Here is a 70,054-nt window from a genome sequence, read left to right as displayed (position 1 = left end):
TCTGTTTGGACCATGGCGGGAGATGATAAAGACAGACCCGGGTTTTTAATCAAAACCTGCTTCCAAGCTTACCCACTTTCCCAGTTCTCCTGGTGCCTCCCAGCATCCCCTCCCTGGCCCCTTATCTGTACTGCTGCCTGAACGTTTGCAGAAACTTCTTGTTCCCTCAATACTTCATTGGCTTCTTTTCCAGGAGCCAAGCTCTGCTCTCTCCAAGTGAGAATGTGTTTTCATCCCCACCCCCTTCCAGAGTGTCCTTCTCAACCTTCTCCCCACCCAAACACACCCAGGCTATGGTAAGCATCCTATGGACTAAGGACAAAGGTGCTGGAAGGATGAACGTGTGAGTGACTTCTACATATTAGAGAATGAAAGAAGTGTTAGAAAGGATATAGAGAAAAAGGAACCCTTGCGCATTGTTGACAGAATGTGTATTAGTACAATCATTACAGAAAATAGCATTGCGTTTCCTCAAAAAATTAAAAACAGAACTATCAGCGGCCAGCATTCATGCTGCCAGTGGCATGGTGGGTTAAGTCACTGCTTGAGATGCAGGCACCCCATATCAGAGCGCCAGTTCAAGTCCAGGCTGCTCCACTTCTGATCCAGCTTCTGGTTAATGCTCCCCCTGGGATGCATCAGATGATGGCTCAAGTGCTCAGGTCCCTGCCAACCATGTGGGGGACCTGAATGGAGTTCCTGGCTCTCAGCTTTGGCCTGGCCCAGCCCTGGCTGTTGTGGCCATTTGGGAAGTGAACCAGCAGACAGAACATCTCTCTCTCCCCCAGACCCTCTCTCTCTCCTTCCCCCTCCCTCATTCTTTCTTCCTCTTCCTCTCACTCTGACAATCTGCCCTTCAAATAAATCCCTTTCTTCAATCCCAAAAAATGTCCGGTGTATATCCTAAGGAAAAGAAATCAGTATGTTGAAGAGATGGCTGCACTCCCACGTTCATTGCAGCATTATTTGCAATAGCCAAGATATGGTTACAACCTATGTGTTGGATCCATGAATAAGAATGTGGTGTATCATACAAAGCACCAAAAGAAAATCCCACCCTTGGCAACAACATGGGTGATCCTGGAGGTGACTATCTGAAGGGAAATAAGCCAGTGACAAAAAAACAAATACTACATGAGTGCACTCATATATGGACTCTTTTTATTTATTTATTTATTTATTTTGATAGGCAGGGTGGACAGTGAGAGAGACAGAGAGAAAGGTCTTCCTTCTGCCTTTGGTTCACCCTCCAATGGCTGCCGCGGCCGGCACGCTGCGGCCGGCGCACCACGCTGATCCAAAGCCAGGAGCCAGGTACGTATCCTGGTCTCCCATGGGGTGCAGGGCTCAAGTACTTGGGCCATCCTCCACTGCACTCCCTGGCCACAGCAGAGAGCTGGCCTGGAAGAGGGGCCACCGGGACAGAATCCGGCGCTCCAACCGGGACTAGAACCCGGTGTGCTGGTGCCGCAAGGCGGAGGATTAGCCTAGTGAGCCGCGGCACGAGCCCTATATATGGACTCTTAAAAAGCCAAGTTCCGGGGCCAGCACCGTGGCTCACTTGGCTAATCCTCTGCCTGCGGTGCTGGCATCCCATATGGGCACCGGGTTCTAGTCCTGGTTGCTCCTCTTCCAGTCCAGCTCTCTGCTGTGGCCCAGGAGGGCAGTGGAGGATAGCCCAGGTGCTTGGGCCCTGCACCCGCATGGGAGACCAGGAAAAGGCACCTGTCTCCTGGCTTTGGATTGGCGCAGCTCCAGCTGTGGCGGCCATTTGGGGAGTGAACCAATGGAGGGAAGACCTTTCTCTCTGTCTCTCTCTCACTGTCTATAACTCTACCTGTCAAATAAATAAATAGCCAAGTTCCTAAAGCAGAGAGGGGAATGGTGGTTGCCAGGGGCTCGGGACAGGGGAAAGTGGGAGAGGCTGGTCAAACAGTACACGCCTCCAGTCACAAAATGAGTGAGATCTGGGATTTAATGTATAGCATACCTGAGGCCGGCGCCGTGGCTCAATAGGCTAATCCTCCACCTTGCGGCGCCGGCACACCGGGTTCTAGTCCCGGTCAGGGCGCCGGATTCTGTCCTGGTTGCCCCTCTTCCAGGCCAGCTCTCTGCTATGGCCAGGGAGTGCAGTGGAGGATGGCCCAAGTGCTTGGGCCCTGCACCCCATGGGAGACCAGGAAAAGCACCTGGATCCTGGCTCCTGCCATCGGATCAGCGCAGTGCGCCGGCTGCAGCGGCGGCCATTGGAGGGTGAACCAACGGCAAAAGGAAGACCTTTCTCTCTCTGTCTCTCTCTCTCACTGTCCACTCTGCCTGTCAAAAATAAAAAAAAAAATAAAAAAAAATGTATAGCATACCTGATTCAGTGCAATGTATGAAGACGAGAAATTTATTCCTCATAATTCTGGAGACTACACAGTCTGTGAAAAAGGTTGGTGAGCACCACACCTCTTTGCCTCCAGAAGGCGCCCCCTCCAGAGAGGAGAAATGCTGCGAACTCAGTCATGGGAGGCGCGGCGGACACAGGGGCCCCTCCCTCCTTCACACCCTCTCATACAAGCGCCTAATCCCACTCACTGTGAGCCGGCAGATGAAAGATCTCTCTCTCTCTCTCTCTCTGTCTGACTCCATCCCTCTCTTTCACTCTGCCTCTCAAATAAATAAACAAGCCTTTTTTAAAGTGGTAAATATGAGAAGCTACAGATGTGTTAATTAACTCAGTGGTAGTACTAATATTTTACAATATGTGCATACTTTAAATTGTCACACTGTACACCTTAAATATATAAAATCTTTGTTAATTACACCTTAAAATTGTAAATATTTTTGGGGGAGAATACAGGAGGTAATGGATACAGAATACCTCTCCTGAATACCTCAGCCTCCATGGGGGTTTGGCTCCAAGATGCCCCCACCCACAGATACCAAAATCCAGTTGCTCAAGTTCTTTATATGAATGGCACAGTATTTACATAAAACCTACACTCACTCCCACCCCCACCCCATACTGTCAGCCTTTCATACCCGTGGGTTCCTTAGGCATGAATTCAACCAACTGTGGATCAAATATATTTGGAAAAAAAATCACATCTGCACTGAACATGTACGGGCTATTTTTCCTTTCTATTATGCATATAAAAATCTGTATAACAACTATTTACATAGCATTTGCATTGCATTCAGTATCATCAGTAATCCAGAGATGACTTCAAGTATGCGAGAAGAGGTGGATAGGGTGCACACAGTCACCAGGCCATTTAATGTCAGAGACTTGACTATCAGAAGATTACCATGTCCATGAGAGTCTTAGACCAATCTCCCACAAGTGCCAAGGGCAGCTATGCTTTAAATCATCTATAGATTATTTATAATACCTAATACAAAGTAAATACTATGTAAGTAGTGGTTATACTGCATTGTTTAGGGAATGACAAGAAAAAAGTCCATACGTATTCAGTACACATGCTATTTTGTGAATATTCTTTTTTAAGATTTATTTATTCATTTGAAAGTCAGAGTTATACAGAGAGAGGAGAGGCAGAGAGAGAGAGCAGTCCTCCATCCGATGGTTCACTCCCCAATTGGCTGCAACGACTGGAGCTGCGCCGATCCGAAGCCAGGAGCCAGGAACTCCTTCCGGGTTTCCCATGCAGGTGCAGGGGCCCAAGGACTTGAGTCATCCTCGACTACTATCCCAGGCCATAGCAGAGAGCTGGATTGGAAAAAGAGCAGCCGGGACTAGAACCGGCGCCCATATGGCATGCCAACGCTTCAGGCCAGGGCTTTAACCCACTGTGCCACAGCGCTGGCCCCTTGTGAATATTTTTGATCCACAGAAGATTTAATGTATAGATGTGGAACCCTTGGATGCATAAAAGCCAACTGTACTTCCAGACCTAGACATTTCCTCTCGAGTGTGATTGGGTACACTAAGAGACAGACACAGACTTCAGCCAAACAGGTTTTACTAAAGCTCAGAAATCTACGGAGGTCAGACTCAAGACAGATTTATCTTCTGTTTTGTGGCCTTGGACTTCAAAGCACACACTCAGTGCCACGGTAAATTTGGCTTCTCCTTGGCCTTCACACAGCACAGTTTTCCACTCACACAGAAAACATAGAACTTCTCGGTCTTGGTGCATTTGTCACGGCAGTTGCCATGAAGATTCCAACATTTTTCAGTGCTGCCTAATAGAAAGATAAAAAAGAGGGGAACTGTTATCACTCATGAGTGTAAACAGGTACCAGATTGAGAGAATCAGCAGAGCCAGACAGGAAGGGGACTGGCTTTCATTTTTAATATTCATTTATTTATTTGAAAGTCAGAGCTACAGCGAAGGAGAGGGAGAGGCAGAGAGAGGGAGGAAGATCTTCCATCTGCTGGTTCACTCCCCAAATGGCCACAACAGCCCAGGCTGGGCCAGGCCAAAGCCAGGATCCAGGAGCTTCTTCTGGGTCTCCCATGTGGGTATAGAGAGGCCCAAGGACTTAAACCATCTTCTTCTATTTTCCCAGGGAGCTGGATTGGAAGTGGAGTAGCTGGGACACAAACCGGGGCTCATATGGGAGCCAGCACTGCAGGCAGTGGCTTTACCCACTAGGCCGCATTGCCAGGCCTGGGGTGGGGGTGGGGGGGGACTTTTTAAGAAAGCAGAGTCACCCTAGATAGGTAGGATGGTAACTATAATCTCACATCCTCTCTGGCTACCCCAACCCAAATCCAGCCCCCCATGAATGTCCCCTCACAGAGATTCAGGGGATCACAGTGGTTAATATCATGGACTCTTGGAACACATAGACTTGGATTGGGAATCTGCATCACAGGCCAACTGGAAGAGCTTGTACAGGTTACTTCTCTCACTGCACCAATTTCCTCTTTTCCAAAAAGAAGATGGAACACCTGCCTCAGAACAGCGCCTGTCTCCAGTCCTGGCTCCACTTCCATTTCCAGCTTCCTGCTAATGCACACATGGGATACAGCAAGTGATTGCTCAAGAACGTGAGACTGTGCCACCCATGTGGGAGACCTGGACTGAACTCCTGGCTCCTGCCTCGGCCTGCTGCAGCCCTGGCTGATCCAGGTATCTGGGGAATGAACTGGCAGACGAGACACCGATCTCTCGCTCAATCCCCCTCTCTCGCTCAATCCCTCTCTCTCGCTCAACCCCTCTCTCTCTCTCAACCCCCCTCTCTGTCTCTCTCTCCCCACTGCCCTTCTTTCTCAGGCTTTCAAATAAAATCAAAATAAATAAAAATTTTTAAAAAATGTTTATTTTGATGCAAAAAATTTAATTCATGCATAGCTTCAAAATAAACATTTTCCATAAACTTTTTGATAATCTCTCATATGCTTAGACTTCAATTTTTTGCACCAAGACAAACCTATCTTCTATTTAGATTTTGCCATGAACTTTTTGATGTGCCCTCATGGTACAAACTACACTCAATAAAAATAGAAATAGAAAAATATATGAAAACACAAACTGAAAGAGAATATAGCATGCAGGACAATATTGACACACTGCAAGATAGAGTCTAGTATAATTATCAAACATTACAAAGAAAGAAAAAAATACTTCGGGTACCCAAGCCACATACAAAAAAAGCAAGTGATATAAGGGGAAGAAAATTAGACCACACTTAAGATTCTTTGGCAACAATACTTTATGCCAGGGGAAAAAAATAGTGTCATGGATTCAAGCTACTTAAGGAAAGAAAAAAACAAGTAAACAATGTTATATATAGCAAAACTGACTTCCAAGTACAAAGAGCAAAAACAAATTCATATCAACATACTGAAGCCTGGGAAACAGTGTTCCCATGTGCTTTTCCTGAGGAAAGAGCTTTAGACAAACAAATGAGAGGGGCATTGAGAGAGGAATAAATATTAAATATAAAATTACTTGTAGAAGGACTAAAATTAAACAGACTTTAAAAAAAGAGAGTAGGGTATGTAATAAAGAATTCATATGTCCTGAAAAAATAGATACAGTGCAATATAAACGTGAGAGCATAATGGTGAGAGCATATGCAGAAATTTTAATTTGTTTAAGTTATCATGCTATTGTGGTAATACTGGTATTATTACACTGACATACCGTATATGGAATGAGAGACAAGTCAAATGAGTGACTTAACTATATCCTGTAGCCTTGAGAACCAGAATTCTCAGTGTAAGGGAAAAAAATTTGATGTCATAGAGAAGACTGGTTCTGAATTTGAGTTCTGAATTGGAATTGGGAGTACTAGTATGAACTCATGGGTACTTTACTTTTAGATGGATAGGGGAGGCAGGGAGAGGTTTTTCCATCTCTGGTCACTGAAAAATCTTAGAACAATGACTAATGTATAGAAATCAGTATTCCTAGCATCCACATTATAGGTTTAAAATTTCATCTCCCACCAAAATAAAATAAACCAAGGCTTCTTGGAAATATGGCTGATTCCAGTTCTTGGGCAGACAACTATAAAACAAATTTGAAACATTCTGTCATATCAGATACTAAGGAAGATACCAAAGATGCATGGGAGTATACCAAAAAGATTCATGAGTCAAATTAAAAAGGTCAAAAATTGAACAATTTATATATCAACAGGGGTACTCATTGCAGAACTCATGGCTTAGAACCAGGTGTTCAAACTAATATTTAGGAGAAAATCAATCGCTCAACCTCAGAGGTTGATAGAAAACTAATGCATTAGCTTGCAAACTCATAAACAAAGATAGAGTCAAGTATTTATCCTGCCTTTCCTCTCTAAACCCTAAACCCCAAGGTAACCAAAGAGGAGACTTTGACAGCAGTTCAGCTAATAAACAAATGCTCTTCCCACCGCACCTGCACGGCTCAGCCCCTCACTTCATTTGAACAAGCCTTTGTTCAAATGTCACTTTCTCTTTGGGGCATTCCCTTAACACCCCTTTTTAAACTGAAAACAGCCCCTCTGATACTTGCCGCCTCCTTTCCTGTTTAATCTACTCATCGCCTCCCCCAACAGAATTGTGAGCTCCAAGAGGAAGGGGATTCTGTTTGGTTCGTTGGTTGGTTGGTTCACTGCTCTCTCTCCAGCAACTATCACAGTGACTGGCACATGGGACCTACTCAATAGTATTTGTTGAATGAGTGAACTACTTAATTAAGAATGACATATAAACTGCCCCTAAATCCAACTGCCATCAGGGGAATAAGGGGATGGGTGTAGGGTGAAAGTAGATACACTGAAAGACCAAACTTTCATCCAAACCAGAATGAACGAGTCTAAGAGGCTGTTTTAAATCAGGTGAGATGAATACAATTGTCTTCTGAGTTTATGTCCAGCCCCTCTTCCCTTTCCAACTCCTGACTTTCCGTAGTAGCAGGATAGAGATTACTAGAAACATTCAGATGAAGCAGAGAAAATAAGAAGCTACATTTTTTTTTGCACACCAAAATTTCAGTGTGTCCAGTGTAGACCCCTCAACCTAATTTATTATTTCACATGGAGAAATGAGTGAATTTCAATTCAGTGGAGCCAAGTTTTTCTGGGGGGGATTAGAAAGCTAGCATGGCAGGGCAGGATCTAACTCAAGATCTGGGAGCTCTTCCCTGTTGCCCTAGACAAACCGGCATTTCACATGCCACCTGTCAGCCCATCCTCCCACGCGCCCTGAGGGACCCTGACCAAGACCCGTTCTCCACCTCCTGCTCCTCCCCTGAAGCAGCCTAGGTTACCTGGAGTGCCCTGGGACAAGAGCAGCAGCATGGTCAAAGTCAGCCAAAGAATCTTCATGACTTCAGTTAGCCCACAGAGCAGTCTCAGTTCTGGTGAGGTGACAAAGAAATGAGGACGAGCTCGGATTCTTCGCTCTTCTGATCAGCTGGGATATGTGTGTCCTTTGCACGTGTCCCAGCTGCCCACGGGTACAGTCTGCTCTGGCACAGCCTGCCTTCCTTGCATGCAGTCACCATCCCCCGCAGCCACGCTGTGGGCCACGCACCCCTGGGCTGACTTTCCTCCCTTTGTCCACTTTCACCTTTTAGGAACCAGCAAGAATAAATCATATCCCAGCCAAAGGGGTATTTTTAAACTATATTTCATCTCTTGTTACAACCCAGCTAATATCCCCCAGGACTCCACATCACACCTAGGAAAAAATTCCACCATCTCTACTATGCCTTACCAAGTCCTGCATCGTCGGATCGATCATCATTATTGGTCTATAAACCATGGATCATGGTGTGATTGCAAGTTAAGCACGTTCCTTTGTAAAAGCAATTGTCCCATTTGGGAGCTGAGGAAGACAGAGGGGAAGGCATTCATTCAGACCTTAAAGAAAATAGGTCTTTGGGATTCCTCACCAAGAAAAAGAGGTCCTCCTGCCTAACATGCTCCGTTTCGGTTAGGATTTGGGCACTGTGGGTGAGAGAGGGCAGAAGTGAAAATATTCTCTGTCCTGGCTGCAACACTTAGTAGCTTCCTCCAGGTCTCCCATATAGGCGCAGGGGCCCAAGCACTTGGGTTATCTTCAGCTGCTTTCCCAGGCCATTAGCAGGGAGCTGAATCAGAAGAGGATCAGCCAGGACTCAAGCTGGCGCGCATATAGGATGCTGGCCTTGCAAGCAATGGCTTAGCCCGTTATGCCACAACACCAACCCTCCAGTGTGTATTTTATAACTACAGCACTTCTCTGTTCAGATACTGGCCCCTAGAATTTAATTCTTAGTCATTATCTCAATAAAACCTCCTTCTTTTAAGGCTTATCATTTTCAGTGGGTAGTTTTTAACCCTTTAAAAGGAGCTGCTCCAGTTTTCTCATTTCCCAAACAATGGGAAGAAAAAGGCCAACGGGGCCAGCACTGTGGCACAGTGGGTAAAGCTGCCACCTGCAGTGCCAGCATCCCATATAGGTCTCGGTTCGAGTCCCAGCTGCTCCACTTCCAATCTAGCTCTCTGCTGTGGCCTGGGAAAGCAGCAGAAGATGGACCAAGTCCTTGGGCCCCTGCACCTGCGTGGGAGACCAGAGGAAGCTCCTGGCTCCTGGCTTCGGATCAGCTCAGCTCCTGCTGTTGCAGCCATCTGGGGAGTGAACCATAAGATGGAAGGCCTCTCTCCCTCTCTCTCTCTCTCTTTCTCTGCCTCTGCCTCTCTGTAATTCTGCCTTTAAAATAGATAAATAAATCAAAGCAAGAAAGAAAGGAAAAGGCCAGCATGGCTGAAGAGTGAGGAGAAACTGGTATAAGGTGAGGTCAGCGAGGTGAATAGCAGCTGGATCGTGCAAGCCAGGGAGACGAGTTGGACTGTTATCCCTCATGCAAAAGACAGCCATCAGTCAGTTTTACATAACTGATATTTTCTATTTATTTACGTACTTATTTATTTGAAAAGCAGAGCGACAGAGACAGAAGGAGAGACAGAGAAGGAGAGAGAGCTCCTCCATCAGTTGGTTCACTCCCCAAACGGTCACAACAGCCAGGGCTGGGCCAGGAGCCAGGAACTCCATCCGGGTCTCCCACATGGGTGGCAGGGGTCCAAGTTCTTGGACCATCTTCCGCTGCCTCCCCAAGGTCATTGGCAGGGAGCTGAAACAGAAGAACAGCTGGGATTACAATTGGCACTCTGATATGGGACGCCAGCATTGCAAGCTGCAACAACCTGCTGCACCACAACACTGCCCTCCCAATTAATCTCTTAAAAGATGAGTGTGGAAGCTCAGTGAAGGACGAAAAGTCCAAAGTTGAGACTGGAATGCCCACCTGAGTCTCTGAGCTGAGAGTAAAGTATATCTGGCTCCCAAAAGGAACACCTAGCGGCCATCACCTGAACACACAGGTGACCGCCCTAAGGTGAAGCTGCTGTAGTGCAGGACATGGTATTTTCAGGCTCTTGGTATTGGAAATCACACTCCAAAAAGGCTGACCAGTTTGCATTTCCATGAACAAAATACTGCTCTTTCCCACTATCCTAGAAAACTCTGAGATTATCAAGAAAACATTCTCACCAATGAGTGGCATGACGGTACCTCAGTGTCACTGGTTTCTCTTTGATCCCTACTCACATGAGAAGGTTGGCTGTCCTGTGGGAAGGATCGAAGGATTATAAAAACAGGGGAGGCTGGAGCAGATGGGGGGTAGGGGTCAATCTCCCCATCACCTTACGTGGTTCTCAAGGTGCTGACAAGGCACAGTCAGCAGAAGAACACAGCGATCCAGGTTTTCAACTCCTAAATGGATTCTCCGGCTGCCCTCATAAGACCCGAAGTCTCTGAAACATGGAGATCAAGTGTCTTTCCCCTTGACCTCAACTCCCAAGTACACTGTGTGGCTCTTGCAAAGCTGTAGTCCATCCCCAGGCCTGTCATTTGAAGAGACTCAGTCAACCACTAATTTTGCTCAGGTTTTGAAGCCTTTGTCAGGTGTATCCATCATGGGCTGTGTTAGCAAAAGGTGACAAGGGAGACTGGCCAGGGAGCAGAGGAACACTGCACTATGTGTGCACGTAGCCTGTCCAAGGAGAGTCAGCATGGCCAAGTTCTTTTTACAGAATAGTTTTACAGTTACAAAACAGAAATTGTGGAATGGTGCAGAGTTCTCCTCTCCCCCACACTCAGAACCCCTATTATTAACACCTCGTATTAGTGTGAGGTATTTATCACCACGAATGAACCACAGCCACCCTCTATCTGCTTCCAGCCCTCTGACCAATGTGACCCCAGAGTCACCATCAAACTTTTCTCCACGAACTCAACCAACAGGCCGCCACCTTGTTGGGCTAACGTCTTCCAGTGGCTCCTACTCCAGCTCCCTTAGCAGTCCCACCACAGGCCTGGAAGTGGTCTGTTTCCTTGGCTCACCCACCCATGCCAGGGCTGGCTGCCGACTTTCCTCTAATCCTTACAACCCTTTGCTTTTCCAGCTCCTCCTACAGTGGACTAGAGTCTAAATCTTAACCACAAATTTCGTATTCCATCATACTGACTGTTCTGTTTCCCGGACTGAGCTTTAAATAACACGCTTGAAAAGCTGAGCGCCCTGAACAGCAATGAACGCCATGGCCATGGGGCACGCCCAGACTTTTGGAACCAAGTCCCTTCCCAGCCTCTCTTCTCCTCTTCCTTATAAAGACTTTAGGGAGAATTATTTGCATTTGCCAACCTCACTCGTTTACTTATCTATCTTCAACCCCGTTCAATATGTTTGCTGCCCCTACAGAAATAGTTTTCACTGTTATCTTATCCGGATCTGCTTCTATTCCCTTGACCTCTGGATCAAGCAGGGTCTGCTTGGGAAACAGAGATCAAGTAAGCATTCGGAACAGAGGCTGTTTCATAGAGGGGAACTGCTTACACGTTGTTGGAAGATTGAAAGAAGGAAAGAGGACCCTGTGGAAATGTGCATTATAGTAACTAGGGATGCAGCTACCATCTTAGGGCTGAGGAACCCAAAAGAAACAGCAGTTTTCCAGGCCAGCATTGTGACATAGCACATAAAGCTGCTGCCTGCGATGCCGGCATCCCTTGTGGGCACCAGTTCGTGTCCCGGATGCTCCACTTCTGATCCAGCTCCCTGCTAATGTGCCTGGGAAAAGCAGCATAGGATGGCCTAAGTCCCTGGGTCCCTGTATCATGTGGGAAACCCAGAAGAAGCTCCTGGTTCCTAGTATCAGACTGGCACAGCCCTGGCCATCATGGCCATTTGGGAAGTGAACTAGTGGATGGAAGATTCTCTCTCTCTCTCTCTCTCTCTTTCTCTCTCTCTCTCTCCCTTATAACTCTTTCAAATAAATAAATAGAAAGAAAGAGGAGAGAGAAATTTTCAAAACCTGAGTTCAAAGAAGGGACCCCAAATGGTTGGTGCCTGGATCTGCAACAGAGGACACAGCCAGGTGCCCAGAAGGAGTGCCTTGAGGGAAGGTCCACTGTCTGGCTGTGGGCACTTGAGAGGGCACAGAGAGCTGGGGCTCCAAACTCTACCTCTTGCTACCATTTCCTCCCAGTTTTTGCTGCAGTGGCACCCTGTTTCTCATTTTCAGCACCAATATGAGCCTTTGTACAGACAACCTCTGCCTGGAACCCCCTTTTGGTTCACCTACCGGTGGCTTTGGTGTTCATTCTTCAAAACAGGACAAAGCCTTCCCTCATCTTCTGGAATTGTGTCTGTAGTGCCCCCTGCTGGCACCTTGGCTTGGGCTGTTTGGAACTGGGTGGACTGGCCCAGATGGTCTTGGTCCATGGATCTCGTTGGCTGACCTAAATGACGACTAGAAGGCATGGGTGTGGCTCCACACTGTGGCCATCAGAGGGCACGTGAGAGTGACGTGTACTCCAGTTGACCACAGGGAGCAGCAGCCAGAGAGGCCGGGCACTCCCCCATCTCCCTGTTAGCTTCGCATCGCTTGCGGCTTCACCTTCGGTGGTCTGCGGCCATGAAGCTCCTTTTGCTGACTTTGGCTACGCTGCTGCTCTTGTCCCAGCTCACTCCAGGTAACCAGGACCTCCTCAGGGGGAGGGGCAGGGTGTGGAGACTGAGGCCTGGCCAGGGAATCCCAAGGAAGCCCTGGCTAGCAGCGGGTGCCAGGGCTTAGGTACTTAGGAACCGACTACAATGTCCAGAACTGCTCGCTCAGCCTCCTCCATCCCTCATGCCCCTGCTCAGCTCCAGGGAGCAGGTGCAGGTGGCCTGGTGTGTGAGGAAGAGTAGAAGGGGTAGGCAGGGGAGGTAGAAAAGAGAAGAAGAGGGCAATAGTGGCCCTGTTAGTCTCCAGAATAATCTAGGCTTTGTGAAGATTGCAGCCACCTCAAGGGGACAGCGAAGCTGGCATGTGCTGTTGCTAACTGTGCCAGACTGTGCTGGGTGCCAGGACCAGAAAGATACATGATATAGGCCTAGGCAGAGGGCTGAATGGCGTTTACAAGCCGGGCTAGGAGAAGATGAGGCCAGAGGGGCCAGAGCACCAAGCAGGGGCAGCAGGGCTCCTGCCAGGAAACCCCCGTCCTGGGAAGTGCACGGAGGTCAGAAAGCGAGAAGAGGAGGAAGGACAAAGGCTGCCCCGGGCACAGAGATTGGCTTATGCCAAGGTGCAGATGTAGGAGAGAGCATGGGGCCTTCAGGAGTTCTCCCGAAGGGAGGCATGGATTGGGGAACAGGGAGGGGTGAAGCTGAGGAAGCCATCAAGGTCCAGGTCCGGATGGGGCTTGAATGTCATGGGGGGAGCCATGGACAAGCTTAAGCAGGAAGTGACCTTGGCGGACCCACCCCTTCCTCCAACCCTGGTGCCAGCTCCCTGCCCCCTCCTGCCCCTCTGGCAGAAGCTTCTGCCCACCCCAAGGTTGCTAGAACCTGCCCCCACCTTTCTAACTCTATGAGCCCACCCCCACCCCAGCTGCTCCAGGTGTCTAATTCCTCATTTCTCAAACTGCTCTAACAATATCAAAGGGAGGGAACAACAACACTGACACATTGAAACTGTGATGGGGCCGGGGGGGGGGGGGTGTAGCTTCTTTATTTTCTGTAACTCAACTGAACTTTCTGGAAACTTCCATGTGGGAAAGCCAGTGGAAAGGCAAGGCAGGAGGGGGTGCATGGAGGCTGTGGCTAAACTTAGTAGTTCACCGTAAGTCTTTCCTGGTTTAAAACGGTTTCCAAGCTAACTCAGTTTCTTGAACAATTATCCAGTCTCTCAGCATGTTGCCTTCCATCTGCTTCCCTTCTCCTTCCCAGGACAGCTCGGGGTTTCACTTGATATGTTGCTGATTAATTAACTGGTTCATTCAATAAGTGTGGCTGAGTGGATTTCATGTTCCTAGCACTGTGACAGGTTTCGGAGGTAGAGCAGCAAACAAACAGAACAAAATGAGATAAGCAAAATCTGTGTCCTGGATCTTGCACGCTACTGGAACACCCAGAGAACTGAGGAAACCCACAAAGAAGATGGTGCATCAGATAAGGGATAGGACTAGCAAATAGGCAGGAGAGGAGAGAGCAAATACCAGGGCAGATGCATTTGCCATTTTTTGGTCCAGTAGCTCACTGTAACCTGACGAAGCATAGGGGTCAGTGGAAGCTGGAGGGAACGACGATCAAAGGCCCTGGGGCAGGTGTGGAGGTGGAATAGAGCCCTGAGCTGTACGCTCGCTGACATCTGGAATGCCGTCCCTCACTGGGTGTGCTCAGTGAGTGTCTTGCTAGTGCTTGCTACTAGATCATGCGGCTGGCGAAATCTCTTGGCCCTGTTGGGGGTTCCCTGGAGTCAGCCCTTCATCTCAGGCAAACTTTCCATCTATTCTCTGGATGAAGGGTGTCCACACATCCCTCATTGTCTTCTGCATTGGAATCCTCTCTTGGCAGGTCCCTCAGGCTCTCAGCTCAGCACTGGTTTTCCTGTCACCATCAGAGTCAGAGGAACTTGGTGGCCTTTTGGATCTGTTCTCTGCTACAGGGTAACAGAGGGGAGTCCAGCCACTTCCATCAGCCACTTTAATCCCCTTCCAGGTAGCACCACGATGTGCTTTATCCATGCTGAAGAGCTGGCTATTTCTTTTGTTTGCTTGTTTGTTTTTAAGATCTACTTTTTTTTATTTTACCTGAAAGGCAGAGTTACAGAGAGAGAGAGAGAAACAGAGTGACACAGGGAGAGATCTTCCATCTGCTGGTTCACTCCCCAAATGGCCACAAAGGCAGGGACTGGGTCAGGTCAAGGCCAGGAGCCAGGAGCTTCTTCTGGGTCTCCCATATGGGTGCAGGGGTCCAAGCACTTGGGCCATCTTCTGCTGCTTTCCCAGGTACATTAGCAGGGATCTGCATTAGAAGTGGAGCAGCCGAGACTTGAACCGGTGCCCATCTGGGATGGACAGAATCGCAGACAGCAGTTTTACCCGCTATACCACAACACCAGCCTCAAGAAATTTCAGGCTCCTGGAAATTTCAGGGAGCTGTGCTCTGACAGCCTGGGAGTAAGTGCTCTCTGCTCTGGCAATTTCTCCAGACCGATCCGCCTGTTCCTAGCATGAGACCTTCTTACTCCGGCCTTTCTCACGTTGCTTAGCTCCACTTCCCAGGTGCACAGTTCCATCAGCAGGCCACTAGTAGGGGAGCAATGGAGGCCTGTCCCCTAGTTTGCAGGTGGGTTATATCACCCACCCCTCCATTACACTTCTTCCTAGCACCTGGAGTCGTCCTCTGTACTTTCATCCTTCTCTAATTAATCAAGTATCAGAGTAGCCTCAAGGCTATTTCAAAATGTTCATGGAAAAATGGACCTAAAAGGTAAGAATTTTGATGCAAAAAAATTTGAAATCCATGCATAGTTTTTTCATTATACACATTTTTGATGAGCTTTCTGAAGATCACTTTTGTCTTGCATGGAAATAGATTTGTCTTTTACTCCCTTTTCTATGAACTTCCCTATTTCTCCAATGGTTCTTCCTGCTCTCAGTAGACTGGAAGTTCTCTGAGGGCAGGCATCTGTCTCTAACTGGCTTGTGGTTTTATCTCTGGGCATAAGCCTCTCAGACTGTATACATGTGTGTGTTTCCCTAGGATAGTCATCTGGAAAAGAAATTGCTAGGTAAACACTGCACAATTTTTTTTTAAGATTTATTTATTTATTTGAAAGTCAGAGTTACAGAGAGAGAGAGAGAGAGAGAGAGAGAGGTCTTCCATCTGATGGTTCACTCCCCAATTGGCTGCAACAGCCGGAGCAGCGCTGATCTGAAGCCAGGAGCCAGGAGCTTCTTCTGGGTCTCCCACACGGGTGCAGGGGCCCAAGGACTTGGGCCATCTTCCACTGCTTTCCCAGGCCATAGCAGAGAGCTGGATGGAAAGTGGAGCAGCTGGGTCTCGAACCGGCGCCCATATGGGATGCCAGCACTTCAGGCCACGGCGTTAACCCACTGCGTCACAGCACTGGCCCCACACTGCACAATTCTTAAGTCTTTGATAAGCAGTCTCCAAAGAGGGTGACCACAAAAAGCGTAGGAGTAACTTTCCTTTTGATCTCACCAACAGTTCATTTTGACACTTTTTAATTAAATATTGAGATTCTGTTTTTAAATGGTGAGGGGTTTCATTATCTTTCTATGAAATAAAACACAGAATCACAGATATTGAAACCCATCTAAAATAGAGGTGCAGTTTAACCAATGGTATTAAATGCACATTCTTGTAACCAATATCCAGGGGAATAAACAGAACACTGACAGCCGCTACAAAAGCCCTCTCTCGACGCCCCCAACACAAATGTCTCCCTCCCTCAAACTAAGCGCTATTTTTACTTTTTAGTAGTTGATTCTTGGCATTTTTCAAGGCAGAGAGATGGAGACACAGAAAGAGAGATCATCCATCTACTGGTTCACTCCCCAAATGCCCACAACAGCCAGGTCGAGGCTAGGCCAAAGCCAGGAGGTCGGAACTCCATCCAGATCTCCTGCCCAGGTCGGGGGAGCACTTGCATCATCACCTGCTGCCTCCCAGGAAGCGCATTAGCAGCAAGCTGGATTGAGGCAGAGGAGGCACGACTCAAACCAGGCCCTGACAGGAGATGTGCTGTCCCGAGCCACGACTTAACCAGTCAGCCAAAATGTCTGCCCCCAGTCTTTGTATTTCTTGATAGTCTCATTATTAAGGTTGCATCTTTTTTTTTTTTTTTTTTTTTTTTGGACAGGCAGAGTGGACAGTGAGAGAGAGAGAGAGACAGAGAGAAAGGTCTTCCTTCTGCCCTTGGTTCACCCTCCAATGGCCAACACGGCTGGCGCGCTGCGGCTGGTGCACCACGCTGATCCGATGGCAGCAGCCAGGTACTTATCCTGGTCTCCCATGGGGTGCAGGGCCCAAGGACTTGGGCCATCCTCCACTGCACTCCCTGGCCACAGCAGAGAGCTGGCCTGGAAGAGGGGCAACCGGGACAGAATCCGGTGCCCTGACCGGGACTAGAACCCGGTGTGCCGGCACCACAAGGCGGAGGATTAGCCTAGTGAGCCGCGGCGCTGGCCTAAGGTTGCATCTTAGATACCCTATCCATGTGGTTAAAATCTGATGTCTCCTGGTTTTCTTTTAATTTTTCAATTTCCTGATTCCATCTTCATCCATTTCTGCTGTTTACAACTTGTCTGTTAAAAAGCATGGGTCACTGCTGGCGCCTCACACCGGGTTCTAGTCCCGGTCGGGGCGCCGGATTCTTTCCTGGTTGCCCCCCTTCCAGGCCAGCTCTCTGCTGTGGCCTGGGAAGGCAGTGGAGGATGGCCCAAGTGCTTGGGCCCTGCACCCCATGGGAGACCAGGAGAAGTACCTGGCTCCTGCCTTCAGATCAGCGTGGTGTGCTGGCTGCAGCGCACCGGCTGCGGCGGCCATTGGAGGGTGAACCAACAGCAAAAGGAAGACCTTTCTCTCTGTCTCTCTCTCTCACTGTCCACTCTGCCTGTCCAAAAAAAAAAAAAAAAAAAAAAAAAAGCATGGGTCATTTGACCTATAACTGCCCACAGCACAGATTCCGCTGATTGAATTCTCAAAGTATATTCCTCTGACTTCTGTATGACATGCAAATTGGTAGCTGGGTCCAGAGGTTTGATGACTCTCAAGTTCTATCCTTTTTGGCAAAACCTCTTCGTGGTAGAATGTTCTTTCATTGGAAGGCACGTAATACCTGGTTGTCTCCTTTTTAGTAATAATAGCAATAGTATTAATAGCACTCATTGATGCTCAAAGTCTAGACTCCTTCATTCCCTGAGCATTGTAGAATGATGGTATTCCATAGTGTGATTTTGCGCTAGTCAGCTGACACACACCATATCTACCATGTGGTTACTCAGCAGTAAGTTCATATAGGAAAGGCACACTAATGCTGGGAGATTTCTTTGTTGTGGACCTGCAGGATAATGAATGAATTCCCTGCCATCTCTGTATTTGATACATTTTCATTCATTACAATGTTTGTTCTTACTGAAACTCAAATGGTCCCACCCTTGGCTGGCAGGAGTCTCTTTACCATGGCTCCTGAGCCTTGTTTTACATATCCCTGGAAGTCTTTGCTAGTCTCCTTGTGGCTGTGATAAAGTCCAACTTAGAAAGGCCACAGGGACACACTCGTGTTAAGCTGACAAAGTTAAACATGCCAACCTGCCACAGCAAAGGAAACCACAGGCCGAGCGACCTCTGAGGGGTGGAGCACCTCACCAAACAAAAACAATGTAGGGGAACTATAGGAAGAACAGGAAGGGCAACGTTTGGGTATTATGGAAATAAAGAGTTTGACAGATTCCAAGGCAAGGCAGAGCCTCAGGCTGTATGTCAAAGGGTTAGCATCAGGCCCAGACTGAGAAACAGACTCAGGGTCCCATTTCCACAAAAGGTACAAAATTAAAGGAGATGTGAAAGTTTATGTCCTAGACCTCCTTCCTTAGCTAACGCTCGGCACCTGCCTCGGAGTCAAGGCTGCTGAAAGACGCAGTTCCTTGGGGCAGAAGGTAGTGTTCCTTTCTTACTGATAGGACTTCAGATACAAAGTGTCTGACAGCTGTGACGGGAGGGAGAAGATTCCTCCGCACTTAGGCCTTTTGTTCACTAACAAAAGCAGTTGCATGGTTTCACACTGGCTATCTGGTGTGACGAGATATTGTGGGCTCCTCTCGTACAGTTCCTTGGCCAGACTTTGAATTAACTCTAAGGCTTCCAATAGACATCTTTTCCTTATCACAATCTGCCTCCAAATAATAACATTCCAATTCCCATGCAGTGTAAGAACTTTAAGAAGTAACTTGCTCAAGGTCTTCCAGTTTACACGTTTGCTTAGGGCCACTGGTGCAATCGCATCCCGGTGACTCTCAGTCTTTTCAAGGACAGTTTTCTAAAGCATCCTGGTTTGTCACTTAGTCCAGATTCATGGACAAGGTAGGTAGTGAAAAACAGGGTAAAGGAAAAAGTAAATGGGAAGAGTCAACGGCGTGGGAGAGGGGATCCCCCATCACACCTGTTTCATCCTATAGCAGACTTTGCAAACCCCAAGCTTGCCTCGTCTTAGGACTGACATGATCTCCTTTCTTCTCTCTGCTTTGTGGCAGGTGACACCCAGAAATGCTGGAATTTTCATGGCAAATGCCGCTACAGATGTCACAGGAAGGAGAGGGTCTATGTTTACTGCACAAATACTAAAATGTGCTGCGTGAAGCCCAAATACCAGCCCAAACAAAAGCATCGGTTATTTTAAGCGCTTTGAAGCCGGACGCCGTGAAAATGCAGGAGAAGCTACCCTGAGTCTAAGCCCAGTGGATGCTCCCGCTCTATCAATAAACACCTCCACTGATCCCTGTGTTTGCCTGTTAGTCCACGCCAGCAGTTCTTTCAGGTGCGCAAGAAGTCAAAACTATTTTGTTTTCTTTTTTTCTTTAAATATTTAATTATTTGAAAGGCAGAAATAGAGAGAGAGAAGGAAAGAGGGAAAGAGAGATCTTCCATCTGCTGGTTCACTCCAGAAATGGCTGCAACGGCCTGGCCCAGGAAGCCAGGAGCCAGGAGTTTCATCCGCTTCTCCCATGTGGGTGCAGGGGCCCAAAGACTTGGGCCATCTTCTGCTGCTTTCCCAGGTGAATTAGCAGGGAGCTGGATGAGAAGTGGAGCAGTCGGGACTTGAACTGGAGCCCATATGGGATGTCAACAGTGCAGGCGGAGGCCTAACCTTCTAGCCAGAGCACTGGCCCTGTAAAAACTATTTTCATCACAACAATAAGACGTTATTTGCCTTTTTCAATCTCACTCTTATAAGCACACGGTGGAATTTTCTGGAATCTAGAAGACGCAATGACATCATTTTTCTGGCCCCACACAAAAGAGGTGCTTATACTCTTATATTTCCAGATTTTTTTTCCACTTTATTTGAAAGGCAGAGAAACAGATAGACAGAAATCTTCCATCCATTGCTTCCTTCCCCACATGCCCACAACGGTCAGGCTGGGCCAGCCTGAAGCCAGGAGCCAGGAACTCCATCCAGATTTCCCATGTAGATGGCAGAGGCCCAAGCCCTTGAGCCATTATTTGATGCCTCCCTGGTTGCATATTAGCAGGAAGCTGGATCAGAGGTGTAAGTGGAGTATCCAGGACTCAAACTGGGTACACTGATAAGGGATGCAGGCATCCCAAGCAGTGACTTAAGCTGCTGCACCAAACACCCTTCTCTAGAGATTTTTATGATATAAGCATATTCATTGTCAGTAATGAACTCAGCTTGCACACAGTAATTTTACTGTCCTCTTACAAACTGTCTCTGGTTATATTATTAACCTCATTGTCATCTCATAAATCACTACTTTAAGATCTCAAAACTCCTTGCACCACAAGAAATAACCCGTTGCTATGTTGGTTTGCAGTTTTACCAATAACCAGTCCCAGAGTGCACTCTGCCTGAGGGAAAAAGAACACTCTAGTCTCCGCAGTTCTTTTAAATACAATTTCCGGCATGTAAACAATTTTTAAAATCGCACGACACGGGGTGGGCATCTGCCTGGAAGTTTAGGCCTCGTCCCTCATCACAGCGCCTGGGTCTGAGGCCGAGCTCTGGCTCCTGACTGCAGCTTCCTGCAGCCCAGGAGAGGCAGCAGAGACGGCGCGAGCACCTGGGCTTCTGTAGCTCCCGGCTTTGGCTCCCAGCCCGTGGCCATCGTGGGCATTTGGGGTGTGAACCAACAGATGAGAGCACTCTTCTTACCCCTCCTCCATCTGCTTCTCAAATAATAAACATTTTTAAATTGCAAGACACACACAGAAGCAGGAAAATATGACTCAGAATCAAGAATAAAAAATAATCAAACAGATGAAAGCCCTAAATTGGTAAAGCTGTTGGAATTAACAGACAACTTTAAAATAACTCTCATAAATGTGTTAAAGAAATCAAAGAAAAGACTGATAAACAGATTACAAGATGAGAATTTAAATGAGTATACACAAAATCAGTATATGACTTTATTTTTTTTTTTAAGATTTTATTTCTTTTATTTGAGAGGTAGAGTTACAGACAGGGAGAGTGAGAGACAGAGAAAAAGGTCTTCCGTCAATTGGTTCACTCTCCAAATGGCCGCAATGGCCCTTCTGAAGCCAGGTGACCAGCGCTTTTCATGGTCTCCCATGTGGGTGCAGGGGCCCAAGGACTTGGGCCATCTTCTACTGCTCTCCCAGGCCATAGCAGAGAACTGGATTGGAAGTGGCGCAACTAGGACTAGAATTGGCGCCCATATGGGATGCTGGCGCCACAGGCAGAGGATTAACCTACTGCACCACAGTGCCAGCCCCTATATAACTTTCTATTGCTGCATTAATAATCACTCCAAAACAGTGGATTAAAAGCACAGACATGTATTAGTCCTCACTGTTCTGTGACTTATTGAGTGGTTATTCTGATATTTTCACATCAGGTCACTAATGTGACTAATCTCTCTCCACGTGGCCTCTTCATCTCCAGGAAGTAGATGTTGGCTTCTTGCATGATAGCTGGGTCCAAGAGGGTAAGCTCTAATATGCAGCATTTATCAAATGTGTTTGTGTGTGTGTGTGTGTGTGTGTGTGTGTTTGCTGAAGTCCTATGGGCCAACACAAGTCAGCTGACCCAGGGTGAACATGAAAGAGGACTGCACACGGGCATGAATGCTGGGAAGCATGGCTCCATGGGGATCATCAACGTGTCACTGCACTTCAAGTGGGGACCCCAGGGATAAGCTGGGTATTCTAAAATGGAACGTTAAAAACTCTGAAGTTAAAAATTTACTGGATGGACTTAATAGCAAACTGACAAGAATCTGTGAACTCAAAGACAGGTCAATAAAAATATACTAATCAAAGCACAGAAAGAAAAAAGAATACAAAGCAAATATAACAGAGCAGGAGAGACAGAACATACCAAATGGTCTAATATATATGCAAGTGGAGTCCCCAGAAGAAGGGAGGGGGATGAAATGAAAGAAATACTTTTAAGATATTAGCTGAAATTTTTTCCAAAATTATTGAAAGACAGCAACACTCGGACTCGAGAAGCTCAGTGAACTACAAAGTTGAAAGACACAAGCCGGCGCCGCAGCTCACTAGGCTAATCCTCCGCCTTGCGGCGCCGGCACACCAGGTTCTAGTCCCGGTTGGGGCTCCGGATTCTGTCCCGGTTGCCCCTCTTCCAGGCCAGCTCTCTGCTGTGGCCAGGGAGTGCAGTGGAGGATGGCCCAGGTGCTTGGGCCCTGCGCCCCATGGGAGACCAGGATAAGTACCTGGCTCCTGGCTTCGGATCAGCGCGGTGCGCCAGCCACAGCACACCGGTCGCGGCAGCCATTGGAGGGTGAACCAACGGCAAAGGAAGACCTTTCTCTCTGTCTCTCTCTCTCTCACTGTCCACTCTGCCTGTCAAAAAAAATAAAAAAAATTTTTTTTAAATTAAAAAAAACAAAGTTGAAAGACACAGAAAGCCAAAATTAATAGACATGCCATGTTTATGAACGATGTCTCAACATCTTAAAGATATCAACTCTACACCAATAGTTTCCTATATTCAATGAAATTCCAACAAAACTTTTCTGGCATTTGTTCAAAACTCTGTACATATAAACAAGATTTTTGCTAAGGACATGAATAAAGGTGATAATATGAATAAAAGCTAGGGGGTTAGTAAACACAAATTAAGGATAGAGGTTACCTCTAAGAATATAGGAGGGGGCCAGTGCTGGGGCTTAGTAGGTTAATCCTCCCCTATCGCACTGGCATCTTATATGGGTGCTGGTTCAAGTCTGGCTGCTCTTCTTTCAGTCCAGCTCCCAGTTAATGGCCTGGGAAAGAAGAGGAAATGGCCCAGGTGCTTGGGCCCCTGCAACCACATGACAGACCTGGAAGAAGCTCCTGGTTCCTGGCTTCAGATCTGCCCTGCTCTAGCCATTGCGGCCACTTGGGGAGTAAACCAGCAGATGGAAAATCTCTCTCTCTCTCTCTCTCTCTCTCTCTCTCTCTCTGCCTCTCTGTAACTGTCTTTCAAATAAATAAATCTTTTAAAAAAAAAAAAGAAAGAAAACAACACATTAACAAGATGAGCAAAAGATTCAAACAGTTTACCAAAAAAAAGATAAGCCTGTGACAAATAAGCACATTAAAAGCAGTAGTCACTAGATAAATGCAAATTAAGGCCATAATAAAATATCACCTGCTACACTCATACTGGAGGGTATAAATGGAAATGGTTGATCAAAGCATTGCTGACAAGCGACAAGTTCTGACAACTGAAACTCTCATATACTGCTGGTGGAGAGGTAAAACGGTACAACAATGAGTGGGTAGTTGGTTAGAATATGAAGCATACATCTACCATATGATCCAGCCATTTCAAGTCCACCCAATGACCCCAGGCCAACTTACAAGGTAGTATTTTCTCCCCACCAAAGCCCTACTTCTGTTTAAAAGACAGTGCATTCAACTGATTTACAGCATACTTGAGTAAATTTGGGCCTGATTTTCAGCCATAGCTTCTCTGTAGCTACCAGAATTAAGGGATCCTTTGAAGGCTACATCAGTGCTGTTATCTATTCTGAATATGACTCAGGCTGGGAACCTAAAGCCCTGTGCTTATTTTCCATCAGCTTCTCAGTGCAGTCAGAAATCACTAACCTCACAGTCCACACAGCCATTACTATTTCCAAAGGTCAAATGTAGCAGCCACTTGGCCCCCCGGAATCTTGCTTACCACATCAGCCCAAGCAACTACGGGTTATGATTCTAATACTGCGGTGTCATCACACACCCTAGATTATCAGTATCCTCTCTTCCACTGCCAATGAGATCACAACTACACTCAAAGTCAAAGAGATATCCACCCGAAAAAAAAACCATGTTAGCAGCCCTGGCTGCTGGGAGGACTTCTGGTAACCAAGCACTGTATTGGTCATAATCCAGCTAAAAGCCAGAAACTGTGCTAGGTATTTCAACAGAGGGGCTATTGCACAAGGAATCAGTAGCACGGATGTTGAAAAGCTGAAAGAGCAAAAAGTAATGCTGCTGTAATCCAGCAATTAGTTCCTACAGGAAGCAGCTCCATCCCTAGAGTTAACAGCATAAGAAGGGATGGTAGGTCGGTGCCGCGGCTCAATAGGCTAATCCTCCGCCTAGCGGCGCCGGCACACCGGGTTCTAGTCCCGGTCGGGGCACTGGATTCTGTCCCGGTTGCCCTTCTTCCAGGCCAGCTCTCTGCTGTGGCCCAGGAGTGCAGTGGAGGATGGCCCAAGTGCTTGGGCCCTGCACCCGCATGGGAGACCAGGATAGGCACCTGGCTCCTGGCTTCGGATCAGCGCAGTGCGCTGGCTGTGGCACACTGGCAGCGGCGCGCCGGCCGCGGCGGTCATTGGAGGGTGAACCAACGGCAAAAGGAAGACCTTTCTCTCTGTCTCTCTCTCACTGTCCACTCTGCCTGTCAGAAAGAAAGAAAGAAAGAAAGAAAGAAAGAAAGAAAGAAAGAAAGAAAGAAAGAAAGAAAGAAAGAAAGAAAGAAAGAAAGAAAGAAAGAAAGAAAGAAAGAAAGAAAGAAAGAAAGAAAGAAAAAAGAGAGAGAAAGTATTCCAGCCTCTGAGGGAGGTGTTATGCAGCTGCTGATTGAATCTCTACGGAAACAATATATATTTTCATTCAATTATTCAACTGTGCACCTACTCTTAGCACCTACTATGCACTTAGCACCTACTATGAGCCATTTTGGTGCTTGGAGAGGAAGGAACCTGATTTTTGAAAGACATCACAGTTTGGGTGAAGGCCCAACGGCTACCCAAGCTGCTGGAGAGATGCAGATGGGATGAGAAGCAGAGAAAGAGTACCCTCTCCCCTCCTCCCACTTCCCAACCTCCCAAAGAGCCTCCTGGTAATAAATCTAACATGTGAGAAGGGAATTTATGAAATTATATCAGAATCCCAGCCTCAGAGGCACAGAGTACAGAAGACAACTTGAGGTTAAACTGGCACAACACTGAACTTCTGGGATGCTAGTATAAATCTAAAGTATCATCACAAAAAATATAATTGTCATTATTTATTAAAAATTCCAGAAGTTGGCCAGTGCCGTGGCTCACTTGGCTAATCCTCTGCCTGTGGTGCTGGAACCCCAGGTTCTAGTCCCGGTTGGGGTGCCGGATACTAGTCCCGGTTGCTCCTCTTCCAGTCCAGCTCTCTGCTGTGGCCCGGGAGGGCAGTGGAGGATGGCCCAGATGCTTGGGTCCCTGCACCCACATGGGAGACTGGGAGGAAGTACCCGGCTCCTGGCTTCAGATTGGCTCAGCGCCGGCCATAGCGGCCATTAAGGGAGTGAACCAAGGAAGGAAGACCTTTTTCTCTGTCTCTCCCTCTCACTGTCTATAACTCTCTCTCTGTCTCTGTCTAACTCTGCCTGGCAAAAAAAAAAAAAAAAAAAAAAAAAAAAAAAAAAAAAATCCAGAAGTCACATTTTGAAGGTTTGATACTAGGATACAGACACAATGACTCCTACAGTTGCATGTACTTTTGCTGTACTAAATAGATGCTTGGTTTCAACTAGCTCATTCATTAACCTCACCAACCTTTTCAAAAAGCTGGTGCTGTGGCACAGAGGGTTGGGCCGCTGCCTGCTATGCCAGCATCCCATTTGGGTCAGTTTGAGTCCCAGATGCTCCATTTCTTATCCAGTTCCCTGTTAATACGTCCAGGAAACAGCAGAAGATGGCCCCCGTCTTTGGGCCTCTGCACCATGGTGGGAGACCTAGATGGAGTTCCAGGATCCTGGCCTGAGCCTGGACCTGCCCCAGCCATTGCAGCCATTTGGGGACTGAACCAGCAGATGGAACATCTCTTTCTCTCTCTCTCTCTCCTCTCTCTGTGACTCTGCCTTTCAAATAAAAAAAAATAAATCTTTTTTAAAAAGAGATTTACACTCTCATGTTTATGATTGCACTACTCACAATAACTAAGAATGGAATCAACCTACATGCCCATCAATGCATAAGCAGATAAAGAAGACATGGTATATATACATAATGGGATATTATTCAGACATAGAGAAAGAATGATTCCCTATTATTTGCAGCAAAATGGATGAAATTGGAGGACATGCCACTTGTGCCCTCTCACATGTGGGAACTGAAAACAGACAACCTGAACACAGAATGGTGATCGCTGGAGGCTGGGCAGGGCTGGGGAAGGGGTTGGAGATGGGAGAACAGGTACCAAAACACAGCGAGATACAAAGAACAAGTTCTCGTCTACAGCAGTGTGGGATAACTATAGTTCACAATAACCCATCACATAGTTTATTAAGCCCTAGAAGACAGGAGCTCAAAAGCACTGATGATAAAGTAATAAGGAGATGCAAATCTCAATTATTCTGAATTGGTCCCCGCACATTGTAAATATACATTGAAATATCACACTGCACCCCGGAAGTATGTGCAATAAATTATATGCAGTTCAAAAAATATTTTTAATGTTCAGGGAAAGAAGAAAAGAAAATGGATTTCAGAAACGTGCTGCCTGGGAACAACTCTAAATTTAGGATTCACAGCTTGAGAAAACAACAAAAACAAAAAATTAGGCAATCATTTATTGCAAGAAGCTCAACAAACTTTACTGTTTAATATTTCAGCCCTCAGAAAGTTTGCTACTTTGAAGACTGATTAGTGAGAGCGAAATATGCCTGGGCTCCCTCACTTTTCGCTAACACATCCTTCTATCGTTCGTTGTGTTTGCAATCAACAGTATCATAAATTGAAGGGACTTATTCTTGGTGGCATTGCACATGATTCTGATGGTTTTCCTCCCTGTGAAATTTTGAAGTAGCAAATGTTATATTTAGCTTTTTATTCAGCTTTACAAGATGTGACAAATTCTCAAATAAAATTTTTTCTTGAAAGATGGATGTTCTAAATGAAGCTAAATAACTAAAACCAGGATGCACCTCTAACAGACTTTTAATGTGATGAATAATATGTTAGCAAAGACAAACTGTAATAAAATCTCTATTACTCCCCTAGCATTAATATTCAAAATATTTAATATATTGACTAGATTATAATATTCTTAGATATATCAAGATATATAATATTCTTAGATATATCAAGATATTGCATTTTCCCAATATTTAGCTAACTCATTTTCTTCTAAGTTGAATAACTGAACGTTCTTAATTATTTTTCATCCTAACATGAACTTTCAGAATCATCTTAAACTGCTGCAGTATTTTATTTCTTAGACCTGGTAAAATCATCCCTGGGCAGATGTTAACGGTCGCTGGCCCCAGGTCACTGCCTGTGAATGGAGTCCCTAGACCTTCCCTAGCCCCAAGTGGGCACCCACGGCCCCAGTCCATTGGGTTTCAGCCTGACCAGCGTGAACTGCGGTGGGCTGCAAGCCCACCTCAGCAGCAAGCAGCCCACAGCAAAGTGGGCCTTGGCCACACCTCACGCTGCTCACAGCTTCCTGCTAACATAGACCTTCAGAGGATTTGATGAGTGAGGGTGGGAGGTGCTGTAAGGGAGCAGACCTCCATGACCCTTCAGGACAACCCTCTCTGAGGTGCTGTCATTTATCCTGGGATCCCTGAGGTGAGAAACTGTGCTTGCAAAGAGTTGGGAGAGGCTTTGCAGTAGAATATTCCAGTAGAAAGAACAGTGTATGCATAGATCCTCCCTGGGTGGGGCCAGCTCTGTGGCGCAGGTTAATCCTCTGCCTGTGGTGCCGGCATCCCATATGGGCGCTGGTTCTAGTCCTGGTTGCTCCTCTTCCAGTCCAGCTCTCTGCTGTGGCCTGGGAGGGCAGTAGAAGATGGCCCAAGTGCTTGGGCCCCTGCACCTGCATGGGAGACCAGGAAGAAGAACCTGGCTCCTGACTTAGGATTGGTGCTGCTCCGGCTGTTGCAGCCATCTGGGGAGTGAAACAACAGAAGGAAGACCTTCCCTCTTGCTGTCTGTAACTCTGACTTTCAAATAAATAAATAAAATCTTAAAAAAAAAAAAAAGATAGCAGCATGGCTAAAGCCTGGTGTGCAATGGAAGAGACACAAGATGAGAGGCAGGCAGTGTGGACGCCACACAGTGCTTTGATGTTTGGGTTGAAAACCGGAGTTTAGGAACAAAGGATGTGCCAATGCAGAGAACTGCGTGCACTCAGAGCTTCTGCTCCTTCAATGTCCCCATTCTTCAGTTCACCCCACTCGCCCCCACTCCCCTTCCCATAGCTCGACCTTGCATTTTACTGTTATTTCACTATATTCTCTCTGTTTGTCCCACTTCAAATTCTCACAACAGAGAATCTGATTGATCCAGTTCATCATTTTACAGCTCCAATCTCAGAGGTCGCTAGTCAGTCCATGGGACTGGGTTGGCTTGAGGAAGTGCCCTCTTCTTGCCCCCAGTAACTGTGTCTGAGGCATGGGGGAAGGGAAGCTTCCTGGCCTGCACTGGACTCCACAACTTCTCTTCCGCCAAGGCTGTGAGCAGGGCTGGGACCCAGAGCTGTGCATGCACATTCTCACACATCCTTGCACTAAGCTTCTATCAGGAGGAATGTGTCTGCCTCCTCCCATGTAATGAGGCGTCCCTAGGAGTAGTGGGAAACTCTAAGCAAAACATGAGCCCTGGGGCCAGCGCTGTGGCGCAGCAGGTTGACACCCTGGCCTGAAGCACTAGCATCCAATATGGGCGCTGGTTCAAGACCCAGCTGCTCCACTTCCCATCCAGCTCTCTGCTATGGCCTGGGAAAGCAGTACAAGATGGCCCAAGACCTTGGGCCCCTGCACCCACGTGGGAGACCTGGAAGAAGCTCCTGGCTCCTGGCTTCAGATCGGTGCAGTTCTGGCCATCGAGCATCGGATGGAAGACCTCTCTCTCTCTCTCTCTCTCTCTTTGCCTCTCCTCTCTGTGTGTGTAAATCTGACTTTCAAATAAATAAATAAATCTTAAAAAAAAAATGAGGCCCTTGGGGAAAGGGACAACCCCTCTATTTCCCTGATCTATTGGTGAGAACTTGACGCTCAATGGATCCTAAAAAAGGTGAGCAATTCTCACTTTTTATAATAAACATTTTAATAGTAAACACTTTTGCAATGTCCTTATTTTGGTTCTAAAATAAAATTCATCAGTATTATAACCTATCTGCTCACATAATTTCAAGAAAAATCAAAATAATCTCTATGCTATAAAAGAGGGAAAAATTGTTTCATAATATGTACTTCAGTGCACAAATAAATTAAACATAATGAAACAGATCTTGTACCTATACATGGTGTGAGTGCAACAGCCGCCGTGCATGCTCAAATGGGCGAGCCATGTGGGCAATTCACAGCTCCCTGTCACATTGCTATTTGCAGCCTAACTTTCCAAAACCGTGAGTCACTCAGTAAAGTCATAATCAAGGCAAAACTCAAGCACCCCTTGCTTTACACTATAGTTTCATTCTAAGGAAATTTGGGTTACCAAGAAATACTTGCTGATGGCTTTAATCTGGTCTCTGAAAATTATAAATGGGTTTCTCACATACATAAATGTCTAGTAGGACATTTGAATTTTGTCTGGGGAATAGGCCAATACTTCATTTTCCAAGACAGTCATGCACATTGATTGAACTCTAACGTCCCGGGTCCTCAGCCCACTAAATTCCCTTAGGGAACTGACCTTCAAAAATGCTTCCAGCAAGTTCCCAAAATACGCTCTAGAGGGCAGTACCTCCCCGAGACGCTGATGTAGCAACATAATCCTGGAGAAGTCAAATGTTTGGCTGGATTGTCTACTCTTTGTGAGACAAACGGAGCTGTATCAACACCACAAATAACTTCCTAAATTCAACAGCAGGTGCTCAGAAAAAAAAAAAGAGACACGAAGAGAAAAAATTTATTTTTCTACATTTTTTTCTTGCTTTATACAACTTGTTTCGCCTCTCTGAAATATCACATAAATGAAATCAATCAATACACACTTTTTTGTCAGGCATCTTCTGTTTAACATGATGTTTCTGAGATGAGCTCACGTGGTGTGTATCAGTAAATTGTTGTTGTTTGTTGAGTAGTAGTGTGTTGTTTGTAACTCAATTTATCCATTCACTTCTTGGACACTGATTGTTTCCTCTTACGAAATATTATGAATAAAACTTCTATAAACATCAACAGAGAAGTCATTATATAGACATGTGTCTATCCAGTTTTCCAAGTAACTCTGAGACAGTTTTACAAAGTGGTTGCCATGGGGCCAGCGCTGTGGTGTAGTGAGTAAAGCCACTGCCTACAGTGCCGGCATCCCATATGGGCGCCGGTTCGAGTCCCAGCTGCTCCACTTCTGATCCAGCTCTCTGCTATGGTCTGGGAAAGCAATGGAAGGTGGCCCAAGCCTTGGGCCACTGCACCCGCGTGGGACACCCAGAAGAAACTCCTGATTCCTGGCTTCAGATCAGTGCAGCTCCAGCCGTTGAGGCCAAATGGGGAGTGAACCAGTGGATGGAGAACCTCTCTCTCTCTCTCTCTCTCTGTCTCTCTGCCTCTCCTTCTCTCTGTGTAACTCGGACTTTCAAATAAATAAATTAAAAAAACAAAGTGGTTTCCATGTTGCATTCGCACTAGCAATGTATCAGCATTCCAGTTGCTCACCAGTCTTGCTATCATTGGTTTTTTCATTTTAATCACTCTACTGGGTATGCATGGTGTCTCAGTGTGCTTCTAATTTACAATTATCTAATTTACATTTCTCTAAGGACTTGTCAGCCACTTATGCATCATCTTTTGTAAAATGTGTCTTTAAATGTTTGTCCACTGGAATACTGAATATTGTCTTTTTCTTATTGATTTGTAGGAGTTCTTTGCATATTGTGGACAAATCCTTTGTCAGGCATATGTTCAGAATAGCTAAGAACATATGGAAATGGTAAATGATAAGTAGAAAAAAACAGGACACAAGACATCTACAGTTTGATTCCACTTTTTTTTTGGCACATTTCACATATTTTCTATTTGTGGGTATTTCTATACAGGGAAAATACTGGTGATTATAGCTTTCTTAGTTGTGACTGTTTTCTACATTTTTTCAAGGAACATGCATTAATTTTACAGCTAGTAAAAAATGTTAATTTGAAAGTACAAATAAGAGGGATCTCGGAGATACACTCCGGTGGGGCCAGAGGCCTGGGGTAGACACCCACCTCCGCTGCTTGCTAGGTGTGTGGCCAGAACCCCAGCCACTTCTAGAACAGGCAGGACAGTAGCATCACACAACTGGGAGAACCCAGTGAAATGATGTATGCAAAGCCACTGATACTTACTAAAGAAGAGCTGGTATGTCATCACGTCCCTGCCATCAGGGAGCCCTTGGATGGTGTCAGTGCTCCGAGCACCTGTCCAGACAACACCCCTCTCTAGCATCCCCCACCCACCTGGCTCACCTCGCACACCTCCAGTGCCAGGAAGCTCCCTTCCTCCCCAAGATTCCCCTTCGCACTCTCTTATCCTACCAATGCCTGTGGCTGTCAATCCACCTTGGACATAGCCTTGATCTGATATCCAAAGACTTTAGCCCAAGCCATGGTTCTGTCCCTTCGGGAGTTGTAGGGCCTTGGACAAGTCACCTTCCCATTCTAGGCCTGCAAGCCCAGTGAGGCACTTTAAGGAACCTTCTACCTTAGAAATGCCTTGTCTCTTGGGCTTAATGGGTTGGTCCTTATGACTTAAGGGGTTGGATGTAGACTTAGATGTGGTCTGGTTGGATGCTGGGTGAGAAATGGCCATGGTATGTGAAGTTTAAGTTCCAGGAAACCGTCTAGACTGTCTGAGTTGGTTTCAGCCCTCACAAGGCCAAGTGCTGCCTCCAACATGATGCACTGAGAAAAACACGGCATCAGTTCTGTGGCATCCTTGCCAAAAATGCATAAGCTGACCCCATCATGAGGAAATATAAGATGAACTCAAACCGAGGGACATGCCACAAAATAACTGGCCTCAAGTCTTCAAAAATGTTGGTGTCAGGGCCAGCACTGTGGTATAGTGGGTAAAGCTGCCGTCTACAACACCCACATTCCGTATTGGCACTGGTACAAGTCTTGACTGCTCCACTTCCGATCCAGCTCCCTGCGAATGCTCCTGGGAAAGCAGTAGAAGATGGCCCAAGTCCTTTGGCCCCTGCACCCATGTAGAGACCTGGAGGAAGCTCCTGGCTTCTGGTTTCAGACTGGCCCAGCTCTGGCCGTTGTGGCCTTTTGGGGAGTGAATCAGTATATGGAAGATTCTCTCCCCCCGCCCCCAAGTAACTGCCTTTCAAACAAATAAATAAATAAATCTTTACCAAAAAATGTCAGTGTCATGCAAGACTGAGGAACTGCTCCAGAGAAAAGGGAGCAAAGGAACACGTCCACGGAGTGCAGCATGTCACCCAGGCACCCTCGGTTGCTGTGAAGGACTTCATTGGAACAGCTGATAAACATAAATTCAGTTCTGAAGATTAGACAATAAATGTCATCAATGTTAATGTCCTGATTTTAGAATCATAGTGTGTATGGTTATATAAGAAAGTACCTGGGGCCTGTGCTGTGGCGCAGCAGGTTAACTCCCTGGCCTGAAGCACCAGCATCCCATATGGGCGCCGGTTCTAGTCCCAGCTGCTCCTCTTCCAATCCAGCTCTCTGCTATGGCCTAGGATAGCAATAGAAGATGGCTCAAGTCCTTGGACCCCTGCGCCCACGTGGGAGACCCGGAGAATCTCCTGGCTCCTGGCTTCGGATCGGCGCAGCTCTGGCCATTGCAGCCAACTGGGGAGTGAACCATCATATGGAAGACCTCTCTCTCTCTCTGCCTCTCCTCTCTCAGTAACTCTGACTTTCAAATAAATAAATAAATCTTTTAAAAATAATACCTTATATTTCAGAAAAACTCATTGAGGTGTTTAGGTATAAAGGGGTATCATGACTGCAATTTACTGTCAGAAAAAAATATATATACATATCTCAGAGAGAGAAGGTTAAGTTTATAAAATGTTAATATTTAGCAAAACCAGAGGAAAGATCTACAGGAATTCTGGCACTGATTCATACTCCAGCTGCTCCACTTCCAATCCAGCTTCTTGCTAATAATGCACCTGGGAAGGCAGCAGACGATGGCCCAAGTGCTTGGGTCCCTGCACCCAAATAGGAGACCCAGAAGATGCCCCTGGCTCCTGGCTTTAGCTTGGACCAGCGCCAGCCATTGCAACAGAGTGAACCAGCAGATGGAAGATCTCTCTTTCTCTCTTTCTCTAAGATTTTATTTATTTGAGAGGTAGAGCTAGAGAGAGAGAGAGAGAGAGAGAGATCTTCCATCTACTGGTTCACTCCCCAAATGGCCACAATGGCTGGAGCTGGGCTGATCTGAAGCCAGGAGCTTCATCCAGTTCTCCCATGTGGGTGCAGAGGCCCAGTGACTTTGGCCCTCTTCTGCTGCTTTCCCAGCAGAGAGCTGGATCAGATAGGCGGGGGCTTAGCCTACTACACCACAGCACCAGCCCCCTGACTTTCAAAAAATAAATAAAATTTTTTTAATCTTTCTGCTTTCCTACAAGACAGTGAAATTATGTGGAAAAGGAGAAAGCGCCCACTGGGGAGCCTTTTGCTCAGTACGAGTGACAGCGACGATCGCAGCTCTTGTTTCATGAGCACACACCAAGCGCCACACAACCTCACCTGACCCCCAGGCTACCCCACTAGGAGCTGTCACGACAGGACCTGACAATCCATCCTGGGACGTGACTTGCCCTGGGTGGCACAGCCTGAGGCCTGCACACAGCAGAGCTGGGCTATGACCTTGAGTCTGTCTGACTCCCTTCCCCTCACCCCCGGAAGTCATTGTCACCTTCTCAGCAGCAGGGTCATACGCCACCCCCCACATCGGAAGCAGAGAAAACGAGGTCCCTTTGCTCTTTCTAAAACAACTGAGGGGGAGAGGGCACAGTGCAGAACTAAATTTAGTGCAGTCCAATTTAAAACTTGGGCTAATCCAACAATTTAACCATTCTCTTGGGGTTTCTTGAATCCAGAGAGGCTTGGTGTCTTGGATACAACGGCTCAGCCTCTCAGAGTCCTCCTCTCCTCCCACCACTCCTCCCCAACATGGTGGCACCTGCCAGGGCCTGGCGGACTTGGGCCTGACACGGAGACCATGCACAGGCTTCCCAGCCGTGGCCTGTGCTTTGGGAACTGCTGCGCTGTCTCTGACTCACGGAGGCCTGGTGACATGATACCAGGCAAGCATCGCCACATGTCAGCCCACGTAGCTCCGTGCCCTCCCAGGTGTTCCTACCCACTCAGTGTCGCCACACTGGGCCCTGACACAGCCTACAGGCTCTCTGTTCACCGTCCAGACCACACAGGAACTGAGGGTGTGGGGGCGCAGGCCGGATCTTCAGGAGGCACCCTTTGAGATTCAAATCATTCTGTGCTCCTTCCTGTGGGTGAAGAGCTGTGGCCCAAGCCCGGTGCCCTGTTTCCACTCCAGCTGCCTCTGGCACAGCCCCAGGTCCCAGGAATACCAGACAACGGGGCTAGCACCTGGTGCAGCACGTAGCCTCCAAGGCTCTTTCCTACCACGTCATGGGCTGGGAAGTGCTGCGACTGTCACCACCCTTTCATAGCTTCACCATGCAGGGGCCACCCTCTTACCTGGGCTGAGGTCAAGGCCATCAAAAGAACGCTCTGAAAGTCTCAGAGGGCAGGGGATACGAGTCCCTCCACACTTGGTGTCCCACCCCCCTCAGTTTATCCAATGCTCCTGTCCCTTCCTGAGCTAGATCTCAGGGGGAAGCCTCCTTCTCCCAAGCTAAGGTCCATTACTGAGGCCAGGAAAGTAGGGTCCCTTCTTTCCCAACCTCTCTTAGTTCAGCAATGGCCAAGTCATTCAGCTGTGGCCCGTGAGATACAAGCAGAAGTCTGCTAAGCGGGGAACATTTTTGCTTTCTTGACAAAAGAGAGGAGTAAAGTCCTACTGTTCCCTCTCTCCCTGTTTAGAACAAAGAAATGAGGGCGGAAGTTTTGGCAGCCAGATGGTGATCCAAGGGAATCTGGGGGATGCTGGCTTTGACCTGGCTACTGCCTACTTCCACACTTCTTTGTATGTGAGAAAACTGAGCCCCTACAAACCGAATTTCCTGTTTCTTTGGCCAAAGGCAACCCCAACTGGTCCAAGGGAATCAAACCGTGTGTCCAGCCACCTCCCTTGTCTGCTCACGTTCTCTCCCTCCCTCCCGAGCCCCACCGCTCCTCAGGCCTGGAAGAGGCAGATTGCCCTCCCTCACTTCTTCCTGCTTACGTGAAAACCGCTTGCACGAAATTCTTATGGTCCTGTCTGCCTGGACAGACTCATGAAATGCTAAAATAGGAGATAAAGGAAGACAGATGAACAGTTTCCCTCCCAACAGAGGTGCCTTCTAGCTGAATGCAGAATTCCGAACGCAAGGAGTTCATCAGTGACTCCAGGATTACGAACAGTTATTATTACCAACTCTATTATGAAATCTTGCTATGGACACTCCCTTTCTGTTAGCTTCCTTCAATAAAGTCTTAATCTCCTGGTATTATAATTATCCCCATCACGCATGAGGAGACCGAGGAGGCTTGCAGAGGTCGAGTGATTTTTCCGGAGCTGGACACAGCCAGGATGGGAACCACTGACAAAGGTCATTAATGCCCACTCTGCCCTGGCCACCTCCCATACTCTGGGCCTTGACTCCTCCCCCTCGGGGCAGAGGAGCACAGGTGAGCGAGCAGACAGAAGAGACCACTGGCAGCATGTGTTTTATTGCAGAGCGAGGTGTCCACGCCAGAGCCAGCTACTTATCGGTCACCTTGGGGAGCAGTGGAGGCTTCAGTGTGTAGGGGAGACAGCACAAGGAGGCATCCGGACACAGGTGCATGAAGGACTCTTGCTTGGTGCAGTAAATTCGGCAGGCCCCTTGGCCCTGCCAGCACCGTTTGAATTCGCTTCTCCCTGTGCGGAGGAAGGTCACAGGTTACCGGCGAGGCCACTGGTTACACACTGCAGAGAAGCTGCTTGCCCGGGTGAACCACACACCAGGTACACTCCCCGCACTTGCCAGAACTGCACCGTAGGACAACAGTCGGTCTCATGACAATCCCTGCTATCCGAGCAAGGAAGCTGAGCTCAGACAGGCCATGAAGGAGCGGAACCCGGGTTCTAATCCAGGCGATCTGGCTCCAGAGTCCACACCGGAAACCTTACCAGCACTGCCCTGCTGGAGACCCACTTAATATTCAGGTTTAGCGAGGAGTTTTCCAACCCCTGGCAACAGGAAAGGTAAAGCTTTGGGGGTATAGGTCCTGTACGCCACCCAGGGGTCTTCGGTCACAACATGGGATGGAACTTCTCCTTAATTATTCATTCAACAAACATGGAGTGCTCAGGGCAGGGCTGGGAGCACCATAACAAACAGCATGGCTATGGCCCACACCCTAAGGGAGTTTCCAGCTGGCCAGGAACTCAGTTAAAAACCAGGCAAGTGACTACACTAAGTAGAGTTTGTGGTGAGTGACGTGACGGCTCTCATCAGGGCAGGGACAGGCATGCGGCACAGTGGTTAAAGACACCACGTCCCATACTGGGCTGTCTGATTTGAGTCCCGGTTACTCTGCTTCCGATCCAGCTTCCTGCTGATGCTCACCCTGGGGGGCAGCAGGTGGTGGCTCAAGTACTTGGGTTCCTGCCACCTGTGTGGGAGACCTGGCAGACCTGGCTCCAGCCTGACCCAACCCTGGCTGTTGCAAGCATTAGAGGAGTGAACCAGAAGACAGACTCGGTCTCTCTCTCTCTCTCTCTCTTTCTCTCCCTCTCCCTTTGAAACAAAATGAAAATAAAGAAGTTTTGTAAATGGTGGGATGGTGGCGAGAGAAGAGGGCTGCTTGCACAGGCTTGTCTGCCGCCGCGACCTCTCTCACCCACAGCCCCAGAAACAGAGAAAGCAACGCAGCAGGTGGAGCACTAAGTGGAAGCAGGGGGAGGGGAAGGAAGGTTTCCCCACACCCCCGTGGATAAAAAGGCCCCACGTGCTCCTCACATCACACCACGGACCACCCACGGCTTTATTCAGCCCTGCTAACCAGCCCATCTTTCCATCTTGCTGAGGTAGAGAATCTGAGCCTGAGACAGCACCAGCCTCAAAAATCTCTGTGATGAAATCCGCACTCCGAAGAGGACGTGCGGGGTATTGGTTAGCAGTGTGCGGTGACCCCAGCTCAGACCTCCTGGCTCCAGCTCCTCACTCTGTCACTTCCCGGCTGAGTGGCCTGCGCTTCAGCGTCCTCTTTTCAGAGGGCAGTGATGGGATCGCGTCAGCACAGTGCCTGGGACAGAGCAGGTACTCAGGAAGTAGCAGGCGGGGTTATCCGAAGCACAGCTTAGATCCTGGCAGTCCCCAGGGCCCATTCTAGGTCAACTTTCTGATAAAGAAAGCAAGGGACTTGCCCAAGCTCCCTGAGCCTTTAAGTGGCGGGCCTGGAAGCAGACTCCCAAGCGAGGACTGTCCTATGACATGATTGTAACCCATCGTCCTGTCTCGGCTCCTCAGTCACCCTCAGACCCCGGGTTTTTATTTTCCCCGACATGACGATCACCCTTCCTCGTGTCTCTGCTGTTGTCTCCCACTGTGTTCCTCAGTACTCCTTACTCCAGCCACACTGCTGCCTCAGGGCCTTTGTCTCTGCTGCTCCTTCTTCCTGGAACAATCTGCTTGTATCCTCACTTTATTCAAACCTCTGCTCAAGCCCATCTTACATAAAATGATAAAATAGCTGGGGTTTACTTCAAAATAATTCACTAGGGAGGCGGAGAAGTGAGTGACAGAAATGAATCAAGTTGGTAATTTCTGAGGTTGGATGACAGGTACACAGGATTTCTTTATACTATTTTTTTAAAGATTTATTTATTTGCAAGGCAGAGTTACAGAGAGGCAGAGGCAGAGAGAGAGAGAAAGGTCATCCATCTGCTGGTTCACTCCCCAGATGGCCATAACAGCCAGAGCTGTGCCGATTTGAAGCCAGGAGCCAGGAGCTTCTTCCAGGCCTCCCATGCAGGTGCAGGGGCCCAGGGACTTGGGCCATCATCCACTGCTTTCCCAGGCCATAGCAGAGAGCTGAATCAGAAGTGGAGCATCCGGCACTTGAACCTGCACCCACATGGGATGGTGGCACTGAGGTGGCAGCTTTACCCGCTATGCCACAGTGCCGGCCCCTATACTATTTTTTTCACTTGTGTGAAATTTTCCTTTTTAATTTTTATTTATTAGTTTTTATTATTTATTTGAAAGGCAGAGAGAAAGAGAGATCTTCCATCTGCTGATTCACTCCCTAAATGATCACAATAGCTAGAATCTAGGAGTCTGGAATTCAATCCAGGTCTCCCATGTGAGTGATAAAGACTCAAACACTGCCTCCCAGGGTGCACATGAGCAGGAAGCTGGATGGGAGGCAGAACCAGGACAGAACGCAGATACTCTGAGAAGTGATGCAGGCATCCCAAGAGGTGTCTTAATCGCTGAGCCAAAGTTCTTGTTTTTTTGTTTGTTTGTTTGTTTGACAGGCAGAGTGGACAGTGAGAGAGAGAGAGAGAGAGAGAGAGAGAGAGAGAGGTCTTCCTTTGCTGTTGGTTCACCCCCCAATGGCCACTGCGGCTGGCGCACCGAGCTGATCCGAAGCCAGGAGCCAGGTGCTTCTCCTGGTCTCCCATGGGGTGCAGGGCCCAAGCACTTGGGCCATCCTCCACTGCACTCCCAGGCCACAGCAGAGAGCTGGCCTGGAAGAGGGGCAACCGGGACAGAATCCGGCGCCCCAACCGGGACTAGAACTCGGTGTGCCAGCGCCGCAAGGCGGAGGATTAGCCTAGTGAGCCGCGGCGCCGGCTGCCAAAGTTTCTTTTAGAAACTCACACAACACAGGGTGGGCATTTAGCCTAGCAGTTAAAATACCTACATCCCACACTGGAGCACCTGCGTTCAACTCCCAGCTCCAGCTCCTGACTCCACCTTCTTGCTAATGCACACCCTGGGGAGCAGCACCCCAGTCCAGTCAAGGCTACTGCAGGCATTTGGGGGACTAAACCAGTGGATGAGAGCTCTCTCTCTCTCTCTCTCAAATAAATAAGAAAACTGACATCATTACATGATTCTCTATTTTTCCATGATTAAATTTTTTCCATAATAAAAATGTTTGCTCCACTTCATCCAGCTGTCTGCTATGGCCTGGGAAAGCAGTAGGAGATGGCCCAAGTCCTTGGGCCCCTGAACCTGCGTGGGAGACCCAGAAGAAGCTCTTGGCTCCTGGCTCCGGATTGGCGCAGCTCCAGCTGTTGCAGCCAATTGGGGAGTGAACCATTGGATGGAAGACCTCTCTCTCTCTCTGCCTCTCCTCTCTCTGTGTAACTCTGACTTTCAAATAAATAAATAAAAATATTTTTAAAAATTTAAAAACTTACCTTATTCATTATATTTTTCTCTCTAGTTTCACATATATTGCAAATTTTTAAAATAAAAAATTTTAAAAACAAAATCCTTGGGGGTCAGTGCTATGGTTAGCAGGCTGAGCCTCTGCCTGTGGTCCCAGCATCCCATATGGGAGCCAGTTTGTGTCCCGGCTGCTCCTCTTCCAACTCAGCTCTCTGCTTGGGACCTGGGAAGCCAGTGGAAGATGGCCCAAGTGCTTGGGCCCCAGCACCTGTGTGGGAGACCCAGAAGAAGCTCCTGGCTTCAGATTGGCCCAGCTCCAACCATTGCAGCCATTTGGAGAGTGAACCAGCGGATGGAGGACCTTTCTCTCTTTCTTTCTCCCTCTGTCTATAACTCTGCCTCTCAAATAAATAAACAAAATATTAAAAAAAAAAAAAAAAAAAACCTTTTCCTAGGACTTCCGTGACCATCCCATCAGCTCTAACCCCTTCATTCTTCTTACTGCCTGACATACTATGTTTACTTATTTTCTATCTCCACCAACTAAAATATAAGCTCCATGAAAGCAAAGACCTTGTTTTCCCCCACTGCTAGAACCCCAGCAATCATAATAGCACCTGTCAAATAGTAAATTGAGTGAATCCCATTTCACAGATTATAAAACTGAGGTGCAGGGGCCAGCACTGTGGATAGCAGATAAACCTGCTATCTACAATGCTGCATCCCACATGGGCACCAGTTCAAGACTTCACTGCTCCTCTTCCAATCCAGCTCTCTGCTATGGCCTGGGAAAGCAGTAGAAGATGGCCCAAGTCCCTGGGCCCCTGCATCTGCGTGGAAGACCCAGAAGAAGCTCCTGGCTCCTGATCAGCTCACCCCTGGCCATTGCAGCCATTTGGAGAGTGACACACCAGATGGAAGACTTCTCTCTTTCTCTCTCTCTCTCTCTCTGCCTCTGCCTCTCTGTAACTCTGCTTTTCAAAGAAATAAATAAATAAATCTTTTTTTATTTATTTGACAGAGTTATAGACAGAGAGAGAGAGGGAGGGAGGGAGAGAGGGAGGCAGGGAGGGAGGGAAGAGAGAGAGAGAGAGAGAGAGAGAGAGAGGTCTTCCTGTCATTGGTGCACTCCCCAAATGGCCGCTATGGCCGGCACTGCACCGATCTGAAGCCAGCAGTCAGGTGCTTCTTCCTTGTCTCCCATGCAGGTACAGGGGCCCAAGCACTTGGGCCATCCTCCACTGCCCTCCCAGGCCACAGTAGAGAGCTGGACTGGAAGAGGAGCAACTGGGACTAGAAGCGGCGCCTATATAGGATGCTGGCGCCACAGGCAGCAGATTAACCAAGTGAGCCACGGTGCTGGCCCCATAAATAAATCTTAAAAAAAAAAAAAAAAAAAAAAAAAACGGAGGTGCCGGCTTATTTAGCACCTTGCTCTAAGGCGCCCTGCAAGTTCTGGTGAGGCCAGAACTTATGTGCTAGCCTAGGCTCCTCTGTTCTCTGGGACCCGCAAGCCTGTTCCTCCTTTAAACACACACACACACACACACACACAGGTGATGTTACCTGGTGGCACGTGACCCAGGACCAGGAGCACCACAATGAGCAGGAGCAGCTGTGTCATGGCCACAGGGCTCCTGGGGAGGCCGCTGGGGAAACACAAGAGAGCAGCAGGGCGTACTGAGCCTTGCCTGCCACGGCCCAGCCTTTATTGGCCGCAGAGGAAGGCCGGGCTGTGGGCAGCAGACCGAAGCGGGAGGAGGAGCCCCTGCCAGCAGCTGGTCAGCCAAGGCCTCCAGAGGCTGCTGAGCTCTGATGCTGCGGGCAGGATTTTCTGAGGCCAGCCCTGCGGGTCAGAAGCTGGCAATCTCCTTCCACCCCACCGAGACAGCCTTGACTTTGAGAGACCCTGATCAATCCCAGCACCTCCCTCTAATTGCTGTGAGACCTTAGACAGGTCACTTCACTTCTCTGAGTCCCAGCCCATCATCTATGGAATGATCCCCTTGCGAGGCTAACAGAATGGAGGTTTCCCTTCCAAATGCCAAAGAGGTATTTAGGTATATTTGGTGTATATAAAATACCAAAAAGGTATTTTAGAGGTATTTAGCGTGTATTTAGGCCTGCTCTGAAAAATGGGAGATTAACAGTCCCTACTTCAGTAGATAATTAAGTGAATAATACAGGGGTTCTCAAAGTGTCATCCCCAGACCAGCTAGCAACAGCACCTGGGACTTGCAAGAGATGCAAATTCTGCCTCAAATCCAGTGGTCTGAGGGGGTGAGTCCCAGCAAACCTGCAGGTAATTCCAACACACAGTTTGGGGAACACTGAGATAACACACAAGGAGTTTCCAAAAAGTCCGTGGAAAGAGCATATTATGAAAAAAACATGCATGGGTTTCACAAAGCCTCTGCACCGAGATAAACTTATCCTTCAATTCCACATTCCACAAGCTTCAGGGGCCCTTGGATGTGCAGAGCGTGGGATCCTATCTGCTACACGGGAACCCCAGTGCGTCATGAAGGAGAAAAGGTGTCCCGGGCTGAAGGAGCAGACTGCGCCTGCAAGACGAGGCCCAGGCAGAGCAAGGACTATGTTGGAGGAGAGGTTGGCACGTCCCTGCACAGGATGAGAGCCAGAGCATGATGGGACTTTAAGGCCAAGTTCAGGCTTTCCTAGACAACCAGAGGCTTTTGTTTGTTTGTCTAGCATGGGTGTAGCCCATTCAGATTACAGTTTTTAAGTACAAAAATTGAAACCCAAAATGGGGAGTTGCCTTGCCCACAGTCGTACAGCAACTGAGTCACAGGGCTGGGAGCCCCAGGAGGAAGCCAGGCATCGAGTGTCAGCCTGTGCCCAGCACCCGCGGGGGTTGAGCCCATCTACTGGGAAGCGTTGAAGCTGTTCCAAGCTGGACACCTGGACCCCCTCAGCCATGACAATGAGCCCACCCACAGGTGCAGCCCGGTCTCCTCGGTCCCACACACTCACATCTCAATCCCTCCAGGCCTAAAGGGAGGCACACTGATTAAAGAGCCTGGATCCTGGCCCCATGGGTGGTCACTCCACCAGAGCCAACTTCTATCCCAAGACCAGAGTCCCTTTCTTCCACCTAAATGCTTGGGAAGTTTTTTTTTGTTTTTTTTTTTTTTTTGATTTTATTTAAGGTTACAAACTTCATGTGTTTCCTACATACAGATTTGGAGCACAATGATACTTACTCTCCACCCTACCCTCCCTCCCGCCCATGCTCCCACCCTTCTACCTCTCACCTCGCCTATTCCCACTCTTATTTTTTACAAAGATCTATTTTCAGTTAGCTTTACACTCAAAAGATTAACCCTACACTAAGTAAAGAGTTCAACAAATAGTATAAAGAAAAAAACCTCTGCTCCTCAACAGTTAAGATAAGGGCTGTTAAAAATGATCGAATCTCAAAATATCAATTTCACTCCTATAGATTATCTTTTGGGTACTCCATTAGTTACCATGGATCGGGAAGAACATATAGTATTTTTCTTTTTGGGACTGACTTATTTCACTAAGTGTAATGGTTTCCAGTTGCACCACCTTGTTGCAAAGGATAGGATTCCTTTTTTTTTTTTTTTAACTGCTGTGTGGTATTCCATAGTGTACATATACCATAATTTCTTTATCCAGTCTTCAGCTGATGGACATCTGGTTGATTCCATATCTTAGCTATTGTGAATTGAGCTGCAACAAAGCAGGTGTTTGGTACAGGGATTAAGCTGCTACTTGGGATGGCCCCACACAAAACAGCTCTTCTTCCAATTCCAGCTTGCTGTTAATGCACACTCTGGGAGGTAGCAGGTGATGGCTCTGTCCCTGTCATCCACTTGGGAGGCAGGGACGGACTCCCGGCTTCATCCTGACCCTGGCCCTGGTCCAGCCCCAGAAGTTGCAGGCATTTAGGGAGCGAACAGCAGATGGATGATTTCTCTCTCTGTGTGTGTGTGTGTGTGTGTGTGTGCCAGTGGGTGTATGTCTCTGTTTTTCAAATAAAATGAAAATGAATTATATATAAAGAAAATACAGCATAAACTTCGATTAAAAGGGACAATAGGATGAAAGGCAGAAACCTGAGTCCAGCCCTGCTAGTACTCAGTGGGTGAACGCAGGAAAGAACAAACGACGTCAAAGTAAGATCGTGGAACCCTTCCATTCCAGGGCTCCCTCTTCCCCCAAGCCACTCCCCAGAACTAATCCTCCAACCACAGCAGAGTTTCTCAAAGTCCACGAACGATAACGAGCTGCACGGGGATCACTTGGGACACTAGCTCGAAATGCACATTCCTGGGCCCCTCTCCCAGTGCTGCTGAACCCTCCTGGGACCCAGGACCTGGAACTCGGTTTCATGAGGGCCGCAGCCGGAGCGCCTCACGGCTGATGCGGTCCTCGGAGGGGTCGTGGAGGGGGACCCAGTTCCAGGAACCCAGAGCCCTCATCCTTCTTTTCTCTCGTCCGCCACGCGGGGCGCAGGGCTGGAAGCGGCGGGTCAGCCGAGCTCTGCACTCAGAAAACTCTGTCGAGCGGCCAAGGCCTGGGGCGAGGGCCCTGGGGCGGCCCCCACGGGGCGGGGCTGGACGGGGCGGGGTCGCGGCTCCTCCCCCGGCCGGGGCGGCGGGGCGGACTGGCTGCGCGCTCAGGCTGGTGGTACAACCTGGAACGCTGGTCGGCGGAGGCGGCGGGGACCCCGGACCCCACCCCAGGCCGAGGTAAAGTCCCACGCGCGGCCCGCAGCCAACTTGCTCAAATTGGAGTGGAGTTCGCCAGGGGCCTGCTGGGGGTGGGGGGGTTGGGGGGTGATGCAGTGGCACAGGAACCTGGCACCCGCATCCCAGGGCAGAGGGTCTTCCGAGGGTTGGGTAGCCTCAGACAAGGAACACTCCCCACACCCCACCCCAGCATCTGGGGGCCTCGCTCATACCCAGGACCTGGGGCTGGGAAGGCTGGGACCCAGACTCCGGGGCTGGCACATGGGTGCCCCTCCCCGTCACCCTCCGGGACTCCCGACTCCTACTAGGACCCTGTCCAGGACACCCATCCCGGGGCCCGCCGGCTCGCGGCTCCCGCCCCCCAATGACAGCTGGAGGCCACAGCGCCAGCCGCTCCTGAATTTTTCACACAGGGGCGGGCCCGACATGGGTTCCCATGGCACCGGGGCACTCAGGTTACCGCTGGGGGAACCCCCGGAGCCCCCTTCCCTTCTAGGGCCAACCAGTCCTGCCTCCTCAGACCTCGAGGGTTCATGCATCGGAATTAAATCGCCGCAGGGGACCCTCAACCTTCCTCTGCACCACCAACCTAGAACCGTGTGAAGAGTGGTGGAGAGGGGAGCGAGAGACAATCAAATGCCTTCCCTAAGGAGGAGCTCCTGTTCTGAACAGGGTGGGGGTGGGAGGGTGGGGGCAGGCTCTCCATATCACCTGGCTGCTGGCCTCTCACTGTGTGCCATCCAGGACGGCCCTCCTTAAGGCTTGGGAAATGACCTGTGGGTGTGCTGGTCTCTGTGTGTTCACAGCCTGACACTCACCCCTTCCGGCTGGACCCAGAAAGATCCCATCCCAAGGAGCTCAGGTGTCTCCTCCTCCTGTATGACCAAGTGTGGCTCTGGGGAGAACATCTCAGCAGCCCATTAGGATACAGAGAAGAAGAGGCCCAAAGCAACTGGCTCACGGCCCATCCCCCCTTTTTCTGGAAGGAAGGAAGGAAGGAAGGAAGGAAAGAAGGGAGGGAAGTGCCGTGCCCCACATCACCAAGGATGACACTAAACACGCAGCAGGAAGCCAAGACCTCCCTGCGACGGCGAGCCAGCACCCCACTGCCCCTGTCCTCCAGGGGCCACCAGCCCAGTCGTCTGTGCACAGCACCCTCCACTCAGCCCCAGCACCCCCGGCTGGGCCAATCAGCCTCCCTCAACCCTCCCACCCGCAAGCCTTCCCCTGCCCCCGACGGCTGGTCCTCAGAATCCAGCGACTCTGAAGGCTCCTGGGAGGCCCTGTACCGTGTGGTGCTGCTTGGAGACCCTGGTGTGGGGAAGACCAGCCTGGCCAGCCTCTTTGCAGGGAAGCAAGAGCGGGACCTCCATGACCAGCTGGGAGGTAGGGGCCCTGTGGGCTGGGCTGGGATGTGGTCAAAGGAATGAAGGTCCTGTCACCAGGGGCACACACAAGCCATGTCCTGTACAAATCATGCATGCTTCCACTCTAAGGGGCATCACTCACACAGACTAGGAAGGGAACCATGCTCCCCCGGAGTTATACAGGGCACAGCCTACACAGTGGTCTTGGGAAGGGAAAGTCCTGGAATAGAATGAAAAATTTGATTTCTCATGGAGAGAATTGTATCATTTATTTCCATGTCACAAAGGGAGCCATTTTGAATTCTCTGAGTATTAAGAAATGGTGGGCTTCCATTCAGCTCAGAAACTCCCATCCCCAAGGGCTCCTGACTCTTGGACCCTCCTGCTCCCATAGACACCCAGCCAAGACCACTGTGACTTGTGGCAAAGCTAAGATCCTTCTCAGAATGGAGACTCCCGCACCCCAAGCTCTGGGCCTTGGCTTGCTTTATTCCCAAGAAATGCAACCCAGCGATAGGGGAGGGAGCAGGACTGATGCTGGGCCCCAGCAGGACTGGCTGAGGGGGACACAGGGTGAGTGAAAGGGGGATTGGCTAAAAGAGGAGAGAAGGTGGAGACATGGCCAGGCTCCTTCTCCAGCCTTGACCCCCTGAGAAAACCCTTACGATAGGTGTATTATGTACACCTGTACATGTTATAGATGAGGAGACAGGCCCAGAGAGAAAAACATGACCTGCTTGACACATATGCTAAGCCAGAGACAGGGTAGGCAGGACTGGGAGAATTCCCAGCAACTTGAACCCCACCACCCCGCACTCATCCAAGCACCAAACCAACTTTCTCAGCAACTACCAAGTGGCAGGCACTATACTGGCAGCTGGAGAGACAGAGGTTCCTCGTGGAGCTCCTGGATCTACCAGGGGAGACAGACAGCACACATGTGTAGAGAGCACTCCCAGGGAGAAGTGGAGGGGCCATGTGACCAAAAACAGGAGCTAGGGAGCTAGGGAGCCGCGCGCCCAGCCCCTGGCCTGCCCCTCCTCCCTGAGATCTGGCTCTCCCCTCGGTTGCAGAAGATGTATATGAGAGGACCCTCACAGTGGATGGAGAGGACACCACACTGGTGGTCATGGATACCTGGGAGGCCGAGAAACTGGTATGGCACTGCAAGCCGGATTTGGGGGGAGGGGTGCTGAGCCTAAAACCAGATTCTTGTCCCCTCCTGGAGCACATAGAGCAGAGTTGGTGCAGGGGCCACCCTCCAAATCCCCCCAGAATGCACAGCTCCTGGGCAGCCTTTCCAACCAAAGACAGCTCCTCCTGGCCCTGACCTCTGTCTCCATTCCCCTCCCAGCAGCCATCCCAGGAAGTGGTCCACCCCTGTGGGCCTCCCCATCGTAGTATGCAGAAGTAACTGAATTTGGCACCAAAATGTCTAAGGCTGAACCCCCCTTTTTCTTACTAGTTGTTTAGCTTTGTGCAATTGACTTTCCCACTTTGAGCTTCAGTTTTCTCACCTGATAAATGGTCACTCATTCCTGCATTCCTGATTTTTAAGTTCTTCTGTAACTTTACAGAAATGAACCCAGTGTGGAGCATGAAAAAAACAAGCCGGACAGGGGTGAGGAGCTCAAGGATAATTCCTACTCCTAACTTGATAGCTAGCGAGAAAGGGAAGCGGAGGGCCGCCCCTCCCTACCCCTCACGGCACAGGAATGAGCAGCAGGCAGGCACACATCCCTGTCATGACTGCCCTACCTGGCTTCTCTGGCTCCACAGAACTAAGCAAAGACGAGAATCTAAAAGTCACCTACAATCCCACCTCACTGAGGGTGGACCCCGCTCCTAACTCTAGGAAGACAAGAATGGCTGGATAGCTCCTCGGGTAGGCCGGCCAAACGAAGAAGCCCTTGGGTCCACTGCTTCGTAGAAGCATGAAAGGAAACCGCAGGACCACCTGAGTGCCGTACTTATGACTCGCCTAACGGCAGGTGTCCTCTTCCTAAGTATTAGCCCGTGTGCTAAGCACTGCACCTGTATTACAACGTGCAGTCAAAACAAAAACAACACAGTGAATCTTCCGCTTCCCATTCTACCCATGGGGAAACTGCAGCTCAGAGAAGTCAATGCGTCTAGAGCTCTCAGATAGCAAGTGGGATTCAAACCCAGATCTACCAAACCACAGAGCCTCTACCCTTACCCACTATGATCGGCCCTTCCCATCCCCAATCTTGGGGGTGCATCACCTGTTGGACTTCCAACTGAGGTTTCACTCATTCATTCATTCAAAAATACTTGCTAGGTGTCTATAATGGGCCAAGACCCTGGAGACACAGCGCTGAATAAGGCGGACTCTGATCCAGGCTTATGGAGCTTGCAGACTAGTAAGGGGCGGGGGGCCTAGTATGGGACAGAGTCCAGTGATCAGACTGAGCGTCCCACTTAGGAAACAGGGGAGCAAGAGTACTGAACTAGAAGGCAGAAACTGGAACTCAATGTCCAGCTTGCTGTGTGGCCTTCAAATAGTTTTTTCTTCCTTCCTGGCTTTGGTGTCCCTACCAGCAAATGGGGAAATGGAAGCAGTTTCCTTGGTCAGTGACTGTGAGGGGAGCTTTCAAAGAGTTCCAACATAGTAACAGCCGTAGTGGAACTGGCATCTATTTTTCCATGCCTAGGCTAGATAATACCCTGATGTCAGACAGGCAGAATCTGGAAGAACTAAATGAGCCTTTTGCCCATTCATGAGTGCCCTAGGTTGGATGACCATGGGTCGCCTGGAGAGGTTTTTTTTTTTTTTTTTCTTTTTTGGACAGGCAGAGTGGATAGAGAGAGAGAGAGACAGAGAGAAAGGTCTTCGTTTTGCCACTGGTTCACCCTCCAATGGCCGCTGCGGCCGGCACACGGCGCTGATCCGAAGGCAGGAGCCAGGTACTTATCCTGGTCTCCCATGGGGTGCAGGGCCCAAGCACTTGGGCCATCCTCCACTGTACTCCCGGGCCACAGCAGAGAGCTGGCCTGGAAGAGGGGCAACTGGGAAAGAATCCGGCGCCCCGACCGGGACTAGAACCCGGTGTGCCGGCGCTGCTAGGTGGAGGATTAGCCTAGTGAGCCGCGGCGCCGGTCGCCTGGAGAGTATTAAAACTCAAATTCTCAGGGGCAGATGTTTGCTGCAACACTTAAGACGCTCCTTGGGACATCAGCATCCCTGTCACAGGGCCTCTGTACAAGTCCCAGTTCCACTCTTGACCCCAGATTCCTGCTAATGGGCTCCGTGGGAGGCAGCAGGTGATGGCTCAAATACTTAGGTCCCTGTCACCCACATGGGAGACGTGGGTTGAATTCTGGGCTCCTGGCTTCAGCCTAGCCCAGCCCTGGTTGTTACAGGCATTTGGGGGTGAGCCACTGAATGGAAAATCTCTCTCTCTCTTTTCCCCTCTCCCTCCCTCCTTTCCTCTCTCTCAAATAAAATGAAAATAAATAACTTTTTTTTTTTGAAAGGCAGAGTGGACAGTGAGAGAGAGAGACAGACAGAGAGAAAGGTCTTCCTTTTGCCGTTGGTTCACCCTCCAATGGCCGCTGCGGCCCACGCGCTGCAGTCAGCGCAATGCGCTTATCTGAAGCCAGGAGCCAGGTGCTTCTCCTGGTCTCCCATGGGGTGCAGGGCCCAAGCACTTGGGCCATCCTCCACTGCACTCCCGGGCCACAGCAGAGAGCTGGCCTGGAAGAGGGGCAACCGGGACAGAATCCGGCACCCCAACCGGGACTAGAACCCGGGGTGCCAGCGCCGCAGGCAGAGGATTAGCCTATTGAGCCACAGCGCCGGCGGAAAATAAATAATTTAAAAAAAATCAAATTCTCAGACCTCACCCCAGATTAATGAATAAGAACCTCTAAAAGTGGGGCTCAGGACTCCATTCAACAGAAGGGGAAACGGACCCACAGGGAGGAAGGAGCCCACCCATAGTGAACTTGGAAATCCAGGTCTGTGTGACTCCATCCTCAGGTTTTCGGCCTGACGAATCCTCAGGATAGCTGTTGACAGTGTTGTTGACTCGGGATCTGTTGCCTTCTTAGTCATCTATCTGACTTGGTTATCAGAAAATTGTCTAGCTTCTTCCCCACTCAGGACAAATGCTTCCACTGCACCCGGTCTTTCCCACTCCAGTTCTCAGCTCTGTTCTCTTCATCTGGAATCGCTTCTCTCCTTCTTGTGCTTTCAAGCCCACTCTCCATTCCAGGCCCCCGCCCCACTCTCGGCCACGCTGACTTCTTCGGGTCTCCCCCTCTGAGCCCCCAGCTCATGCAGCCCTTTGCAAACGCCTCTCCTAGTGGTACTCGGCATGCATTCAGCCCTGCACCCCCACAGGCTCCCTTCCAGGCCGTGAGTGTTTGGAGGGCAGGGACTTCTTGTGAAAACACTTGCAATCGTTACCCGAAGGGTCCAGTCTTGAGTGCTGTCCCTCACGGAAGACCCCCACCCAGAACGGAAAATCAGAATCCCCCCAGCTCTCTCCTTTACCCGGGCAAACAAACAACGTGAAGAGACGCCACTTCTTCAAGTGCTCCTTGCCCCTCCCTGCCCCTGCAGAACCTCAAGTCCTCCCTCAGCGGCTCCTTCACCTCCTCTCTTTAAAACCGGCCTGAAAAACGCCTCTCTCTGAAGGCAGCCCCCTGTCTTCGCTTCCCTCTCTCGCATTTTTCTCTTAGTTCCAGGTAGCTGAAGGCCTCAAGAACTGCCTGGCAAGGCTAAAAATCTCCTCCTCGGAGAACGGACAAAAGAGCTGAGCAGGCAGAGCCAGCCCCTCTTAGCAGGAAGGCAGGCCGAATGAGTCCTTTGTCTCCAGTGCCCAGCCCACAGGAGGAATGAATGAATGAGAGAATGCACTGGGGAAGGTCGTTAGTCCAATGTTTCAGGCCCAGAAGCGGTTTTCTCAAGATGACGTAGGGAACTGTGGCGCAATCTATTCCCCCACCTGTCCGAGGTGTCGATGTCTCGCCCCTTAGAGCGGTCCGGCCCCTCCTGACCCAGGGCCTCCGCACTGTCTGAGAATCCTGGGGCCCCTCCCCCGCAGGACGACAGCGGGAAGCGGGAGTCGTGCCTGCAGGCGGGCAGTGCCTACGTCATCGTGTACTCCATCGCAGACCGCCGCAGCTTTGAGAGTGCCTCTGAGCTTCGCATTCAGCTGCGACGCACGCACCAGGCGGACCACGTGCCCATCATCCTCGTGGGCAACAAGGCGGACCTGGCCCGCTGCCGGGAAGTCTCGGTGGAAGGTGAGCCCTCCACGCCACCCCACTGTCACCGCGCCCCTCCATGCCCTTCCCCTCAGACCCTGCCTGCCCCACCCCCACCCCGCAGCTACTTCCCAGCCCTCTCTCAGTCTCCAAACCGGTCCTCAAGTCCTGGCAGCCCCACACCCGCTTCCCTTCTCTGCCCTGACCTGGCATCTCCACTTCAGCCTGCGCCAGGTGCTTCTCCCCACTCAATCGGTCCTGCTTCAGCTGTCAGCGTGGTGCAGAAGCAGGGCTGGCCCGTCACTTGTCTGCATGAAACGTCCCCTAGGGCTCCTTAATTACAAACACTGCCTCCCCCAGGTGTGATAGGCCCGGAGCCCGCAGCCTGTTCAAGGGCTTGCATTTGAGAACCAAAAAAGACCGCTATTGACTCCAAAATGACAGGAAACTATAAATTCAAAGTTCACGAAGTTTTATATCATGTCAGATAGCAACTACAAACCAGACTTTTAAAGTAGTAGATAAATGATATTGATGATGGGATGATGAATATTTTAGTAAGTCTGACCTGTCAGGTAGGGCCCAAGAAGATCTTAACATGGCCCCACTCAAGGAGTAAAATCTGGAAACTGGAACTCATAGAGAGAAAGCCAGGTTCATGGAGTCTCCAGCCACTGAGGACTGGCCCTCAGGCCCCTGCCTCTCAGCCCATTGGCAATGTTGATGGAGGAAGACCACATCCTTTAGGGACACACACACCCCAACAGATTTTGTTAAAACTCAGGTTACCAGACCTCACCCCAAACATCCCGAATCGGCCAGAATTCTGCCTTTTAACCAGCTGCTCGGTAACTCCAATCACGGGTTGGACGCCATACGTGGCGTTTAACCTGGTCCCTATCCGGTCCCAACCTCGTCCCAGCCTCCCTGTCTTCCTAGCCTCCCTCTCTTCCAGCGTCAGTCACTAGCCTGTAAACTAACTCCTCGCGGCCCAGTCTGATTTGTCTCTGAGTTTCCCGACACCACCACCAAGTGTGGGCACAGGAAAAATCGCTTCTAATTGAAACTCAACACACCTCTTCCCACCCCTTCTCCGCCCGCCGGACCCCGCCCCCGCCAAGAGGGCCGCGCCTGCGCCGTGGTGTTCGACTGCAAGTTCATCGAGACATCAGCCGCTCTGCAGCACAACGTGGCGGAGCTCTTCGAGGGCGTGGTGCGCCAACTGCGCTTGCGGCGCCGGGACAGCGCGGCCCGCGAGCCGCCCGCGCCCCGACGCCGCGCCAGCCTCGGCCAGCGCGCACGTCGCTTCCTGGCTCGCCTGACGGCCCGCAGTGCCCGCCGCCGGGCACTCAAGGCCCGCTCCAAGTCCTGTCACAACCTGGCCGTACTCTGAGGCCGCCCGCCCTCCCAAGGTGGCAAGACACTGGGGTGCATCCCGGGCTCCACCGGCAAAGACCCCTGACAGGAGCCTGCGTCGTGGGCCGTGGCTGCCGACTGTCCTAATGGCCTGGGGATCGCCGAGAGCGAGAGCCTTGGGGCCTCCTCCGCCCCGGGAAGCCACGGGCAGATATGGGGACTAAGCTGGGCACAAAGTAGGGTTTTATACGTAGTGGGGGTCTTTTTGTAGAAATCATCTTTGTCTTGGTCTCTGGCCAACCTCTAAAACCCTCACAATAAATCAGTCCGGAAGGATGTCCTATCTGAACAACCCGACCTCTCCTTGTGGCGTCTACACTGGCTGCCCTGCCGTCTACACTGGCTGGCAGAGCCGATCCTTAACGTCCTTATATCAATTGTGTTTTCAGGCCCTTCCCCCAGCCATTGGGTACCATGCCTGCCCGAGTCTTTGAGAAACCAGTTGGTTGTGATGACCTGCTGTTTTCTTTCTTGACTCCTTTTTTTATTTTTATTTTTTTTTTAAGATTTGTTTATTTGAAAGCAGAGTTACAGAGAGACAGAAAGATCTTCCATCCACTAATTCACTCCACAGATGGCCCCAATGACCTTGGCTGGGCCAGGCTGAAGCCAGGAGCCAAGAACTGCATCTGGGTCTCCCATGCGAGTGTCAAGGGCCCAATCACTTGAGCCATCTTCGGCTGCTTTCCCAGGTGCATTAGATCAGAAATGGTGCAACTGGGACTCAGATCAGTACCCATATGGGATACTAGCATCACAGAGGTGGCCCCTTCTTAACTCATTTTTTAGAGTATACCAGTAGATTCATAAAATGTTATCTGGAAGGACCCCTGATGCTCATCCTGGCAATATCATAGCTGCTGCTTGTTGGAAACTGAAGGTGTGCTAAGCTGTTGTGACTCAATCGGCACAACACCTGGGAGGAGGGTGTTACTATTAACCCTGTCTTTCTAATTGGGAAACAAGCATGGACAATGCCAAGGCTCATGGCCAAGATCACACAGCTGCTATAAGTGACGTTGCCAGGATTCCAGTCCAGGCCTGAAGGATCAGTCGATGCACAATTTATCCACAGTGCTCTGTAAGAGTGTCACAGAAGGCCAGGCGTTGTGACTCCCACATCCCATACTGGAGCGCCAGTTCAAGTCCTGGCTGCTCTGCTTCCAATCCAGCTCCCTGCTAATGTGCCTGGAAGGCAGCAGATGATGGTCCAAGTACTTCGACCCCTGCCACCCACATGGGAGACCTGGATGGAGTTCCTTGCTACTGTTCTCACACCTGGCTGTTGTAGCCATTTGAGGAGTGAGCCAGTAATAGAAGATCTCTCTCTCTCTCTCTCTCTCTCTCTCTGTGTGTGTGTGTGTTTGTGTGTATGTTTGTGTGTGTGTGTCTGTCTGTCTGTCTTGCCTCTCTTGGGCACTCTGCTTTTCAAATAAAGAAATATTTATTAAAAAAAAAATGACAGAAACATTCAGACTCTCAGTTTAAGGAGAGGAGCATGAACTCAATGAAACGCAATCCATCAGTCCCCAGAATGGACCCCAATTTAGCCTAATTCATCTATTTTCCAAATGTGTAACCTGAAGCCCAGAGAGGAGGAGTGAGCCCCCTGGGGTATCCCAGCCAGTGAGGACCAGACCCAGGGCCCAGCCTCTTCCAACCTCCCTTCTGCTGTGTAGGAGGAAGGAGGTGGTGAGACGTCCAGCCTGGCTGGGGACAGGGCTGGGTGTTAGGGGTCAGGTCAGGAGTTTCCAGTCCAAAGGAAAGTGGTGTCAGTTCTTTAAGAGGAGAACAAGCTGCAAACAATTTGGTTTGGACCATTGTGTCCCTAATGCCTGACACCCCTGCCCCCAACCAGCTGCTGGCCCAGACGCCTCAGCCCCACACATGGGCCACCACAGCCCAGTGGCCCCGGGGTGATGCAGTGATGAGAAAGACCCAAACACCAAGCCATCCCCTCCAGCGGCAACCCCCTCCCACCCAGCCTGGCCAGTGGGGCACCCATGGCGCTGACCCCCCCATCCTGATCCAGCCCTGGGAAGGGAAAAGGAGGAGGGTCTTCCCCCAGCTGTCTCCGGCCTGCGGTCAGGGGGGAGGGGCTGGAGCTGTGGAAAGTTGGCAGAGGCAGCCGGCAGCAGCCGGGAGAGTGGAAAAAATGATATCAAACCCGGAAAAATGCAGGCCGGATGGAGGGCCGGAGTCAGCCCCGGGAGGTGAAAGGGAGGGAAGAAGGGGGGGCTGAGAAAGGGAGAGGGGCCAGGGAGCGAGTTCAGGAGCCGGCTGCAGAAAACTGAAGACACTCGCTTCATTCCCTTCTTTCTTCGTCTGTGAACAAGTACTGAGTGCCCACTAAGTGCACAGCGCAGTGCCAGCTCCGGAGAGGTGCTGACGAGGAGGAGGACTCTTGCTACTTCCTGGAACTCAGATTGCAATGGAGGAACCAGACTAGAAAACCAGTTACGAAGCGGGGTGGGACCGAAAGGCCAGGGTGCGCAGTGAAGGCCCATAACCCAGCCCAGTCCCCCTCAGCTCACGGATAGGGACCATGGGGGCCAGAGACGGAGAGGCTTACCCCAGGCCACTCAGAAAGTGGGAGAGAAAGTTGAGACTAGGATTGGAGAGGGGGAGGGAAGAGGGAGAAATTAAGCAGAGCAGGCTATGGGGAGAGTATTCAGCCAGCTGCGCCCACAGGGGAGCAGCCCCAGGGGGGCTCTGCAAACCCTGCTCCCCTCCACCTCTCTGTGCGTTAGTTTTCCCCATCTATAAATAAAATAAGCGTTGATGTCAAGATTAAGTGATGTACAAGGTGCTTAAAACGGTTCCTGTGTCTAGGCAGAATCACCGAATTTGGGGTTAAGACTTTAGGGAACTCAGTTTGTTAAAGGTGAAAAGTGCTGAGGCTGCGAAGAACTGCTTAGAAGTCTTCCTGGCTGTGACACGGCAGGACCCCAGGAAGAGCCTTTACCCCTTTGGGCTCAGCCTCCTCACCTGTGAAATAAAGAGGCTGAATGTGAATTTGTATCATATACTTATACAGTCACCTGTGTGTGGTCTGTCTCCCCCCACAGCAGTGACAGTTCCCTGAGGCCAGGGCCCTCAGTACTGCTCTGGCCTCAGCACCTGCACCTATGCCTGGCTGGTCACAGGCACATAACAGTCAATATTTCTTGAATAGATTAATTAACCAACCTATAAGTGGCCCTTCCAGTCCCAACGCCTCTGACTCTAGGTATCTGTCAACAAGGTAATTCTGGGAAAACATGTGAGAAAACCACAATGCACCTGCTGGGGACACAGCTCATTATCTTTTAGGAACTCCTTTGTTGAGGCCTGCGCTATGGCACAGCGGGTTAACACCCTGGTCTGATGTGCCAGCATCCCATATGGGTGCCGGTTCAAGACCTGGCTGATCCACTTCCAATCCAGCTCTCTGCTGTGACCTGGGAAGGCAGTGGAAGATGGCCCAAGTGCTTGGGTCCCTGCACCCACGTGGGAGATCCAGAAGAAGCTCCAGGCTCCTGGCTTCGGATCAGCTTCAGCCGTTGCGGCCAGTTGGGGAGTGAACCAGCGGATGGAAGACCTCTCTCTCTCTCTCCCTCTCTCTCTCTCCCTCCTCTCTGTCTTTCCCCTCTCTTCGTAATTCTGACTTTCAAATAAATAAATCTTTCCAAAAAAAAGTCCTTTGTCATCCACAAAAACAAACAAAAAATAACTTTGTTTTCACTCTGTGTGTTAGTGTGGTGCCACATGCTACGTGCTCAGTATGCATTTTCTCATTTTATCATCACCACAGCTGTACTTAATAGATACCACTTAATAGATGAGCACATTGAGGCTAAGAGAACCCAAGAAATGTGTCTAACACCACACAGCAAGAAAAAGTACTTGGGATTCACACTCAGATCAGAAGCAGGGAAGAACTGCTCTCCTAATGGTATGATTGGGGAAACTGCGGCCCAGAGGGAGGAGTTGAATTGCCTGAGTCCAAGGTCATGTGAAAACAAGAGCCAACAACCACATCACCTTGACCAGATACCAGGTATTGTTCTGAGTGCTTTTTGCATGTTAATTCATTTAATCCTCTAAACTGGTGACCTTACCACCAGGACAGTTTCCAAAAAGAGACACTGTAGCACACAGTAGTTCAGGACCCCCACCAAAGTCTCTCAGTCAGCAAAGGCGGTGCCAGAAGCCAGGGAACTCTAGTCTCACTGCGTGAAGGACTCCTCTCTATCACACTAGTTCTTGGTTGTTACAGCAAACCCAGAGCAGGCTGGTATAGAAGCAGCAGCTGGTGGCTGCTGTGGCGCATTGGGTTAAGCCACTGCGTGTAACACCAGCATCCCATATGGACACCAGCTTGAGTCCAGCTGCTCCACTTTCAATCCAGCTCCCTGCTAATAACACCTTGGAAGCAGCTCAGGCCCCTGCACCCATGTGGGAGACCCAGAAGAAGCTCCTGGCTCCTGGCTTCAGCCGGGCCCAGCTCCAGCCATTGCGGCCATTTGGGGAGTGGACCAACAGATAGATCTTTCTATCTATGTCTCTCCCTTCTCTCTGTAACTCTGCCTTTTAGATAGATAGATAGATAGATAGATAGATAGACAGACAGACAGACAGAGGAGCATTTTTATCCTGTGTCCTGCAGCCTGGGCTGGAGGCAGGATGGAGAACAAAGACAATGAGAGAGTCCTCAGCCACCAGCTGGGACTTTCCACCTTGAAGGGAGAATCCTGTTATGGAAAAAATGATAAAGCTCTGGAAAGATGGATGTCTCCCCAGAGGCCCCCACGTCTCCTCAGAGTCCCGCCTCTTGCTGTCGGGGAGGCCACAGACTGTGCCTGCCTGGACCGGATGAGACGAAGGACCCGGATCTGGAGTCCAGTCCGGCTGCTGCGAAGGCAGAGGAGCACTGACTGTGCTGGGAAGTTTCAGTTTCTCAGCCAGGGGCTTGCAACTTCTCCTTGTGCGACCCCCAAGCAATCAGGGTGGGGCCAGAGCTCTCTGTGCTTAGATGGAAGGAAACACCTGTCTCAGGGGGTCCGGCTCCCTCCTCTCTTCTCCAGGCCAGCGTGGACAAGGCTGTGTGCTCTGGAGGAAGGCAAAGGGTGCAGGAGCACAGCTGCCACACACACAACTTCCAGTCCCCAGCCTGGCTGAGAAGGGAAGGGAAAGGCACAGGAGGAGTAGGAGCACTGGAAAGTTCGCCCACAGCTGCCTCATAAAGATTAAGAATCTCTCAGCTCTGTCCTGACCACGCGACCCCGGGCAAGCAAAACACAGAGTGAAAAGGTTAGGACAGCAACCTCCGATTGTCTCTGCCTCCTCAAGGATTTTTTGAATATTCTAGCTCAACAACTTGAAAAAATATACAAGTTCAGTTTCAATTTGAGCACTGTCCCCTTCTGTCCAGTTCAGGGTTCAGTTAAAAATAATGTTAATGATGGAGTGGGAGCTCTGGGTCAGAATGTATGTGGTTTTCCCCAGTTCCATCTGGTTCAAGTTCAAGGCATGTGTGTGTGTGTGTGTGTGTGTGTCTACATTCCAATGCTTCACAGACGTGACAAGATGGTGGTGGGAAAGCATAGATTTTTGGAATCAGAAGAAACTCACGTTCAATCCCACCTTGGGCATTGAGTCTCCGCGTGACTTGGGACCCTGTTCAGCCTCCTTTCCTTCATATTTAAATTGAAGGTGAAAATTTCTATCCTATAGAATTAAATGAGATTTTTCATATTTAAGAAAACACTACTAAAAGCTTTAGTTCAGCTCCCTAGGCTTCAGCTCATCTGGTAAAGGAGATTTTTTTTAAGATTTATTTTATTTATTTGAAAGAGTTACAAAGAGATGTAAAGACAGAGAGAGAGGTCTTCCATCCGATGGTTCACTCCCCAGATGGCCGCAACGGCTGGAGCTGAGCCGATCCAAAGCCAGGAGCCAGGAGCTTCTTCCAGGTCTCCCATATAGGAGCAAGGGCCCAGACACCTGGGCCATCTTCTACTGCTTTCCCAGGCCACAGCAGAGAGCTGGATCAGAAGAGGAGCAGCCGGGACTAGAACCGGCACCCATATGGGATGCCGGCACTTTAGGCCAGGGCATTAACCCTCTGTGCCACAACACTGGCCCCAAGGAGATATTATTAACAGTGTCTCTCCCTAAGGGTTGGTGAGAATGCAATCAGATTACCATTTGCTAGCCTGATGCTTTATTTTTTTTTTTTTAAGATTTTATTTACTTGAGAGGTAGTTACAGACAGTGAGAGGGAGAGACAGAGAAAAAGGTCTTCCTTCCATTTATTCACTCCCCAGATGGTCGCAATGGCCGGGGCTGTGCCAATCTGAAGCCAGGAGCCAGGTGCTTCTTCCTGGTCTCCCACGTGGGTACAGCTTAGCCCATTATGCCACAATGCCAGCACTCTAAGCATTTCTTTATGCTTTTCCACAACATACTCTCTAAAGCATAGTATTACGTGATTTGAAGCTTCGCTGAAACATACTATGCCTTATGCACTGTCAACCTTATTTTATGAGATTCACTTGTGTTGACATATGTAACCGCAGTTCATTTTTCTTCACTGTATAGTATTCCAGTGTGAACATACATCACTTATTTTTTTCTATTGATGGGTGTTTTTGTCTGCTATGACAAACAATACTGCAGTGAACATTATACATGTCTCTTTGAACACATGTGTGAACACATATTTCCAATCTGCCATTGTCTGGATCTCAGCTTATCTTAGCCTAGCTACCCTTTTTTTCTTTAATTACTATTTGAAAGGTAGAGAGACACAAACAGAGAAGAAGCTTCCAGCTGCTGGTTCACTCCCCAGATTTTCTTGCCAGTCCAAAACTAGGAGCCAGGCACTCAATTCAGGTCTCCCACACGGGTGGCAAAACTCGAGTACTAGAGCCATCACTTGCCCCCGCCCAAGGCACATATTAGCAGGAAGCAAGAATCAGGAGCAGAGACAGAACTTGGACCCAGGCACTCTGATGTGAGATGCTGATGTCCCAAGGAGGGTCTTAACTGTTGTGTCACATGCTCACCCCAAGGACTAGCTACTCCTGAGGTCCTAATATAGTTGCCGCAGCTTCAGGCAGCCAGTGGGACAAGATGGCTGCTTCTTCCTGAAAATCTCCCTTGTATTAGCAAGAAAACTCTCTCAGACCTCTATAGCAAACTTCCCTTCTCTGTTCATTGGCCGGAATCAGGCCACATGACCACTTTCAAACCAAACCTTGGCTCAGATTAGTCAGGGTTTGCCCCTGAGTGTGGAGACCAACATGGCCTATTCAAGAGGGCACTGCCCTGAGGGAAAAACACCTCAGACAAGAAAGAAAAGAGGGGAGTGTATTCCTGATGGTTCACTCTTGTGGTTACTACACTAACACACAACCCCGAACGCTGAGTGGCATCAAACCCACCCCTTTTTTTATTTACAGATTATGTGAGTCAGGAATCGCAGCAGGGAAGAGTGGGTGCAGCTTGCCTCTGGGGCCTCAGCTGAGAAATTCGAAGACTGCGTCTCTGGGCAGCTGAAGCGGGAATCGCTGCAGGTGTGCTCATTGACAGGTCAGGGCGGCCATGCTGGCAGGAAGCTGGGTCTCCGCTCCAGGCAGCCCGCCATGTTTGTTTCCTGGTGTCGTCCTAACAAATCGCTACAAACTTAGCAGCTTAAAAGATGATGAATGGGGGCTGGTATTGTGGAACAGCAAGTAAATCTGCTGCCTGAGACCCCAGCCTGCTTTGTGTCCTGGCTCCACTGCCAATCCAGCTCTCTGCTAATGGGCCTGGAAAAAGCAACTGAAGATGGCCCAAGTACTTGGGGCCCTGCCACCCATGTGAGAGACCAGGAAAAAGTTTCTGGCTCCTGGCTTCAGCCTGGCCTAGTGCTGGCTGTTGCAGCCATCTGGAGAGTGAACCACCAGATGGAAGACATCTCTCGGGGCTGGCGCCATGGCGCACTTGGTTAATCCTCCGCCTGTGGCACCAGCATCCCATATGGGCACCAGGTTCTAGTCCCAGTTGCTCCTCTTCCAGGCCAGCTCTCTGCTGTGGCCCGGGAGGGCAGTGGAGGATGGCCCAAGTGCTTGGGTCCTGCACCCACATGGAAGATCAGGAAAGGGCACCTGGCTCCTGGCTTTGGATCGGCGTAGTTCTGGCCGTTAGCGGCCATTTTGGGGGGTGAACCAACAGAAAGAAGACCTTTCTCTCTGTCTCTCTCTCTCTGTGTCTGTAACTCTACCTGTCAAATACATAAATTTTTTTTTAAAAAGACATCTCTCTCGGTCTCTCCCTCTCTCTCTCTCTGTAGCTTGGACTTTCAAGTAAGTAAATAATTATTAAAAAAAAGAAAGAAAGAAAGAGGATGAATGTATTACTGTCTCACCACCCTACAGGACAGGTATTCAACACGGGACTCATTAGGCCAAATCCAAAGCAAAGGGCTGCTTTGCTTCCGGAGGCCTGGAGGAGAATCCCTTTCCTTGCCCTTTCCAGCTTCCGGAGGCCAGGAGCTTCCAAAGTCTCCTGTTCCCTTCCTCCATCTTCAAACCAGCAAAGTCAGGCCAAGTCCATCTCATGCTGCCATCTCACTGGTGCTCCATGTTCTGCCTCTCTCTTCCATTCTAGAGGTGACATTGGGGTCTCTATTTGAAGTCAGCTGATTAGAAGCCTTACTTCACAGTGCTATGTAACCTGTACGTCTTAGGGGCTATGGTCCTGCCTGCTGCAGTGGGGATAGAGTGGGGGGCAAAGGCAAGTGGTAGCTGCATCTGCACTCTTCCCCCTCTGCCCAATCTTGTTCCTTTTTTTAAGATTTATTTATTTATTTATTTGAAAGTCAGAGTTACAGAGAGAGAGGACAGGCAGAGAGAGAGAGAGACAGAGAGAGAGAGAGACAGAGAGAGAGTCAGGTCTTCCATCCGCTGGTTCACTCCCCAATCAGCCGCAACAGCCAGGGCTGTGCTGATCCGAAGCCAAAAGCCAGGAGCTTCTTCTGGGTCTCCCACACGGGTGCAAGGGCCCAAGGGCTTGGGCCATCTTCTACTGCTTTCCCAGGCCATAGCAGAGAGCTGGATTGGAAGTGGAGCAGCCAGGACTCAAACTGGTGCCCATATGGAATGCTGGCACTGCAGGCGGCAGCTTTACCCACTATGCCACGGCACCAGCCTCCAATCTTGTTCTAATGAATGCATAGAGGAGGCCCTGAGTTAAAGGGGTTCCCCAAGTGGGGTGTCGGGGGCACTGGGACTCTGTCCCCAGAGTTTGATCTCAACTCCCTTCCCCAAGTTCACACTCGTCTCTCTAGGAGCACCAGCTTCTTCAAACCTCCACTGCGTAACTCTCCACCCACCTTTCGGAGAGTTCTACTCAGTACGCACAGAGGCAGGTCTGCCTCGGAAGTACCGCTCCCTGCATCTGCATCTGCATCTCCATCTGCATCTGCAGAGGTCTGAGCTACTAGGTGTGGGTCGGTGCCTCAGGTGTGCCGGCGGGGCAATCAAAGGTGCTCTGAGCCATTCCAGCCTTACACAACAGTCCAGAGTGGGAGGCCACCCCAAACCCGGATCTTTTCAAGTTCTTCCTGCCCCTGTAAAAGAGAATGTTTTTCCCATAATTGTCTAAGAAGCAACTACTGCGCATGTGCACGCGCATACACACACACACACACACACTCTCTCTCTCTCTCTCTCTCTCTCTCTCCCCCCCTCTCTAAAACCAAAGCCAGGGGTGATCAACTCACAAAATCAAAGATGATAAGAAATCATGAAGTACACTGGGCAAAGGACATGAGGTAAGGTCAAGATTTGTGGCAAACGGGAAGCACCTGCCCTGCCTAAAGAGAGTGTGGAACTAAGCTGCCCATGACTGCTATTATAAGATAAGCCCAGAATTGCCAAGAACTTTGGTTTTTCTAAGAAAGGGAGCAGGGTCAGTGCTGTGGAATAGCAGGTAAAGCCACCACATGCAATGCCAGCATCCCATATGGGCCCTGGTTCATCTCCTGGCGGCTCCACTTCTGATCCAGCTCCCCGCTAATGACCTGGGAAAGCAGCAGAAGATGGCCCAAGTGTTTGGATCCCTGCCTCCCACGTGGGAGATCTGGATAAAGCTCCTGGCTTCAGCCTGGCCCAACACTGGGAGTTATGTTGTGGTTATCTGGGTAGTGTGCCAAAGGGTAGAAGATCTCTCTCTTTCTCTCTATCTCTCTCTCTGACATTCAAATAAATAAACAAATCTCTAAGACAGCCAGGAAGCTAGGTCTTTATGTGAAGTTTCCCCAATTGTTAAAATTATTCTAACTCTAATTTTTAAAAACCTTGGGCAGGACATGTCCACCAGCCACCAGCAAAACATGTTCCGCAGCCAAATTCTGACCAGGGGCTGACAGTTAGAACCTCTGCTCGAAACCCAAACAGCGATAGAGGGATGCATTCTCAGCCATGCCCTGTCTGCAAGGCCACCCCGTGCTCTGAGCAGTCAGTGCACGATTATAAAGCACAGCCTGTTCCTTTTGTTCAAACCACCCCCCCCCACGCTCTCTTCCAAGACTGCCTCCTCCTGCCTTTTGGGATACCAAGGGTACCCAATGCCAGGTGGTAAGCTTTCCAAATTGAACTTTGAACTACAGTAATGGTTTCATTATAAGAATAAATCAAAACAACAGAGAAAATATATAGTTTAAAAAAAAGTCATGCATTTATCAGTGAAGCTGCCCGCAGTTGCACATGATAGAAATCCTTATAAGAACATTGTCTTACAAGATGTCCAGAGGTAGGCAATTCAGGACTTGATTCATCAGCCCTGAAATGTTAGACACTGGGTCTGCATCTTTATAATTTTCCAACCATTATCTTCATGTTGTTACACAAATGGCTCAATCCCAAACATCGTTCTCTTTGTATTTTTTTAAAGATTCACTTATTTGGGGCCAGCATTTTGTAGTGGGTTAAGGCTCTGCCTGAGACACCGGCATCTCATATGAGCAACCGGCTCAATGAGTACTTGGGCCATCTTCTGCTTCTTTCCCAGGGGCTTTAGCAAGAAACTTTGATTTGAAGCAGAGCAGCCAGGACTTGAGCTCATGTTCTGAGATGGGCTGTTGGCATTGCAGCCAGTGGCTTCATCTGCTGCACCACAACGCCAGTGCCTCAAGCACCATTTTCTCATGCCAGCATCCCAAGCAAGAATAGAAGGGATGAGATCAGAGGTTGATTTCTTCTTCTTCTCATTCCACCACATAGACTCTCTTTTAACAAAGAGGAAAATATTCCCCCAGAAATTTCCTTTTATATCTCACTGGCCAAATGGAGTCGTGAGCACCCCTAGCTGGCCAAAATTATAGAGATGGCCACACCTGCAGTGGGCCAAGACTCATTCCACTGCAGCTGCAAGCAAGATGGCCTCTGTGAGCAAGTGAGAAGTGGGTAAGGGTCATGGGACAGGGAACTTCAGTTCTTGCCACAGCACACTTTCTATCCTCCCCCTCCCCAGTCCCACTGCTCTCCCCGGGGGTATGCTCATCAGCAGTCCAGATTTCCTCAACCCACTTACATATACAAGTAGTCTTCAAAACTTCACACAAAATATACATTATGGAATACCCTGTGGCCAGTGCTGTAGCATAGAGGGTTAAGACGTCACCTGCAGCACCAGAATCCCATGTGTGTACCTGTTCGAGTCCTGGCTGCTCCACCTCCAATCCAGCTCCCTGCTGATGCCCCTGGGAAAGCAGCAGAGGATGGCCAGGTGCTTGGATCCCTGTACCCACCGGGAGACCCCAAGGAAGCTCCTGGCTCCTGACTTTGACCTGGCCCAGCCCTGGCCATTGCAGGCAATTAGGAGTGAACCAGTGGATCGAAGACTTCTCTCTTTGCCTCTGCCTCTCTCTCTCTGTGTGTGTAACTCTGCATTTTAAATAAATAGATAAATCTTTTTAAAAATGCATGGATTTCTAAATTTTTTGCCCCAAAATAAATTTATCTTTTTAATTACACTCTCCATGGATTTTTTAAGTGCCCTCATACAATGTAGCAGATGTTTGTCCATTTCTCTTGTCTTCACATTATCAGAGCCACAGTTTTGCTTTCTTGTTCTCTTCCCCATGGAATGAAGAATGAATTTCCATTGCTTCAAGCCAGAGATGGATTTAAAGGGGGATCTACAACTCAGCTATGGCCGACAACATGAGAGGGCAGGTTAGCTGGAGATTTCTAGAAAAAGTTCCATTAATCTTAAAAACAGAACTGAAGGGCAAGTGTTTGGCCTAGCAGTTATATCTGCACCCCATATTAGACTACCTGGGTTCGATACCCACCCCTGGCTCCTGACTCTAGCCTTCTGCTAATGTATACCCTGGAAAGCTGCAGTGATGGCTTAAGTAACTGGGTCCCTGTCACTCACATAAGAGACCTGGACTTAGTTCCCAGCTCCTGACTTTGGTCCAGCCCAATCCTAGCTATTGCAGGCATTTGGAGAGCATATAAACAGATGGGAATTATATATATATATATATTTATATATTTATAATTATATATATCTTTATCTGCTTTTCCTCTTGAAAAAAATAAATATTTTTTAAGATTTACTTATTTATTTGAAAGGCAAAGTTGCAGAGAGAAGGAAAGGCAGAGAGAGATCTTCCATCTGCTGTTTCACTCCCCAAATGGCTGCAATGACCGGGGCTGGGCCAGGCCAAAGCCAGGAACCAAGACCTTTTTCCAGGTCTCCCACATGGGTGCAGGGGCCCAAGGACCTGGGCCATCCTCTGCTGCTTTCCCAGGCACATTAGCAGGGAGCTGGATTGGAAGTGGAGCAGCTGGGACTTGCCCCAGTGCCCATATGGGATGTTGGTGCTGTAGGCTGTGGCTTAACCTCAATACCTATTTTTTATAAATATTTTTTAAAAAGGTTGAAAATAGCAACCAAACAACAAAGAGCTGCAACAGGAAACATGGTCCCTTTTCCTTTGATGAGTCACTGGAGAGTATGCGTGTGGTGCAGCCACCATCTTGCAATTATGATAGGATCTAGTCAGAGGGTGGCAACGTACAAAGACGGGAACTACCTGAGTCCTCGATAATGACGTCAAGCCACTAAACGAACCAGCCCTGTAGCTGCCTCACCTCTGCACTTGCTGTTATGTAAGATAACATGTCCTCACTGTTGACGCAGATCATCCACCTGATATACAAAGAGGGGGTTTTAAAAGGTTAGTGGAAAGATAGAATTAAAAGCTAATGTGGGGTGGGGCCAGTGTTGTGGCTTAGCCACTGCCTGGGAAGCTGGCATCCCACATGGCACTGACTCAAGTCCCAGCTGCTCCACTTCTGATCCAGCTCCCTGCTAATGCACCTGGGAAAATAGCAGAAGACGGCCCAAGTGCTTGGACCCCAACTACCCATGTGGGAAACCTGGATGAAGTTAATGGCACCTGGCTTCAGCCTTGCAGGGTCTTAGTCCACCCGAACGAGGATGGACTGGGTCCAAAGAAAGGTAAGTGGGCCACTCGCCCGTTCCCCAGCCTCCCAATCCCGGAGACAGTCAGACGCAGTGGGGAGTCAAGTCAAGTAAGCAAGAACTCCATTTATTGCGCGCATAACAAAGCCTTTTAAAGCGCAAGACTGCAGGATCACTGGGGCAGGGCATAAAGACCAACCAATTACTTAAAAGGTCATTTTAAAGAGCAACTTTTTACAGGACCAGCCATATGTCTGTACATTCGTCATCAGTTGTCACCTCCCCTGATGCTGCACGGCCAATCAGCTTTGGTGGTAAACGACTTTGGGTACTGCCCACCTTACTTCCTTTGGGCTCCATCTTTGAATTGCCACGTGTGCCTAATTTCCCCACAAGCTTGGCCCAGCCCCAGCCTTTGTGGCCATCTGGAAAGTGAATTAGCCAATGGATGATCTCTTTCTTTCTCTCCCTCTCTCTCTGTCACTCTGCCTTTCAAATAACTAAGAAAAAAATCTTCAAAAGTAAATACATAATTTTTTTAAATAAAAGTTTAAAAATAGTAAGGTGGGAGTAGGGATTTGGTGCATCAGTTAAGACACCACTTGGGACATCCCATATTGAAGTATGTGGATTCAAGTCCTGACTCTGCTCTGGGTTCCAGTTTCCTGGGAGGCAGCGGTGATGCCTCAGGCAGCTGGGCCCCTACAGTCCAGGGAGGAGGCCTGGGTTGAGCTCCTGGCTCCTGACTTCAGCCTGGCCCTGCCCCAGTTGTTGTAGACATTTAGAGACTGAACCAGCATATGGGAGATCTCTCTTTATCTGCCTGTCCCTCTTTCAGCCTTTCTAAATAAATATAATTTTAAAAATTTATTTTAAAAAGATAATACACATTTCCATGAACTTTGAGAAGACCCTTGGTGTGAAGGTTTGTTTGCTTTTCTGGCGTTGTGAGATTATAGTCCTATGTGTCGGGACTGAGTTCATTTGCAAGGAATGAAACCCAAAATAGTAGTGATAGAAACAAGGCAGAAGTATATTTCTCTTTTGTTTAACAGAGGTCCGGACACAGGCAGTTCAAGGCTGGCATGGCATTCCACAGTGTGGGAACCACGGCTCCTTCTGTCTGTGGCTCCACCATCCTCAGTGCAACACACCACTCAAGTCGCAGCCGTCACCTCCACATTCCAGCCTGGACCCCACCCCACCCCCCCATATCCGGAGGAAGTGGTCAGGAGCCAGAAAAGGCACAGCATCCCAGAAGACACACACATACCTCTGCTTATAGGACTTGGTCTCATGGCCACACTGAACTGTGCCAGAGCCTGAGATGTGTATTTCATTCGGAATAGCCATAAGCTGCCTCAGAATCAGTATGTTTCAGAACAAGAAAATAGGCACTGGGAGACAGCAAGCAATCTCTTCCATGATATTATGCACATTAGTCATAATTTGCTGTTTTCACTCAATTTATCGAGAGTTGCTAGATAGAAATTTGCTTTTGTCATTGTGGAGGTTATTTTCTGCCTTTTTCTCATTTCTTTTTTTTTTTTTTCTTTTAATTTGACAGGTAGAATTATAGACAGTGAGAGAGAGACAGAGAGAAAGGTCTTCCTTCCATTGGTTCACTCCCTAAATGGCCGTAGCGGCCGGCACTGTGCCAATCCAAAGCCAGAAGCCAGATGCTTCTTCCTGGTCTCCCATGTGGGTGCAGGGGCCCAAGTACTTGGGCCATCCTCCACTGCCCTCCCGGGCCACAGCAGAGAGCTGGACTGGAAGAGGAGCAATCGGAACTAGAACCCAGTGCCCATATGGGATGCCGGCGCCACAGGCAGAGGATTAACTAAGTGAGCCACAGCGCCGGCCCCCTCATTTCTTTTTTAATAATAATTTTAAATGTTTACCTATTTTCATCTACTTGACAGTCAAAGTAACAGAGAAGAAGGGAGATTTTTTTAACATTTTTATAAATTTTTTTGATCTTGGTTTACCAGTTTTTAACATTACTTCATATTTAGATACTTTATACATACACATATATTTAAATATTATGTACATACATATTTAGATATTATATACATACACATATATACTATTTTTTCTTGAAAACAGGGGTATTACTATCACAAAATGTGGGATTTATGACAATTATCACCACACAGAAAAAAAAAGATTATATTGTCATGTACGCAATATAATTCAGTGAAGCAATATAACTATATACCAAGTAATGTAAGACAGAGATCATCCATCTGCTGGTTCCAAACGCCTGCAACAGGCCAAAGCCAGGAGCTCAGAACTCCATCTGGGTCTCCCACGTGGGTAGCGAGAACCCAAGTACCTGGGCCATCATGTGCAGCCTCCCAGGTGCATTAGCTGGAGCTGGATTGGAAGTGGAGTAGCCAGGGCTCGACCCAGCACTCTGATAAGAGACGCAGGTGTCCTTAGTAACTGCTTAACCCCCTGAAACACAACACCTGTCTCTTGCTTCTGAAGATAGAAACTTAGATAACTCATTGGACCTTTCTTCTTTTCCAATATAAGCATTTAAAGCCACATTTCACTCTAAACATTGCTTTCGATGCATTCCACAAATTTTGGTATGTGGTGTTTTTCATGATAATTCAGTTCAAAATATTTTCTAATTTCCCCTGTTGCATGGATCCAAACTGACGTAACAGCAGCCATCTTTGTCGTAACTGCCATCCCGCCCTCTAGGCGATCTTGGCAGGCATCCCAAACCTATGAGATGAACAAAGTCATTAAAAATAACCTGCTTTTATCTGATGCCTGGAATGTCTCTTTTAAATGTTAATATTTCTTGAGACAGTCCAAGAACATTCCAATTGGCCCCAGGCCACCTCTCTAGCTCGGCATATAAAACACTTCTGTAGCTCAGGGTGTGGGAGTCTCTGGTTTTGCAGCAGCCCAAGACACAGTTCTGTCCCTAAGTCCCTAATAAACTACACTCTGTGTAACCCTGGATTTGCCCACCTCTTTCTTCAGTCCCTTGGTGTCTTCCACTTTGGTGCATGGTTCTCATATGCCAGTTTTTCCCAAACACCTTGTGATGTCTTCTTCTTCCTATAGGCTAGTTAAAAGTTTGCAATTTAACTACCAAATTTATGCAGGGTTTTTCATATATCTTTTCTGTTATTGGTTTCTAATTTGATTCCATTGCAAATTTGAGACTTGCTTAATCATTAAATGTGTGGTGTGGCCGGCGCCGTGGCTCACTAGGCTAATCCTCCACCTGCGGCGCCGGCACACTGGGTTCTAGTCCCGGTCAGGGTGCCGGATTCTGTCCCGGTTGCCCCTCTTCCAGGCCAGCTCTCTGCTGTGGCCCGGGAGTGCAGTGGAGGATGGCCCAAGTGCTTGGGCCCTGCACCCCATGGGAGACCAGGATAAGTACCTGGCTCCTGCCATCGGATCAGCGCGGTGCGCCGGCCACGGCGGCCATTGGAGGGTGAACCAACGGCAAAGGAAGACCTTTCTCTCTCTCTCTCTCTCTCTCTCTCTCTCTCTCTCTCACTGTCCACTCTGCCTGTCAAAAAAAAAAAAAAAAATGTGTGGTGTATCTCAATGCATGTTCCACGTGCCATTGACAATCATAGGTTCTGTTGCCGTTCGGGTGTACTTTCTCATAACGTCAATTAGCTCAAAGTGGTTGATCATGTCCAAGTCTTTTCTGTACTTGGTGATTTTTTGCCTACTTGCTTTATCCATTGCTGTAAGGGTATTGTTTAGTGGATATTTCTGTTTCTCCTTTCGGTCAGTCAATTTTTTTCCTTACTTTCTTGTTTTTTTTTCATGGTTGAAAATATTCCCTATATGGATTATCATAACATATTTTCATGTGTGGAAGGACATTAGGATTAGTGGGAATGTTTTGCCCTTACTAACAGTATGGCAGTGAGTATATTCACACATGTAGAAGAGATTATTAGATCCAAACCTACTACTAATCAGAGGGCATATATTATTCACATTTTCACAGACCTTGCCCAGTTGTCTGCCTATGGGGCTGCTTTGGTTTTGTTCCTGTGAACAGTGCCCAGTTCCCTACTCCGTGACCCACACTGGATACCCCAGTGTTTCTTCACTTGCTACTGCATCGGAAGAGGTTGAGAAGGGAGATGTTTCTGTGCTTACTTTGTATTTCCCGACTTATGGCAAAGTTGAGCAAATTCCTCTCAATGACCGTGCCCTCAGCTACCCAAAAACCCCAGCGAAGCCATAAAATCACAGCTTCTGAGAGCTGGACTGCATTCTCAGTCTCTCCACTCTTCATCTCTGCCTGAGGTGAAGGAGTGTTATTTCTTCCAATTACCAGAGCCTTGGTTAGAACAGAAAATCTGGGATCAGCCAAATCTGACTGTTTCCCTTTGGCTCAGCCATTTGTCAGCTGTGTGACCTCAGGCAAGTCACCTGGGTGACCTCAGGCA

General features: G+C 49.0%; 3 protein-coding genes and 1 long non-coding RNA gene across 9 annotated transcripts; 2 read left to right on the top strand and 2 right to left on the bottom strand.

Moving 5' to 3' along the window:
- Positions 1-3,951: 3,951 nt before the first annotated feature.
- On the bottom strand, positions 3,952-7,850 carry LOC103348208 (uncharacterized). The gene is made up of 2 exons (XR_516648.4): positions 7,713-7,850; positions 3,952-4,191 (listed from the first exon to the last, which is right to left on the bottom strand). It is a non-coding gene; the product is annotated as an uncharacterized LOC103348208 (long non-coding RNA).
- A 4,451-nt stretch (positions 7,851-12,301) lies between these two features.
- Positions 12,302-19,273, top strand: DEFB123 (defensin beta 123). The gene is made up of 2 exons (XM_017342172.4): positions 12,302-12,460; positions 19,031-19,273. The coding sequence occupies exons 1-2, from the start codon at positions 12,403-12,405 to the stop codon at positions 19,174-19,176; spliced, it is 204 nt and encodes a 67-aa protein (XP_017197661.1). The 5' UTR covers positions 12,302-12,402; the 3' UTR covers positions 19,177-19,273.
- A 16,446-nt stretch (positions 19,274-35,719) lies between these two features.
- On the bottom strand, positions 35,720-41,115 carry DEFB124 (defensin beta 124). The gene is made up of 2 exons (XM_017342171.4): positions 40,958-41,115; positions 35,720-35,925 (listed from the first exon to the last, which is right to left on the bottom strand). The coding sequence occupies exons 1-2, from the start codon at positions 41,013-41,015 to the stop codon at positions 35,768-35,770; spliced, it is 216 nt and encodes a 71-aa protein (XP_017197660.1). The 5' UTR covers positions 41,016-41,115; the 3' UTR covers positions 35,720-35,767.
- A 2,696-nt stretch (positions 41,116-43,811) lies between these two features.
- REM1 (RRAD and GEM like GTPase 1) lies at positions 43,812-55,825 on the top strand. 6 transcript variants are annotated; one of them, XM_008256163.5, is made up of 5 exons: positions 43,812-44,130; positions 44,937-45,516; positions 46,571-46,653; positions 50,570-50,771; positions 51,854-52,440. In XM_008256163.5, the coding sequence occupies exons 2-5, from the start codon at positions 45,177-45,179 to the stop codon at positions 52,123-52,125; spliced, it is 897 nt and encodes a 298-aa protein (XP_008254385.3). In that variant the 5' UTR covers positions 43,812-44,130; positions 44,937-45,176; the 3' UTR covers positions 52,126-52,440. The 6 variants fall into 6 exon arrangements, with proteins under 6 accessions (XP_008254385.3, XP_089164254.1, XP_089164252.1 ...); XM_089308126.1 differs by lacking the exon at positions 51,854-52,440 and adding an exon at positions 55,575-55,825 and having other exon boundaries at positions 43,998-44,130; XM_089308127.1 differs by having other exon boundaries at positions 43,998-44,130; positions 51,688-51,896.
- Positions 55,826-70,054: the final 14,229 nt, after the last annotated feature.

The sequence above is a fragment of the Oryctolagus cuniculus genome, chromosome 11 (assembly GCF_051225735.1).
Source record: "Oryctolagus cuniculus isolate XC-2025 breed Fujian yellow rabbit chromosome 11, ASM5122573v1, whole genome shotgun sequence".
NCBI lineage: Eukaryota > Metazoa > Chordata > Mammalia > Lagomorpha > Leporidae > Oryctolagus > Oryctolagus cuniculus.
Note: the sequence above shows the minus strand (reverse complement) of the source record. Positions and strands in the feature narration are given on the sequence as shown.

Coding starts and splice junctions, on each gene's coding strand:
- DEFB123 (XM_017342172.4), top strand. CDS start 12,403: ATGAAGCTCCTTTTGCTGACTTTGGCTACGCTGCTGCTCTTGTCCCAG. Junction 12,461..19,030: donor CTTGTCCCAGCTCACTCCAG/GTAACCAGGACC, acceptor GCTTTGTGGCAG/GTGACACCCAGAAATGCTGG.
- DEFB124 (XM_017342171.4), bottom strand. CDS start 41,015: ATGACACAGCTGCTCCTGCTCATTGTGGTGCTCCTGGTCCTGGGTCAC. Junction 35,926..40,957: donor CCTGGGTCACGTGCCACCAG/GTAACATCACCT, acceptor TCCTCCGCACAG/GGAGAAGCGAATTCAAACGG.
- REM1 (XM_008256163.5), top strand. CDS start 45,177: ATGACACTAAACACGCAGCAGGAAGCCAAGACCTCCCTGCGACGGCGA. Junction 45,517..46,570: donor CCTCCATGACCAGCTGGGAG/GTAGGGGCCCTG, acceptor CCTCGGTTGCAG/AAGATGTATATGAGAGGACC. Junction 46,654..50,569: donor CCTGGGAGGCCGAGAAACTG/GTATGGCACTGC, acceptor CCTCCCCCGCAG/GACGACAGCGGGAAGCGGGA.